General features: G+C 45.8%; 1 protein-coding gene and 1 long non-coding RNA gene across 2 annotated transcripts; one reads left to right on the top strand and one right to left on the bottom strand.

Moving 5' to 3' along the window:
• Positions 1-40,842: 40,842 nt before the first annotated feature.
• LOC148431202 (ciliary microtubule-associated protein 2-like) lies at positions 40,843-42,624 on the bottom strand. Its single transcript, XM_088466226.1, has 5 exons — positions 42,543-42,624; positions 41,889-42,047; positions 41,689-41,811; positions 40,986-41,121; positions 40,843-40,919 (listed from the first exon to the last, which is right to left on the bottom strand). Exons 2-4 carry the CDS (start codon positions 41,934-41,936, stop codon positions 41,008-41,010), a joined length of 285 nt encoding a protein of 94 aa, XP_088322352.1. The 5' UTR covers positions 41,937-42,047; positions 42,543-42,624; the 3' UTR covers positions 40,843-40,919; positions 40,986-41,007.
• Positions 42,625-50,581: 7,957 nt separating this feature from the next.
• LOC148431201 (uncharacterized) lies at positions 50,582-67,980 on the top strand. The gene is made up of 3 exons (XR_015877240.1): positions 50,582-50,657; positions 59,201-59,248; positions 67,864-67,980. It is a non-coding gene; the product is annotated as an uncharacterized LOC148431201 (long non-coding RNA).
• Positions 67,981-72,089: the final 4,109 nt, after the last annotated feature.

The following is a 72,089-nucleotide window of genomic DNA, read 5'->3' as shown; positions in this document are numbered from 1 at the left end:
TCAAATTGAATACGGGCCTTAGTTGTAATTTGTTGGCTCTTTAGTCTCCTCTAGGTGGTGCTGTCTGCCTTGCCTTCTCTAGAATGCATTTCTGATACAGGCTGAGTATCCCATATCCAAATATTCCGAAATACGGAATATTTTAAGCATGACTGAGATAGTGAAAACTTTGATTTTTGATGGTTCAATGCACACAAACTTTGTTTAAGGCACAAAATTATTAAAAATAAAGTATAAATTGACCAATAGGCTGTGTGTATAAGGTGTATATGACACATAAATAAATTTCATGTATGTACACAAACTTTGTTTGAGCCACAAAATTATTGAAAACATGGTATAAAATGACCTTCAGGCTGTGTGTATAAGGTGTATATAAATCATAAATGCATTCTGTGTTTAGATTTGGGCCCTATAGCTAAGATATTTTAATATGGCATGCTATTATTCCAAAATACAGAATGTTCCGATATCCAAAATACCCCTGGTCCCAAGCATTTTGGATATGGGAGACTCAACCTGTATTGCTCCTGGCTCTATCTAGATATCTAATAAACGGTTATACATTCAGGCAAATACAGTAGGTGTCACACTTAATAATATATTGGGCATGATCGCATTAAATGTTAAAGCTGTGAGACTGCGTCTTTGATTCAATTTTGTTTAACATAGATAGATGTAGAGTTTTGTTGTAATTTTGCTTCCTGTTAGTATTTTGGAAGTTTTTTTTTCTGTAGTAGCAGCGTTAATTCCTTGTCATGGTTAATAATGTTGCCTGTACTGTGCATTTTTTAATGTCGCTTACACACTTGCAGGGCGCCTGGAACATTTTGCATGAAGAGCCCATATTTGATTTAGCTATTTCCTAATGATCAGTGACATCACTGAGGCACAAGGCACTTTTTTGCCTATTGCCTCGGTGATGAATATTGCCCCAAAATTGTCGGTCTTCACTGTGTGTAGACGAAGGGGGGGCACTTTAACGGTCCCATATCGCAGGTACCAATAGTGATTAGCCAAAGGCTGCACAGTTACTCTTCCCAGGTTTTCATTGGAAGTCTAATAACTTATTTTACGAGCCAGCAGTTAATATGAAGTTATTTTCTCCATTATATTCACTGTACGAACTTTGTAAGAAGCACCAAATGTGTTCTCCTCTGTGTCTCTTTAAAGCAGGATAATAACTTGTCTGGACATTACGTTAATGATGGTACAGTGCCTTGAATGTTGTATTACCGTATATACGCCGAGTATAAGCCGACCCGAATATAAGCCGAGGTACCTACTTTTACCCCAAAAAACTGGGAAAACTTATTGACTCGAGTATAAGCCTAGTGTGGGAAATGGCAACAGCTGGTAGTGCCCCCTATAGTAATTCCCCCTGGTTGTGCCCCCAGTAGTAATCCCTCCTGGTAGTGCACCCAGTAGTAATCCCCCCTTTCAGTGCCTCCAGTGGTAATCCCCCCCTTTTAGTGCCCCCAGTAGTAATCCCCCCCTGGCAGTACCCCCAGTGGTAATCACCCCTTATAGTGCCCCCTGTAGTAATCCCCCCCTTGTAGTGCCCCCAGTGGTAATCCCCCCTTTTAGTGCCCCCTGTAGTAATCGCCCCCTGGTAGTGCCCCCTGTAGTAATCGCCCCCTGGTAGTGCCCCCTGTAGTAAACGCCCCCTGGTAGTGCCCCCTGTAGTCCCCCCCCCAATAGAGAGAGACGTGATAAGAATTTAAAAAAAAAATCACTTACCTGAAACTCCCACTCCTGGTCCCGCCGCTATCCACTCCTCCGGCCGCTTTGCATGGTAGAGACGTCGTCATGACGACGTGTCTCCCATTACCCACTGCGGGAGCCGGAAGATGGCTCCCGCAGTGGGAGCAGCAGCAGCCACTGAGAGTCTGACAGACTCTCAGCCGCTGCTGATTACACCAAACACGCAGCTGCCGGCTCCGGCGGCTGTGTGTTTGGCAGTGTGTAGCACTTACCGAACTCCGTCCGGTCAGCGCTACACTTCACTCGAGTATAAGCCGAGGGGGTACTTTTTCAGCACAAAAAATGTGCTGAAAAAGTCGGCTTATACTCGAGTATATACGGTTGTATCCTTCTTTTCCAGTAGTATACGATAGCTCATGTAGCCTATAGCCGTGCTATGCAGAACAGCACAAAACGATGGAAGTCAGTTAGTGGCCACTTCAAAAAATTCCTGTGATGCCCAGTGCTCTCTATCTTCCCAGCTTCGCCCCAGGTGCAGGGCATGGATGTACTGGTACATGGTACTTGCATGGCAGTAATGGCATTTGCAGTAAGATGCACTGCTGTCTTGTACTCTGTATTACATTTGTCACTTTTATTCTATCTATAGGAAACTACCTGAACGGGAAGAAGGGGAAGGAGAGGAGACCCCAACATTCAGCCACTGGAGCGCCCCACGTGTGTATGTCATAGCTGTCAGTGTGCGTCCCTGTCTTTAACCACTTCCAATAACTGCATTACTGTTGTCCAACCATCTCCTGTTTTCTGATCTCCTTTCAGGGTAGAAATTTGGAGAGAGCCTGAAGTTTCCCTTGGAATCAGCATTGTTGGTGGGCAAACCGTTATAAAACGCCTCAAAAATGGGGAGGAGCTGAAAGGGATTTTTATTAAGCAGGTCCTGGAAGACAGTCCCGCGGGGAGAACCAATGCCTTGAAGACTGGAGATAAAATTCTAGAAGTAAGTGTAATAGCAAATACAAACAATACAGTCTTACCGACCAATTGAATTGGAGACGCTGTGCCGCTGTACACATCCCGCAATGTTTGGCTGCGCTCCTATTTGCCTATTAGGGTAGGCTGAGCATCGCTAGTTTTCTATGGGGTGCAAGGAGAAACTAGCGATGTTGCTGGTCGCGATGTAACTTTCCTGGACAGCACTTCACGGCCAGGCCGCTAATTGAATTGCCCCATTATCCAGCTTTTTCCTTTTCAATTCTGCACTGTATTTGTAAATTTGCAGTATGGTTTGCAGAACTGTCACGATCATTTCATTCTACCGGGTGATGTGGTTGGATTGGGAATAGGAGAATTTAAGAGTAAATTCCAAAATTGAAATGTTCAAAACTTACAGCTACAGTTCATCCGGAAAGTATTCACAACGCTTCACTTTTTCCACATTTTGTTATGTTCACCCTTATCCCAAAATGGAATAAATTAATTTTTGTCCTCAAAATTCTACACACAATACCCCATAATGACAACGTGCAATAAGTTTTTTTGAGATTTTTTTGCAAATTTCATTAAAAAAAAAACACTGATGGAGCATACACACGGTCAGACTTTTCTTCAGATCTGAACGATAATGATTTAAAAAATCTTTCAATCGGTCATATCTGAAGGAAAATCTGACATATCTGTCAGATGAACGATTTGAATGATGCGCGTTCCCGATGGTCAGATAACTATATCTGACATCTGATGTGTTTGCAGTCAGACTTGGACGATTCCATTCATTTTAATGCGGTCAAAAATCGTTCAATCGTTCATCTGACAGATCTGACAAATCTGACCATGTGTATGCTCCATAAGAAATCACATGTACATAAGTATTCACAGCCTTTGCCATGAAGCTCAAAATTGAGCTCAAGTGCACCCTGTTTCCACTGATCATCCTTGAGATGTTCCTACAGCTTAATTGGAGTCCACCTGTGGTAAATTCAGTTGATTGGACATGATTTTGAAAGGCATACACCTGTCTATATAAGGTCCCACACTTGACAGTGCATGTCAGAGCACAAACCAAGCATGAAGTCCAAGGAATTGTCTGTAGACCTCCGAGACAGGATTGTCTCGAGGCAAAAATCTGGGGAAGGGTACAGAAAAATATTTGCTGCTTTGAAGGTCCCAATGAGCAGTGGCCTCCATCATCCATAAAAAGAAGAAGTTCGGAGCCACAAGAACTCTTCCTATAGTTGGCCGGTCGTCTAAACTGAGCGATCGGGGGATCGGGGGATCTTGGTCACCTCCCTAGTCAGGGAGGTGACCAAGAACCCGATGGTCACTCTGTCAGAGCTACAGCATTCCTCTATGGAGAGAGGAGAACCTTCCAGAAGGACAACCATCTCTGCAGCAATCCACCAATCAGGCTTACATGGTAGAGTGGCCAGACGGAAGCCACTCCTTAGTAAAAAGCACATGGCAGCCCGCCTGGAGTTTGCCAAAATGCACCTGAAGGACTCTCAGACCATGAGACACAAAGATTGTACTCTTTGGCATGAATGCCAGGCGTTATGTTTGGAGGAAACCAGGCACTGCTCATCTCCAGGCCAATACCATCACTACAGTGAAGGATGGTGGTGGCAGCATCATGCTGTGGGGATGTTTTTCAGCAGCAGGAACTCGGAGACTAGTCAGGATAGAGGGAAAGATGAATGCAGCAATGTACAGAGACATCCTGGATGAAAACCTGCTTCAGAGCGCTCTTGACCTCAGACTGGGACGACGATTCATCTTTCAGCAGGACAACGACCCTAAGCACACAGCCAAGATATCAAAGGAGTGGCTTCAGGACAACTCTGTGAATGTCCTTGAGTGGCCCATCCAGAGCCCAGACTTGAATCCGATTGAACATCTCTGGAGAGATCTGAAAATGGCTGTGCACTGACGCTTCCCATCCAACCTGATGGAGCTTGAGAGGTGCTGCAAAGAGGAATGGGCGAAACTGCCCAAAGTTAGGTTGCCAAGCTTGCGGCATCATATTCAAAAAAGACTTGAGGCTGTAATTGCTACCAAAGGTGCATCAACAAAGTATTGAGCAATGGTTGTGAATACTTATGTACATGTGATTTCTTAGTTTTTTTTATTTTAAATAAATTTGCAAAAATCTCGAAAAACTTTTTACATGTTGTCATTATGGGGTATTGTGTGTAGAATTTTGAGGACAAAAATGAATTTATTCCATTTTGGAATAAGGCTGTAATGTAACAAAATGTGGAAAAAGTGAAGCGTGGTGAATACTTTCCGGATGCACTGTAAATGCACCATGGGACTAATAGTTTGTGGAACAGTTCTGTAAATTTTGTTCCTCCTGGTGACGTCGCCTTCCCGTCTTATTCCACTGAGCTGGACGCCTACCGGTTCCTCACCCCTGGGACTTCCATGGCATAGTTACCAACTTACCCTAAGTTTCAAGGCTTTAAAGATTTGTTCCTGTACAGTTTCTGTATTTTTCAATCTAACCATTTGTACAGTACAATTTGTGGAGCCTATGATCTAATCCCCCGACCATAGGCACACAAGTGCGCACAAACAATAGGGAAAAATTAGTCAGAAGCGAAGCCCAATAACCCAACAATATATTTTTGACTTGTGGGAGGACCTTTTAGAATATGATGAATATACAAACTTCATTTAGGTAGCATCTTGCATTGCAAGGAAGCTTAATCGTGTAGTGCAGGACTCTATAGGGTGTGGTTACATGCATCTGCTTAGCAGCGAAGTTTGAAAATATCTGTAAATATTAAAGTATTACATATGTCAATTGAGACGTTTACCAGGTTCAATGTTCTTCATGTGTCTCTTGCCAGGAGTATAAGGACCTGTCGGATGACTTATGTTCTGATACAGGGCTCTTTTAGTCTGCTGCGGCCCTTCAAAGCTTTTTTTTGCAACCCCCAATATTTGTGACGATCTCCATAATCTTCTGTATGACATAATTGTATTGTTAGCATTTAGCATAGTCATAGCAGAGACCGTAGGAGAGGTAACCAAGTTGTTGGATAATAGTTGCAATTACATAAATTATCTGCCTCTATCGCCACTGGTGTTACTTACAGGTGCTAACCATTCTGTTACCATTCTAACCATTCTGTTACCATTCTAACCATTCTGTTACCATTCTAACCATTCTGTTACCATTCTAACCATTCTGTTACCAGTCTCACCATTCTGTTACCAATCTAACCATTCTGTTACCATTCTCACCATTCTGTTACCATTCTAACTATTCTGTTACCATTTTACCCATTCTGTTACCATTACAACCATCCTGTTACCATCATGTTACCATTCTCACCATTCTTTTACCCCAGACAAGTGTGGGAATTGCATCCCACGAACACAGAGTACCGTAAAACCTCTGCCTTCGTTATCAACTAGTGAATTTAAATATTAGTTTAAGCTATGGTATCTAGAATTATTGCATTTTATTATTGTACTCCCTGTCTGGCCATTATGTAGATCATTCCCCCCTTCCAGTTGCATTGTTTTAAATGTTGGTACTAATTTGTACATTACTAAATTTGCAATAAAACTGATTATGTGTTTCAGTTGTTAAAAATGTTTCCTATGATAGAATAGTGACACAGAACCTGTATTTGAGGTGTATAATTTGCCTCTGAATATAATTTCCAGGTGTCGGGTGTAGATCTGAGAGAAACCAGACACGATGAAGCTGTGGAGGCCATTAAAAATGCTGGAATTCCCGTCGTCTTCGTCATCCAGAGTTTATCGGCTGCCCTACGGGTGAGAAAGCGCCAAATGCTGAGAGATCATTGTATCAAATGGCGTATTAGTTATTCGTCCCTGAGCAAGGGAGCTCTATATTTTGTTGGGTTGCTGTGCATACGTAACAGACCTGGCCGTGAGAGGAACACTGGTGGGAAGTACATAAAATAATGTGTAACAGACCTGGCCGTGAGAGGAACACTGGTGGGAAGTACATAAAATAATGTGTAACAGACCTGGCCGTGAGAGGAACACTGGTGGGAAGTACATAGAATAATGTGTAACAGACCTGGCCGTGAGAGGAACACTGGTGGGAAGTACATAAAATAATGCGTAACAGACCTGGCCGTGAGAGGGACACTGGTGGGAAGTACATAAAATAATGCGTAACAGACCTGGCCGTGAGAGGAACACTGGTGGGAAGTACATAAAATAATGCGTAACATACCTGGCCGTGAGAGGAACACTGGTGGGTAGTACATAAAATAATGCGTAACAGACCTGGCCGTGAGAGGAACACTGGTGGGAAGTACATAAAATAATGTGTAAAAGACCTGGCCGTGAGAGGAACACTGGTGGGAAGTACATAAAATAATGCGTAACAGACCTGGCCGTGAGAGGAACACTGGTGGGAAGTACATAAAATAAATAGTTGTAACCTAGCTGCCTCCACACGTTAATGAGTGATAGTTTGCACAGAAATAGTCTTTTAAATTATATACATGGTAAATGGTCCTACCATTATAGGTGGGAGTGTGTCCCACCCTGTACTCTTTCTGTGGCTCACAACCAGTGAGAGAAGGGTCAAGGATGAAATGAATGTGACTGAGGCTACTCCCAAAATCTGGTCCTGCACGTGTATTGTATACCATACATGCTAAACTGCTATCTGGTCCTGCACGTGTATTGAATGCCATACATGCTAAACTGCTATCTGGTCCTGCACGTGTATTGTACACCATACATGCTAAACGGCTATCTGATCCTGCAAGTGTATTGTATGCCATACATGCTAAACTGCTATCTGGTCCTGCACGTGTATTGTATACCATACATGCTAAACTGCTATCTGGTCCTGCAAGTGTATTGTATACCATACATGCTAAATGGCTATATGGTCCTGCACGTGTATTGTACACCATGCATACTAAATGGCTATCTGGTCCTGCACGTGTATTGTACACCATACATGCTAAATGGCTATCTGGTCCTGCACGTGTATTGTATACCATACATGCTAAACTATCTGGTCTTGCACGTGTATTGTATACCATACCTGCTAAAATGCTATCTGGTCCTTCACGTGTATTGTATACCATACATGCTAAACTGCTATCTGATCCTGCACGTGTATCGTATACCATACATGTTAAACAGCTATCTGGTCCTGCACGTGTATTGTATACCATACATGCTAAACTGCTATCTGGTCCTGCACGTGTATTGTATACCATACATGCTAAACTGCTATCTGGTCCTGCACGTGTATTGTATACCATACATGCTAAACGGCTTTCTGGTCCTGTACGTGTATTGTGTACCATACATGCTAAACGGCTACTATTGTCTGAACATATGAATTGAGATGTGTAGGTAACAGAATTAAAAAATTTTAACCGGGGAAACCAGGATTAGGGGTTTCAGATACGGAATGCGCTTGGATTGGTCATCTCCATGATACAAACCCAACATTGGGCCTGATTCATTACCGTACGCAACGGCGATTACGCACGCAGTCGCCTGATTGTTGCGTCCGCGCATGCATATGCTTTGCAGTGCGCAAACTAGCTTTTGTGATCGGGACTGCGATCGCAGAGGCTACGCAGACTGACAGGAAGCACCGTTTCTGGGTGGTGACTGGGGGTGGTGGTCAGGGAAACGCAGGTGTGCCAGTTCGCACGCCGTTGCAGGGGCGTGCATAAATTGTCCATTACCATACATGGTCTCAAAGTGTGCGTGGTTGTTAGCAATTTCTGAGTAAGGTCAGGGCTTGTTCAAATGTGCATGAGTCTGCGATGGTACTCGATTGTACCGATGGTTTCGCTATTCTGCTAAGTATTACGCATGTGTGCAATGTAAAGTTGGCGTCCTTATATAGTGCTGAGTTTGCATTGCGATTGCAATGGATTTGCATGTTATCGCAGTTGAACTGCATGCATGAGTGCGCAATATTGCGATCCGTAATGAATCAGGCCTGTTATCTCTTGTCTGGACTTGGCATTTTCTAACACTGACCACTAGATGGCATCAAAACAACCATTAGTGCAGATTTTGATACTTTTTTTTTTTTTAACTTAAAATAAATAAAATTAACTTCTACACCCTAGAATGCAATTATCGGAGCGACCCACCCGATATCCACTAAACGCCCCGATAATTGTAGTGTGTGATTTCTTGAAAATGCGCAGGGCCTCTGATTTGAAAATACCTGGAAGCGACCTATATCTCGTGATAACGATTACTTGACTTTGGTTTCTTTCAGCTGCTATCCATCGTGGCTCCTAAACCCTCAAAGTTTGACAAAGCGAGCACAGACCCTGCAGAAAAGGTGAGATCCGCAGCGAGATAGGATTATAGCATAGAGTAACTTGTGCACAAAAGCACAGTCTCATTCCTTACATGTAGTGCTATCTGTGGGTCATTGCGTGGTGCTTTGTAGACACTACCAAAAGAGTGTTACAGGTACAATACGGGATAGCTGTGAAGTTCCTCAGTGGTGTCGCTGGTTCCGTAACGGCGTTCTTGTGTATCGGTTGACAAAATAGCTGCTACAGTTGCTTGTAGGTGACTGCTGCAAAAACAATTTATTTTAAGTATTGGTTATTTATAATTTGTTTTAGAAGTTTTCAGAAAAATTAGTAGAATCGTGAGCAACAAAACTGAAGTTGTTGGTATGGAGAAAGAATTGCGAGGGATGAAGTTGATGGGTTGGAGAAGGTAGAATTGTGAGGGACAATGTTGAAGTTGATGGGTTGGAGTAGGTAGAATCGCGAGGGACAAAATTAAGGTTGATGGAGTCTATGGGTTGAAGAAGGTAGAATCGTAAGAGGCAAAGGTGATGATGATGGGTTGGAGAAGGTAAAATCCTAAGTGACAAAACTAAGGTTGATGGGTTGGAGAAAGTAGAAATGTGAAGGATGAAGTCGATGGATGGAGAAAGTAGAATAATAGTGAAGGACAAAGCTGAAGTCGATTGATGGAGAAGGTAGAATAGTGAGGGACAAAGCTGAAGTCGATTGATGGAGAAGGTAGAATAGTGAGGGACAAAGTTGATGGATGGAGAAGGTAGAATAGCGAGGAGGAAAGCTGAAGTCGATGGATGGAGAAGATAGAATAGCGAGGGACAAAGCTAAAGTCAGTGGATGGAGAAAGTAGAATAGTGAGGGACAAAGTTGATTGATGGAGAAGGTAGAATAATGAGGAAGAAAGCTGAAGTCTATGGATGGAGAAGGTAGAATAATGAGGCAGAGAGCTGAAGTCTATGGATGGAGAAGGTAGAATAATGAGGGACAAAGCTGAAGTCGATGGACGGAGAAGGTAGAATAGTGAGGGACAAAGCTGAAGTCGATGGATGGAAAAGGTAGAATGGTGAGGGTCAAAGATGAAGTCGATGAATGGAGAAGGTAGAATAGCGAGGAAGAAAGCTGAAGTTGATGGATGGAGAAGATAGAATAGTGAGGCACATTGTCGATGGAGAAGGTAGAATAGTGAGGGACAAAGTCGATGGATGGAGAAGGTAGAATAGTGAGGGACAAAGTCGATTGATGGAGAAGGTAGAATAATGATTTATAATGAAGGAAAGGGAAGAATAATGAGGCAGAAAGCTGAAGTCTATGGATGGAGAAGGTAGAATAGTGAGGGACAAAGCTGAAGTCGATGGATGGAGAAGGTAGAATAGTGCGGGACAAAGTCAATGGATGGAGAAGGTAGAATAATGAGGCAGAAAGCTGAAGTCGATGGATGGAGAAGGTAGAATAATGAGGCAGAAAGCTGAAGTCTATGGATGGAGAAGATAGAATAGTGAGGGACAAAGCTGAAGTCGATGGATGGAGAAGGTAGAATAGTGAGGGACAAAATCGATGAGACCCCCATTCACACTACACCAAAACCCGGGAAATTCCAGGGTCGGATACATTAACACTAAACCCGGGTCTGCCCTGAAATTTGGTATGGATTTAAAAGGAACATTTTTATTTTTATTTTTTTTATTCACAGTAATGACATAGTATAAAAATTACCATTTTTAGAGTAAAGGCCACAAACTTTGTTTCCAATGTGTTTTTTTTTTTATTGAAAACCAATAAATGTTTACATTACAATATAAGATAATTATGAATATAAGTCTTGGTCTATACAAAGACAAAATTTTCACATAAAAAAGTTAAACGTAAAATAATACACACTTAAATTAATTTGCTCCCCTGTCGTGGTCCGGGTGACTGCAGTTGATGTCATCTGCAGGTGCACGGAACAGCCAATGAGAAAGATTTCTTAAAACCCGGGTCTAGAAACCTGAGTTGGATGTATTCACACTACAGCCTACCAGGGGTTCACCCGGGAAAACCCTGGTACAGAGCAGGGTCATGGACCCAGGACTTCGACCCGGGTCATTTCTGTTCACATATAGCGAAAACCCGGGTTTTTGGTGTATGCCTGAAAGGGGTATGAGAATGCTGTGCAGTTGTTACATAACCTCATGACAAATGCAGCTATTTTGCATGCTGATCTACTTGTTCACTGAATATTAGGCAGGCCTCATGAATATTAGGCAGGCCTCATGAATATTAGGCAGGCCTCATGAATATTAGGCAGGCCTCATGAATATTAGGCAGGCCTCATGAATATTAGGCAGTGCCTTTATGATGTCACTGGTTCCTAGTAAATGATTAGGTACATACTGGTCCAGCCAGCATGGTTGCCCCCATAATCTGTATATGTCCATTCCACTACCAGACCCAGATGTGCAATGTTGTCCACGCCTTATGTTCACGTAGAGTGCAAGCGTGGACTTCATCCTTCTGTTTAATGCCAAATTAATCATTAGAGCAGATGGGCATGCTTTATAGCTTGGTGCATCATGTTTTGCTGTAGTTTGCAGCTATTTTACTAATAGCCTTAATCATTAGTATAATTATATTGCTTTATTTACTCAGACAAATCGCTCACATCTATTCATTTTTTTGTGACTAAGCGTTTTCGAGGCGTCTCCAGATGGCGCTTACTTTTAAGTAAACCATGACTTATTCAATTAATATTTCCCAAAGAGTAGCATTGATATTCAGAAACCAGTAATTATCTTCTCTAATCAGGCTTCCTGATTGCATGTCACTCGTTAGTTAGCGGACGTGTTTACTTGCAGGATATTCATTATTAATAATAATAATAAAAAATAATATTATGTATTTGTGCTCTGGTGTTATATTCTTGTTCAGCTAATGTCAAACGGAATATCTCAAAGTGAAAGCCGTCTGCTAGACTGCAGCCTAATTCACTAGGTACCAGTGACCTCACGCAAATGTATGCAACTAATACCTCTGACTTCTGTTATCATGTAGGATTCAAGTATTTTTGCCAATATTGCTGCAGTGTGCTGGAGGGAATATCCCTTTTTTTTCTCTGGTTCAGTGTAAACCCCGCCCTTTACAAGCACCTGGGCAATATCATTAAGCTGATTTGAGCGACCACCATACTTTCTATTTGTAGATATGTCAGATTTTCCTTCAGATATGAGCGATTGAACGATTTTTAAATAAAGAAAAATCTGACAGTGTGTATGCACCATTAGGCACTAGAAGGGACTGTTAGGCTCAGGCACCTACCCTGACGGTTAGGGTTAAGCACCAGGAGGGAGGGTTAGGGTGAAGATTATGGCTAAAATAAATATTAAAAAATCATGTGGCGACAATTTTTGTCGCCGATTTGTACATGTCGACCTTCTTACATGTCGACATTTAGTGTCGACCTATTGACTGTCTAACATCTGGTGTCTATCTAGACACTGTCGACCTTTTTACTGTCTATCTGTTAATCCACACCAATGGCCGCCAATGTGAGCGATTAAGCATCTGTGTGTGCAATCAGTTCAGTGGCACGCCCCTGACACTCCCATAACACGCCCACAAGATGGACCATCTCCGTGTCTGTGAATAGCCGCCTCACAGTCACCGCCCAGCAAATTTCCAGTACAATTCTGATACCTTGCTTCTCCGTGTCATCTGCCCCTCTCTGAGTACACACAGTGGAACGCATGCACTGTAAGAGTTCTTAGGGGGTTTTTTTGCGTATGCACAGTAGCAGAAAATCACTGTACTCCGGGAACATCGGCGTGGAGTGCGGCTCAGAATCAGACCCCATGGCTCGATGGCATACGGTACTTTTGCGTGCACTTTTACTAACTGATCGGCCATTGGCTTTTAACTGGTGCAAGTTGCAATTGCCTTTTTGGTTTCTTATAGAGCAGTGCAAACGCTGATTCCTAAATTCAGGCTTAGCAAGTTATCTGTCCAGAATATAGCCATATCATTGGCCGGAACGTCAGAGGAACATCTGTCCATTCAGTTGTAGGTTATCCTCCACAGCAGCCATTTTGTTGTTGCTGTGAGATGAGGAGATGAGATCCAACCTCCCTCTGCCTATCAGTAACAACCAGAAGGAGAATTGTGGGATAGGAGAAAATAAGAGAGCTGGCACCGCAGGCAGTCTTTATTTGAAGAGCGAAGACAGACCGTCTGCAACTGGCAGTACAGCAGTATACGCGTCAGATATCCATAAATCGTTGCTGTGATATCATTGGTGACGAACGTATATCTAAGCGGAAGGAGGTATCTGAAGTTGTTCCCTGGTGGGAAGCCCTGAAGCTGATTGTTTAATGCTGTCCATCCACTACACGATGCGGGGATGACGGCACGATTACGACGTCGTCGTCTCCCGCGGGGTGAAGTGCATACACTGAACATTCAGTGTATGCAGATCAATTGTCCCCGAACATGGCAACATGATGGCGGTCGTCAGATTGACCGTCATGTTCGGGCGATGACTGATGTTAAAAACGACCAGCGGGCGTGCGTATCGCTGGTCGTTTTAACATTTTACTGCCCGATTTGCAGGCGATTACCAAGCGACAGAGCGATAACGACCGTCGTTATCGATCCATCACTAGGTTTAATCGCCTAGTGGATGGGCAGCATTAGATTTGCTTTATATGCTTAACTGACAAGTGTATACATGGCATGCACAGTGGCGTATCTATAATGGGTGCAGTGTGTGCGGGGCACAAGGGCCCCCGGGTCCAGGGGGGCCCCGCACCGCACACACTGCACCCACATTTTTTTTTAAACTTACCTGTCCGAGGTCCCACATCGGGTGTCACTGCTGCTCTGAACACCGTAAAAATGGCCACCGCGGCCATTTTTCCGGTGTTCTGCGCATGCGCAGTAGACTCCGGGCACACTCTAGTGCCCGGAGTCTACTAATGCTCCAGTGGCTGGCCAGCCGCGTCAGTCGGCTGCCAGCCACCAGGGAGAGAGGAGGGGGCCCCGCACGAGGAGTGCACACGGGCCCCCTCCTCTCTTAAAACGCCCCTGGGCACGCATATACATCGGAATACCTAATTTGGACTAATTGTTACTTAATACTGTATATTACACTATCAGGCGCTTGTCCTTCTCCCCCTTTTTTCCGTAGGTTATCCGTTATTTGTAAGGAGACACAAAACTTCTCAGTGACGGACGGTCGGTTTAACAAATCATACATTAAAAAAAAAAAATCCTACAGCAGAACCACAACATATGAGGCAGCTAAAGAAGGAGCAGAACTGAGACAGAGGGTAGAGAGGGCCCTGCTCATGAGAGCTTACAATCTAGCGTATTAGCCAGTTCTGCCTGAGATTGGCCTGGTACCCATCTTCGTCTGCTCTGTTTGGGTCTAATTTAGGTGCTGAATAGATGGCGTGATTTACATGCAGGCAGCAGCAGAACACTTTGTCAGCCCCGTCTACTACCGCAATGTCCAAGTCCTGTCGAGATCAGTTTTAGCCCTGGGCTGGGAATATAGGCGGTGGAAGCAGTGGTGGTTTGGCACAAGGGGGTCTATTCACTAAGCCAGGGGTTCCCAACCACGGTCCTCAAGGCACACTAACAGTCCTGGTTTTAATGATAGCCATACTTGAGCACAGGTGACTTAATTAGTATCCCAGTTAATTTGATTTAACCATCTGTGCTGCAGCATGGCTCACTGGCGGATCCAGGGGGGGGGGGGGGCGATTGTGGCGATCGCCCCACCCTAGAAGTCACCTCCTAGCAGCACAGACTCCGCTGCCGCTGGACAGCGCTCCGCGTCCCCATAGAATCCAGCAGCTGGTCATGTCACGCTGAAGCAAGCACTAGGGGGAGGTCTGGGCACTAGAGTGTGAATATGTATAGTAACAGGTGTGTGTGCAAGAGTTAAGGAGTGGCAGCCATTTTCCCGAGGACCATCTCCCATCAGGATAGCATGCCCGGCTCCCGAGTCCCGCATGCTGAATACACCCCCACCCCCCCTTTCCTTCCTCTCTGTTAGGTGAGGTCCAGGAGCTGTGGGGATCGAGCTATTAGTGAGACTGTAAGAGGGAACTGATTGGGGAGAGTGCTGAGGTGGAGACAGGCAGAGTGCAGGCTGTGGAGGTAGTTGTTAAGTACATCACAGGAGAGCACCCGGCTCAGGGATAACGTGGTACCATAACAAGGTAATAATAGCACATATGTTCCTTATATTTCAGTGTTGGTATAAATGTGGCTGTGTGTATATATATATATATATATATATATATATATATATATGGTTATCTGTGTATATATGTGGCTATGTGTGTATATATATATATATATATATATATATATATATATGGTTATCTGTGTATATATGTGGCTATGTGTGTGTATATATATATATATATATATGGTTATCTCCGTTTATATGTGGCTGTGTGTATATATATATATATATATATATATATATATATATATTAGGGGTGAGCGGGTTCGGATTTCTGAAATCCGAACCCCTCCCGATCCGAGTCAGACTCGACTTTTCCCGCCTGACTCAGATCTGAAATCGAGGCAATACGTCATCGTCCCGCCTTCCGGGTCTTGCGGGTTTTGGATCCTATATAAGGTACCCGCGTCGGCGCCATTTTCTCACTCGGCTGTGGATAGTCAAGAGGGAGGGTGGGAGTTAGGGCTGGCTGGGCTGTGTAGTGTAGTGTAGTATAGTGCAGTGTAGTGTTGTGCTGTGCTGCGCTGTGCTGCTGTTGTCCATAGGGGCTGTGTCCACTCCTCCAAAGTCCATAGGGGCTGGCTGTGTTGTGCTGTGCTGCTGTTGTCCATAGGGGCTGTGTCCACTCCTCCAAAGTCCATAGGGGCTGGCTGTGTTGTGCTGTGCTGCTGTTGTCCATAGGGGCTGTGTCCACTCCTCCAAAGTCCATAGGGGCTGGCTGGACTGTGTTGTGCAGTCAGTTGTCCATAGGGGCTGTGTCCACTCCAAAGTCCTGTGCAGAGTCCCAGTCCTAAAGGGGTGCTGTAGTGTTGTCCAGGGGGTGCTCTGTCCATCAGGGGTGCTCCCCCCAAGTGCAAAAAAAATAAAAATTTTCTGTGTTTGTGAATTGTGTGCGCAGTAGCTGCACGTGCATCAACAAAGTAGTGCCAAGCGTGCGCCTGTGTCATAAGTAAAGGGCCGGCTGGCTTAACCGTTAAAGGGTGCTGTAACCCCCAAAGTACACTCCAAACAAAATAAAAAAATATTTTCTGTGTTTGTGAATTGTGTGCGCAGTAGCCGCACGTGCATCAACAAAGTAGTGCCAAGCGTGCGCCTGTGTCATAAGTAAAGGGCCGGCTGGCTTGACCGTTAAAGGGTTCTGTAACCCCCAAAGTACACTCCAAACAAAATAAAAAAATATTTTCTGTGTTTGTGAATTGTGTGCGCAGTAGCTGCACGTGCATCAACAAAGTAGTGCCAAGCGTGCGCCTGTGTCATAAGTAAAGGGCCGGCTGGCTTGACCGTTAAAGGGTGCTGTAACCCCCAAAGTACACTCCAAGCAAAATAAAAAAATATTTTCTGTGTTTGTGAATTGTGTGCACTGTGGTTGCACGTGCATCAACAAAGGAGCAGCGCCAAGCGTGCGCCTGTGTCCCATAAGTAAAGGGCTGGCTGGCTCATTTCTTAAAGGGTGGTGTAACCCTCAAAGTGCGCTCCACAAAAAATAAAAAATTCTTCTTTTTTTTCTGTCTTTGTGAATTGTGTCTGTCTGTTAAAGGATTACATCGGTGACAGCATCCAAGTAGGCATGTCAGTCCTGTACCTGTACTGGCAGGAAAAAGAGGCAATTTGGAGGTCCCTGTACAAACTGGCTCTATTTTACCTGAGTTGCCCCCCCTCCAGTGTGTACTCCGAAAGAGTGTTTAGTGCAGCCGGGAACCTTGTCAGCGAAAGGCGTAGGAGGTTGCTTCCACAAAATGTGGAGAAGAAGATGTTCATAAAATGAATTATCAACTCTTCCAGGGAGACCAGCCTCCAGAACGTACAGAGGGACCTGTGGTTGTGGATTCCAGCGGGGACGAATTAATACTCTGTGAGGATGAGGATGTACACAACACTGAAGAGGGTGAGGAATCGGTGGATGAGGAGGATGAGGACGACATCTTGCCTCCGTAGAGCCAGTTTGTGCAGGGACAGATTAATTGCCAGCTTGTTTTGTGGGGGCCCAAACGAACCAATCATTTCAGCCACAGTCTTGTGGCAGACCCTGGCGCTGAAATGATTGGTTTGTTAAAGTATGCATGTCCTGTTTATACAACATAAGGGTGGGTGGGTGCATTATGTACTGTTTGGGGCCTAGTTTTTCAAACTGCCATCCTGTCTGCCACTGCAGTGTCACTCCTAGATGAACTATGTGTTTGTGCCGCCCACTCGTGTCGCTTAGCATAGTCATCCAGCTACCTCGGTGCAACCTTTTGGACATAAAAACACTATTGTGAGATATGAGGTGTTCAGAATAGACTGGAAATGAGTGGAAATTAAGGTTATTGAGGTTAATAATAGCATAGGCGCAGAAAAACCAACAATGTACTAGTTAAATGATAGCTACACTCTTAATTGGTTGCTACAGGCAACACCTGCACTTTTTAGAAGTTTTAGTAAATCTACCCCCAAGTTTCTGCCTCTGCTTTCTTAGTAAATCCTACATGTCAATGCAGAGAGAGCATTACAATTATTAAAGGGTATTCTGACAATTTAAAGCCGCTTATAGAATTGCTTTACAATGACTATTTGTGAGATCCAATGACTATGAATGGGTTACCATTATGTACTTGTTAAATGTACTCACTGTGGACTTGTTTTAGAGTTAATGTTAGTTGGTTGCAAGTGCAGCTGCATTGTGTGCCCGGAGATAAATCCGGATCTTGTCCCATATTCAGAGTTGGGCGCATCTATACGACTGCACCTATCCATCCTACCGTGAACGTAGCCGTCATCACTATCAGCGTCAGTCCTATAAATGGTGTAAAAGATCCGTCTGCTATCAGATGGACCTCTGCAAATGCTCAACACTGCTTAGATCACAATTCTGCATATACGCCAACGACACGCCCCTCTGTAAACCTCGTCTACATGCGAATGCCCAATTGCTACCCAGTTACACCCATTCAACCTCTAGTAAAACGTGACTGAGATTTGCATGGCCCAGAATCACCTATAGATACATTTCAGCTCCTGTTGCTAAAAATTGTAAGATCTGTCTGTGAAACTGACTCACATTTAATTCTGAATCGGGTCCTGTCTACTTCAACATTGGAGAGGTGTAATACCAGCATATTGTAATGTTTTGCTTAGGGATTTCCCATATCTAATATTCTTTTATAAATTGTCTTATTTTTTGACCCAAACCTAATCCTTAACTTTTTTTTATTTCATTTTAAAGATCAATAATATTGGAAATTATTGGAAACCTTGGTTTTTCCAACATGTTAAGTCTTATTTGAAGAGTAACCGAAGTGGAACAGAGTACATCCCCCTACGGCATTACTATCACAGACACACACGGAGTATCTTCTGGGAGTTGCAGGTAGGTGTCCAGCTCCGCCAGTGCACAAGTGCTCTAGAAAGATAGGATTGTACCAGTGCTGCTAGTAGGACTAGATTTGTAATATCATGTCGATAAACATCGCCTGTTCCAAAACGTTACAGAAGTATTAAGAGCTTTATCGTTTATTAATAAATTATTTATTAACCGTGTGTCAAAAAATTTGTAATAAACTTTTCTTTTTGTTCTCCCTTTGTTTTAGGACATAGGGCCTGATTCAGACCCACTCGCGAGTGGCTGTCCGCTCGCAAGTGGGTCGATGGTGTGCACTGCGCATGCGCACGACGGAGGGAGCTCCATTGTGCGCATGCGCGAGACGCGACGAGCGAAGGACTTTCCTTCGCTCGTAGTGTCTGATCAAAGGGGGCGTGCTGTCGATGTTGATTGACAGCACGCCCCCTTTGTTGGGCGTGCCAGGGGCATGCCTGCCAGACGGAGGCGTTCCCAAGGGGACGCCTACCGTCAGAAGCCGGCCCCACTGACATCACTAGTGATGTCAGTGGGAGTGATTTTGGCTCTGATAGAGCCAAAATCACTCCTGGCCTTGCGGTTGAGAAACTCAACCACAGGCTTCTGGTCGCACTGGCGATGGTCACGATGGTCAAGACCATCGCAACCATCATCCTGCACGCTTGTATAGGCTGTGGGTGGTGACCCACAGCTATGCGAGCGTCCAGGAGGACGCTCCATAATTATGGAGGTGGGCCCTGATTCAGAGCGAGCGCTCTGGTCAGAGCGTCCGGCTCTGAATCAGGGCCATAATTCCTTTTGGTAATCACCCAGTGTTCCGGTACCTGTTTGGTTGGATGGTTCCTCCAAAAATCTCCTTATTAAAGCTCACCCAGGGCGAGACCATCCGAAGGCTGTATGAGCAGCACCACGTGGTTCAGGATATGCTTGTTCCCATGAAATGCCTACAAAAATCCATCACTGCTTTCCACAAGGAGATTAATGTGAGTTCTAAACAATTATTACTGCAATGTACAGAGAATATGGCAAGCTTCAAAAAAAATACATTTTTGTTATTGATAAATGATTTCCTCTGTGTCCTTTTTTTTTATTGTTTTGCAAAAATTTTTTTTTTAAATGTTCAGACTACTGGATCTGATTTGGATGCTTTTCTTGCCCCAAAACGTTATGTCCCACAATCCTTGAAACAGTCTTCCATGATTATTCCCTACCAGTTAGGAATTGGTAATCAGGGGTGTTCGAGGAGTTTAGGCGCCCAGTGCAAATCGAAAAATGGCGCCCCCTCCAAAAAAATTTGTGGCCTGGTCCTATTGCCCAAGGTCACTTACAGGAGCATGGGCCTGATGCCCACTAATCAGTGCCACAGACCTAAGGCCTGATTACAACCACGGGTCTAGTGCCCGACAACCTGGTGGTCTAGGGAGGGGTTAATGACGGGAAGGCCTCATAGAAGGCTTACCTGTCTGGCGGGAGAGGCTGCAGTGGAGAGCTTCGTTAGCTCTTTTACTTTCCCACTCTCCAGTCCTCTGCTGCATTCTTCTGCTAAATCAGCCACGGCGATTGCATATGCAGCTTGAGAGCCCACTGTGTGCTAAGACACTTGCAGTGTCTGCATCAGGTCAGACCAGCTGTAAATGCTGCGTGAGTGGTCGATGTGCATCAATGGTACCGATGTTTATACAGAAGACCGACAGTGGACGGATGTGAGATAGCAGCAGTGGGAGTCTTTATGTCGGCGGTGCTTTGGCAAGCATTAGCCAAATGCTTGCCAATTAGCGTTCACAGCTGTGATCGCCCGCTGAATCAGGTCCACTGTCCCAGCACCGGCCACTGATGTGTCCCACTGGGGACACCTCTCACTGGACTGCTGGTGCTGGAATCACACACTCGATCCCAGTGTGTAGCACATCTACACACTCTACATTGCCCTGGCCGGCGGCGCTCCTCTCTTCCGGGCCTGTCATGGCACCCAGGGCACGTGCCCCGCTCACCCTGGCCTCGTTACGCCACTGTTGGTAATGGCTCACCTGTAGACAGATGGTGCCCCTCCTGCTACCACAGGAAGGAATACTTAATATTTTGTGAGAAAGTGAGGCTAGTAAGGAATGGACATTGGAGGTCAGCTGAAACCTGGGTTTTGACAACCCTCATGCACTGAAAACCTGAAATATATCGGATCCCAGAGTCTGAACCCTTTCCAGAAAGAAAAAAAAATTGTGTGCGACACCCCTAATGTGGACAGTGGTGGAACTTGCACCCCACCACCCAGAGATGGAATTACCTCCACCTTTTAAACACACGTCCAATTTTCGCTGGGAGTTCTGCTTGCCCTGTCTACTAGGCCCCAATAGAGCCACACTCTGTAGCCTGTTAGCTGTTGGAGAAGACTCTCTGCTAAATCATTCCCTTATCTATAGTAGGAAGGCAGGTTGCCCTGGGTTGCTATCCAGGACTGCAGGAGGATACAGGCAGGACAAAGTCCTGATTAATCTGCAGGTAGTTTACTCTGACATTTGTCACAGCCATTATCTGCATCAAGCAAGGATTAAGGCTCAAGACAATCCTGTAGATCACTAAAATGATTTAGGCTTTCTAGTTGTCAGAGCTCCCTCCATCGTGCGCATGCGCAGTGGGGCAACATCGACTCGTTTGCGAGCGTCCTTTGCTCGCGAACGGGTCTGAATGACCCCCAAAGTTACTTATGGTCGTTTTTAATCTATTAAAAAAATCGATCAATATCGATGTTGTGTTTCAGAGACTAAATCACATATTTACTAACAGACAATTTTTTATATACATTTTTCAGTGTTAGTAGATGTGTGATTTAGCCCCTAAAATCAATCTTGATTGATTTAGAATTAAAATCGACCTTTAGTACATTTTACCCCTAAATCTCTCTGCAGATTAAGGGCCTGATTCAGAGCCGCTCGTAAGCGGCCGGTCGTTCGCTCCGAGCGATGTTTGCCCAACTGCGCATGCGTACGGATCTTTATACGCATGCGCGAACCAGTCAGTGCGGCTGAAAATCGTTTGTTCGCTAAATAGCGAATGCCTGCTAATGAGTGACAGGAGGAGGCGTTTGTGGGTGGTAACAGGGGAAGGTGCTTGAAAACAGGGAGTGGAGATCCGAACGCAGGCGTGCTTAAAGGTCAAAACGGGTGTTTTAAGGGTGTGCATAATTAATACTGGAGCGTCATTGACCACGTCACTGGGTTATTTTATAGCCAGAACTGCTCGCAAATTTGTGGTAGCAAACACCAGCCACAAGAATAGCAAACAGTTCATACGCTGGTCGATGTACTCGATTAATCTAATAAATAGCAGACATGACGTATGATGCGAGCGGCCAGGGGGCGTCTCTTTCAAAATTACAACCGCAAGTTTTGTTCGCTCGTTCAGACATAGAGGCGTGAACAGACCGCAAAGAGCGAACGGTTCATTTGAATAGCCACCCCTTTTTGTTGAACGAACGACCGCAAATAGCGACCGGCTCTGAATCAGGCCCTAAATCTGCCCTGTCTGCAGTGCAATGTGGTTTTCCAAGGCTCAAATTCCTTTTTTTGCTTTGTTCCTAACCCTGTATCAGCCCCTTTGTTGGGTTTTAAATCATGTAAATCTAGGGTAATAAACCGTGGTTCTTGGGCTTTTGTCAGGACTCCTGAGTCCCAGGTTGCAGCACATTTATCTTTCTGCTCTGTAACTGTATATTACATTTTGAGGCAAATGTTCTTTTCTTTATTACAGGTTTACCCACTTTGGCTTTGTCCATTCATATTACCAAGTCAGCCAGGCATGGTACATCCCAAGGGCAATGAGGCTGAGCCTATGTAGATATTGGAGCATATGGGGAACCCAAGACAAAGCACTTTGATGCCAAGGCTTCAATGCGCCAGTTAGAAATGTTTGTCAGAGATGCTCATGGGTAAGTTACCGATATAAATTCCAGTTGTAGCCTCATTGGGCAGTTACTTTACCTGTATTATTTGCCTGGACTTATTTGGTCAGTATCACAAAAAACTATATTATTCCAGTACAAATGTGCAATACTACACTATTTTACCCTTAATCACTGATCTGCCTATTGAGGAAATGGATAGAATTTTGGGGCCTATTCATCATCGATAAATGGCCCGGTAATCATGTGGAAACGCTAGTTTCCGCATATTTTAGTTACCGGGCCATTCATCATTAGGGGTCCCAAATGGGCCACCTGATATTCAGCAAACTCCGAAAACTTTTTGGAACTTGCTTGCAAGAACAAGCGCCATGTTCAGATGGCGCTAGTTTTCTGATCCCCCGCTCCTTCATATGGGTTCCTATGGGAAGGAGTTCCGGGGATGCGAAGAGGGATCCAAGCGGATCCCTCTGCCGCCTTCTCGCTACCTTTGCACATGCGTAGCCGCGCCAACGTGGAGGAGGTAAGTAATGCAGCTACTTCTCTAGTTGCGATACTAACCGAGGGGACAGTTGCCTTTCAGAGCAGTTGTCCCCGCACCGAAGAAATGATGAATTAAGTTTTCCCCGCTGCGAGTTGGATACTTAAGTATCCCTTGCAGCGAGATCAATACTTAATCATCAGGGGCCATGCGGCCTCCGATGATGAATAGGCCCCTAATTGCTGTAGCATCTGTTGTACAGCTGCCGGAAGCATAGAGTGTGATTTGTTTATTATAACCCTCCTGTGGTTGCTTTAACTGGTGCTTTAACTGATGTTGCAACATTAATTTACTTGGGGTCTGATTCATGAGATGTACGGAAACCCGTTTACATACATCTCTGATGTTTTTAGATCTGCGCAGAGACCGCACTACGCATGCGCAGATCTGGGGCTGTGATGTTGCTTGCAGTGCCCTACATGCTGCAGCATGATTGACTTGCTGCTGGCATTTGGGGGTGGCAACAGGTAACGTCCTCGGATGCATCAGCGAATCAGAGAAGCCTACAGGTGACGTCTATTTACAGAAGACGCCTCCTGTGGCATTAGTCTATTATCACACAGCTGCTGAGTACAAAGACGCGGCAACTGTATGATTTCCATCCGTTTCTGACACAGGCCATTGGTGCGCATATACAAGCAGACCAAATGCATATTTACATCCTGTAGTTGTTTATTTGCCTCCAAATGATAATTATTTCTTTCTCTGTTCAGCTTCCAAATGCTGTATGCAGACTGTTACATGAGCCGTGATGAATTCTGGGAGATGTTTGACTCTTCTTTGTATCAGAAGCTGCGAGAGAAACTGAACTGCAAAAACGCTTTTCCAGAGGTGTATAATAAAATCTGTAAAGCCGCACGTCATTGATGGCAAAAGACATAAGCTACAGAAATGGACTGTATACAAAAACCCATACTACAAGCCTTTTCCCAGCCGCTTGTAGGGGCTCTGAGCCTAATATTGTGCCATCACTGACGCAAAGACTCTTTAGAAGCTGCACCTTGTACAACCTTGTGCAATTACACCTTGGCAGTCCCAGAGTAACCTATTGTTGTCCAACGCCACAGATTTTTAGGACCCATGTAATTTAGACATAATAATTGTGATAAGAGGTCCAAAACGGAACACAAGTTTGGGAAATGAAGACCGAATTTCTATCCGGGGCTGAATGTGAGTTTTTTTTTTTCAGAAATGTGAAACCAAATAATGGTAATGTTTGTGTATTGGGAAGTGCCAACAAGCATAATGGTTTAATCAAGTGCTTTGTTTGTTTCTCTATATTTTATTATGTCATAATAAATATTGAGTTGTGTGTAGCCACCTATGACTATTTATGAAATGCATATGAGCAATGCTCGTACACCAATATACTTACAGCATCTGCCTGTACAAATCATTCCGTGGGCCCGATTCAGAGCAAAGCATTGGGCACAATTGCGCATGCGTCCGAGAAGCACTACACGTGTGTCCTGATGGTTACCAGTAGGGATCGCAGATCAATATTGCATAAAGATCCATGCAATTGCAGTGGGGCTCTTGGGCGATGACTGTGGGGTGGGGGCTCACGGCAGCGGTCATGCCCGTGACACTGGCAGCCATGGACCCACTGCAAGTCCAATGGTGCGGCCATGGATTCGCGTTGCAGCCGGTGAGCTTCTCTATAAAACACACATCCGCCGCAGCATTACCCTACAGCCGCTACCTTCCTGCCTCCACCTCGGAGTAAGGCCCGTTACCTCTGTTTGTTATGTTTAGTAACTTCCATAATTATAGAATCTCTCATTGTGCAGTGAGAGAAACATTTCATTGGGTGATCTTCTCGCATCTACATCTATATCTGCCTGTTATCTGCGTACAGCTCAGTCTTTCCATATGACTTTCCATGCAGTTGCTCATCATCTTAAAGTGAGATTAAACTGCTAATTATCTTTGCTTTGCTCTAGAGCTGTGGTGTTTAACTTCTGGGAAGTAATTTGGGGGGAATTCAGGGCCTGATTCAGACCCGGTCGCTCTGAAAGCGCTCGCTCTGAATCAGGGCCGGGGTTTTGTTTTTTTTTAGAACGGCCTCCTGGCCGCTCGCATAGCTGTGGGTGACCACCCACAGCTACAGCGAGCGGCCATGATGAGGGTCGCGATGGTCAAGACCATCGCGACCATCGGGCTTGCGATGAGACCCTTGTGGTAGGGTCTCGTGGCCGCAAGCCCCAGAGAGATTTCGGCTCTAACAGAGACGGAATCTCTCCACTGACATCACAAGTGATGTCAGTGGGGCTGCCCCCAAACGACAGGCGTTCTCATGGGAACGCCTCCGTTTGGGCAGCCACCCCCCCGGCCCGCCCACCAAAGGGGGCGAGCTGTCACTCAACATTGACAGCTCGCCCCCTTTGTTGCAAGACCCTTAGCGACGGAGTGCCTGTCACTAGCCGGGTCTCGCGCATGCGCACGACGGAGCTGGCTCCGTTGTGCGCATGCGCTGTGGGCCACCATCGACCCCGTTGCGAGCGCTCAGCGCTTGCGACCAGATCTGAATCAGGCCCTCAGTTCTATGCGATGTGATATCAGGCAGTTACAGGAGTGCCCACATCACAAGTATCCTCTCATCTCTATCTGGTGGAAGAAGAGATTTACGATGCAGGCGGATGCTATATGCCGTTTTGCGACGGTAAAGCGCATGGATGGTGGATAATTTTATTTATTAAATGAAATAACCTCTCTCTTATTGACAGTACCAAGCCTGGCATTCCTGCAAGTCTCGCTGTATTCCATCTCGTCTCTGATGATTACCGGTCATTACTCCATGTATTGGCTCCCCGGAGATCTATGAATGAATGCTGACTCAGAGCTGTGCGCTATTGCTGCCACAGATGAGATTTTCACAGTTGAGGATTTGTGAGAATATGCTAATGGCACAGCGGCCGGGACTTGTACTGAGATGCCCACCTGAGCCATCACACCTGCCGCAATTGCGTGCACATTCGCTGCATCGGACACAGATAATGCAAACATCGACTCCCTGAGTGAGTCTTTGGCCAATCAGAATGTCCACCAGAGCCATGTTATCTGCGTACTGGATCACAGACACAGCTGGAGAACCGCCCGGAACATACCTCCATTTTAGTTGACACTCCCAGTTACCTCCCACAAAATGTTCGCTTCCTGTCCATCACTTGCAAATCACTGCACCGTAATCGCAATTCAATCGCCACGTGTGCTCATTGTGGCTGTGACGCATGCGTAGATCATCGATAATCGCTCAATTGCGTGAACATCAGATTAGCGTACAACTTTGAACCCTACACTTGCTAATGACTGACTTTTGGTTTGTGTACTGATTCCCAGTGCTGTGCTGCCAGCTCCTGACCCCCGGCCTATCCCTAACAACATGTCTCATGATTCTATTGTCACCTCGGCCCAAACTTCTCAGTTGCTGCCTGGAGGAGCCAGGGGGCCACAGAATGTGCATAGCTCACAACAAAGCAAATTATGTCCTTAGGGTGGCCCTGTTCCATACTGGGGTATTCACTAGACCCATCCCCCATGTGAGCCAGCACAAACTACTAGTAGAAAGTGGGTATATTGCTGGTGCTGTGACAGCAGGTGTTTACTTGGTTCCATCAAAGACCACATCAAACTGTAAGTCCTTTTAACAGAATATTACAACTTTCGCACATTTAGTTATTAAAGATTCCACATATATCTCTCTTCTGTGCTCCTGTAACACTTTCATGGGTGCTCTGATGTCCTACAATATGACTTGCAGGATCACGCCACCTATATTAGAGCTTTAAATACTAGGGAAAAAAATACAAAAGAATTGAACAGAGGTACAGGAAAGTGAGAAAGATGTAATTATAAGGCAACCTTGTGGGAAGTAGCGTAAGCCTCCACAACTCTGGGTGTGAGATGTGATGTGTGTAGTGTATGCTATAGTAGATGACTTGGGGGGTGATGTATCAAACATTCTAAAGAGTGGATAAGTTGGGCTTAGCAACCACTCAGCTTCTACCTATCATTTTATAGAATATACTAGATAAATGCTACCTCGGAGCTGATTGGTTGCTATGGGCAACTTCACTTGTCCACTCTTTTTAGAGCAAAAGAGGCCCTCCAGCTGTTGTTAAACTACAAATCCCAGCATGCATTGTAACAGTTTTAGTAGGGCATGCTGGCATTTGTAGTTCTACAACAGCTGGGGGGCTGCTTATTGCCCACCCCTACTTTAGAGGGTCTGATTAATTTCCCTCTAACAGTCATAAGTCCTCCTTTTTAATTAATTGTATATCAATTTATGTGGTATGAATATTTGCATTTCCTTACAGTGCATAATTGCAGGCTATACAAAGTTGGATGGAAGCGTAAATACAGCTAATTCAGACAATTCTTTTACCCCAAGTATAGGCTGGTGCACGTGTGAGCTGATGTTGATAAGTAATAAGCTACGCATATGGATAGTGGGCAGGGCAGAGCACAGATGCGTACAGCTCTGCTTCCAGGCGAATATACGCATCCTTTTCCATGCACGTAAAGAGGGAGCATCTGCGGTAGAGTTGCGTTCAACTCTGCATTGACCCTGTAGTTTGTGTAGGAGAACTATCTCCTCTATAGACCATGGGGTACATTTAATAAGTGGTGGGTTTGGTTCTGGTTCTGGTTGCGATTGTGGTGGAAAATGAAGGGAAACAACAGATCTGGTATTCTGCCTTTTACAGATATATTTTTCACATAAAAAACACTCACATTTACAACAATAAAATATAGCCCTGCATAAAATCTTTGTTCTCTCCAACCATAGTAGTGCACATCTTCCTACCAGAGAGCAGGGTTATGTCCTGCACCACTAGGAGATTCCTCAGATTCGTTTCCTTTGTCATCCACATAAGTACAAGTAGTGAGATCTGCTTCTACTGTGCTGTCATTCATTTATACTTCAAGTTGGAGGCACTCATGTATATAAAGTGTGGTTTTAAAATTGGATCCTTCTAGTGTGTTAAAGCATAATACTGTGAGTTCTATTCGCTGAAAAACTTACTATGGCTTTCCTTTGTTTACCTCTTTTTCTTGTTTGTTGGGCTTTTAGTATATTATTATTTAATATATCATTAAAATTTGTATTGCAGTATATAATTAGTGGGTTACTTATGTACACCACCATAGTATAACTTCCTTTCTCATTTCATTGAACATGATCATGTTGTAGTTATTAGCGGTAGCACCCTATGAGTTGAATATAAATCTGTTATAGTGTCAATGGTGAAGTTATTTAATCGGAGGGGGATATCATTGCCAACAATTATTATTGAAAGATAACAGCAGTGACTACTCCCTCATAGGACTCTAATTCATTTACCCATCCATGCTGAATCCCTCAATTACACTGAAGGACAGTGTTATGAATTGAGCTGTTGGAAAACCTGGGAGTGCTTCATAAAATAACAAGAGGTAATAACTATTGAATATCTCCTGGAACATATAAGAAACAGACCACTATATATAACAATTATCCTGATGAAAATGAGTAACGTGTGCAATTAATAGCAATAGACAGATTTTTGCATTAAGATGTTAATGATTAATTCCCACAGTTCCTCTTAACACATAAAACATTAGATTATCCATCATTTCAAGTTCTCAGCCAAAATGATGTCCGGTAAGCCTCATCCTCTCTCTCATGTAGTAGTAGATTGTAGTAGAGGACCATTAGCCGGTGCTACTAATGGCTGAACAGGCAAAGTACTGTGTGATCTCTGGATCCGTTCCCTAGAACAACAAACAGTGGAATTAGAAAATATAATGGCCGTCAGAATGAGAATTCAAGTCCATCTTCTTGTAGGGCACAACTTACATGTTAAGAGGATGTATAAACAATACACTACTGAGGGGGACATTTCTGAGACTGATGCACAGATAACAGAACACAAAAGTTGCTGTAACTCAGCAACCAATCAGTTTTTCTAGTACAGTTTGAATAAATTAAAGGCAGCATCTAGAGCTCTTTAGCCTCAGTGAGCCCACTGGTTGCTAATCACATGTTAGTATATATTATACTAAGGATGTGGTTCCCAAACTGGGTTCTGTGGTACCTGGGGTGCAAATAAATTACTTGGGCCACCATATTTGTAGGCTGGGCCATGTGCTACCTGTTAGCCTTAGAACGTCAGAGTGCAGCCAATTACACAGGCTGCACTACTTGTGTGTGGCTGTGCTGTACAGCCCCATCTGTCTTCTCATTTCTCCTCCCTCCTTCTCTGTGCAGCAAAGTGAGAAGAGGTTAATGAGCACCAAATATTTGCTGCCAATACAACAAGGGTGAATGAGCGCTCTGCACAGATTCCTGTCCTGATGGGAGAATTCATTGTTGTCTCTTCTTCACCAGTCCAGCCCTGACTTTGGTCCACCCACCCAAGTTTGTCACATCCTCTGTGTGCATCTCTGCTCCCTCTCTGTGTCCCTATCTGTCCCTCTCTATCTCCAAAATGTAATATGTACCTGTTTCTCTGTCAATCCTTTGTGGGTATATCTCCCATTGTCCCTCATCCCAGCTATTCCCCCTATGTTTTTTGGGGGGGAGATTCATTTAAGTATGAAGTTCCAACTGGGCACACAGCAGGTTATTACTGATGAAAAGTCTAGCTTACTCTTGCTTGCACCTCTATGGGGTGCAAGAAAAAACGTGTTAGGAATTCCCGTCATAGGACCCACATTGTATTAGTGCACAAGGTTCCAACAGAACCTCGAAGCTAATGGAGGAGTCTATTTACTAAGCTTTAGATGGAGATAAAGTGGACAAAGCTAAAGTACCAATCAACCAGCTCCTAGCTGTCATTTTTCAAACACAGCAGTTAGGAGCTGATTGGAATGCACTTGATCTTAGTAAATAGCTCCCCCCTGGCCTAGGGATGCTGTGAAAAAAATGCTGAGGACCTAAGGGGACCATGTACCAAACAAAGTTTGGGAACCACTGTACTAGGGTATGTTAACCATTGAATGCAAAAGAACCAAATTGTAACTCACTTGAAAGCTTTTTCTTTTTCCCGATCAGAGAAAGAGCGTGCGGTTTTTGAGAGAAATGCGGATCGGTAAGTTTTGCCACTTGTGGGTTTGTTGATATCGTATCGACCAACGCCGACTGGGTTCTGCAATGTGACAAGTACAGTAGATTAACTGAATGTGAGAAACAAGGGGACTGGATAATCCGGAGGTTCTAATACTCTGTCTAAGACATAAGCTTTCAATTTGAAGACAGTACTAATTCAGGGTCCATATTCATAAACGTGGCGAACAGAAGGAAAATGCTAAAAGTATTTGAAACTATTTTTATACTATAAAGCAAAAAAATAAAAAGCTTGCTGTAAATGTGAGTGCGAAATACCCATAGATCTCAGGGAGTTACTGTGTAAGTTTGTGCAGAGCAACCCAAAATCTTAGGAAGAGCTAACTTAGGCCGAGTCAGCACCAGTAATGCAGAAATAAAAAGAACATCTATATTCTATGCACAATAAACTTACATTACTTCCAAAGAGGACTCTGCATGACTTTCTGTCAAATCGCTTAGCAGAGGTCAGGAAGGGAACCGAGGACTGCCTCACAGAAGCGAACACTGATTTTACATCATAGGAACCAGGACCTGGGGAATGCTATCATGAAAAACAATAGATCAAGATGCAGTGACACACAGTATATTAGTATAACACAGGCATAACAGGCCGCACAGACACTTCCTGTAAGAACTCTTGCTGCGCGTACATAAACATTGCAGATGTTATTGCCTAGGTGTCATTAGTATTGATACTGGAAGCTAGTCACTAGGAGGACTGTCACAGATCACCCCACTAACCATGTGCACTTTATTGCTCCCTCTAGGGACTGATTCTGAGCCAGACAAAGTGGCGTACGTGTTTGCGCTCTTCTGTCACAGTCTCACCTGTGACTTTATGCTAATTCTACAATAAGCACTTGGTGTACAGCCGTGCGCAGGAATGTGCAAGGACTGAGACAGCCACTTTGTGCATCTGTAGGTGCTACATTACTGCTTGGTGCGTCACTGCTAGGTGCAGATTCTCCGTCAGAGTGTGGCCTCCAATGCACGCAATTAAGCATCTGATTCCAAAACCCCTCCTGCGACACACCCGCAAAACTCCCATAACACACCCATAAGATGCATCTTCCTGTGTCAGAAGAGCCACCTCCCAGTTACCGTTCAGGAATGCCCAATACATTTCTGATTCCATGCAAAGGTATCATTGGGTCCTGCGACTTTGTACCCACATACTGTGGGACGCTCAAGCTGAAATTTAAACGCATGCAAAGTTGAAAAAACATTGACCAATGCGAGAATATCGGCATTGGAACATACTCATAATAGGGCTCAATGGGTACATTTACTCAAGTGAGTTTTTAGAAGTGGAGATGTTGCCCATAGCAACCAATCGGATTCTAACTATTAGATTCTAGTTAAATGTTAAGTAGAATCTGATTGGTTGCTATGGGCAACATATCCACCTCTAAAAATTCTCACTTTATTAAATATATCCCCTAGTGTCTTCATTTACCTTTATGTAGCATATGTGGTGTAGCACTTGCATGAAAGTACGTGATCACCAGCCAGCATCAGTGGGCTACTATAATTATATATGAGACGCAAGAGTGGGATGGCCAAGTATAAGCTTCCCCAATATATCATTTCTGCACGATTCATGCTGCCCAATAGACACCAGCACAGCAGTTCCAATGCCTTATTTAGCCCCTCAGTTCCTTCCATCTTTAACATACTGTATGTGCAGTCCTTTTAAATAACCAGCTCTGGAAAGCTGTGTTCTATATGTACAGTACATACATTTTGTATTAAGGAATGTATCAAATTCAGGATTCTGTTGGAGACTTGGATGGACCTTAACAGCAACTCAAACATTTGGGATTCATTTAGATCCATGGGATTCAGCCAACTAAACCCAAATTCTGAGCTTACAGGAATGTTAGTGCACAAAACACTTGTTACAGCCAGGAGTCAAAATACTATTTTATCATGCTAAGTCTTAATATGCAATTAAGTAATGGAAACATATTATATGGCCCATCCATAGTTGTGTACATTTGCATAAAGGGTGCATTTGTATACATTCACACCCATCCAAGTTTCCATGGTAATACAGGCTAGATTTTGAAGCAGACATCCTGCAAATGGTTTGTACTGGATAATCAAATCCTGAATACTGACAAGTGGCCGGGGACAGTGGGCAAGCGAGCTGTAGAATATCCTGTCCGTTGGAGTTTTTGGAAAGCGATGAATTGTTCCAAACTTGCCATGTTTCTTTTTTTGATCATTTTCAAGATCTTCAATGAATGACTTTGCATCAAAGTATCCTAGCTCTGTCTGATAACATTCCTAGGGATATAATGAAACAGACATAAATACACACACAGAATAACCACCATATTCTGGCCACTTGTTTTTGCCTTTTTGGGAGAATGTAGGTGGGTTGAGTCTAGCACGTGATGTTCTGAAGCTATATCATGTGCACTGTGAATATATTTCATACACTTCTATTAGCACATTCAGTCATATTTTTAACCTCCATCTGTATTGAATCAGGAATACTAGAAGCAGAATTTAGGGTTGGCCATCGACCATTGATGATTGGCAACCATCGATGGTCTGATGTCGATCATAACTAGTTTTACCGTCAATCGGAGGCCACCAATGGTGAACATCAATGGCAAAATCCAAATGGCTAATGCCGGCTGTGTTCAGCGCATGCGCAGAGTTAAACCATTGATGGCTCAATCATTGATGGTTTCTTACTGATGGTTTGAAACCATTAGCCATGGATAACAGAGCCGTTGTTGGTCGACCCTAGTAGAATTTTGTGCACATGATTGGCGTAGCAGCACTGATAGCAGAAAGGCCGAGTTTTGCATAAAAAAAAAATCCTGTGGATATTCATGTCCCTGATGTCCACTCAAAGCACTAATCTTATAGGTAGGCATGGTATGTAAAACAGTATCTATGCTTATAAAGTAAATGCAAAAAAGATGAGGCAGTTTGTGTCCAGTTCTCCAAAGAACAGGAAACCCAATGTAAGGGCCGATGCAGATTTGAACGTAACTTTGTTTTGGAATTGGCTTCTGAGTGTTTTTGTGCTGTGTATGCTCCATAGCTGAGTCCTATGCAACTCAGTCGCATGACCGCTTCGCAGGCCTATCAACAGAATTGCGTGCTATGCAGAGTAGTGTGTACACAGCGATATGGCTGTTATCAGACTGGTGCATTCATAACAATGGTGTCTATGAAAGCGAGCAAATGCATAGGGACAGTGGGCTGAACAGATGGGACAGCACAGTTGGTATAGTGGTTAGCATTGCAGACTCACAGTTCCAAGATCAGGAGTTCAGTTCCTGACCAAGGCCTTCGGCTCTCCCAGTTTCCTCCCAGACTCCAAAAAACATAGCGTAGATTTACTGACTTCTGATAAAAAAGGACCCTAGTGTGTATGTATGTTCATGGGATACGGACCATAGATTGTAAGAACCATTGGGGCAGTGAAGGACTGAATTGTTCTTTGTAAAGCGTAGCATTATATATTCTAAATGTAAATAAATAAATGCGTACAGCTCTGCAAACAGGTGATCAACCACATTAGTTTCCTGTGCGCACAGTAGCGTATAACTGCATCCAACTTACATTCAACCCCTCATCGGCCCCATAGTGTGAAACTTGTGAGATTATTATATATATAAATAATATAAAATAAGAGATATGGTAAGAACTTACCTTTGATATCTCTATTTCTGCAAGGTCCATAGGGTTCCACAGGGATACCTTGGGTTATAGTCATGGCTTGGCCATCGGGCACCACACAGTTAACTTTGTGCTCCCAGTATGCACTGGGTCCCCCTCCCCCAGGCCAAGGCACCTCAATTCAGTAATAAGCCAAGGCCATAGGAGGAGAGAAAAAGAGAGAAGGAAGTCTGGAATACACAAGAATCACATTCTCACAACAGGGAGACGGAAAATCGGTGACCAGAACCAGACCCATATGAAGCACAGGGCGACAGGGTGGGCTCCTTGTGGAACCCTATGGACCTTGCAGAAATAGTGATAACAAAGGTAAGTTCTTACCATCTCTCTTATTTTCTGCAGCAGGCTCCATAGGGTATCCACAGGGATACCTTGGGAGTTCCCAAAGCAGTATCCTCAACGGTGGGGGCGCTCCTGTGCAGAAAGGAGCTGCCCATGATGGACCCACAGACCTCATAGAATGAGCAGTAACAGAGGGCGGAACAGGAATGCCCTCATGACTGTAAGCCTCAGAAATCGCCATGCGAATCCACCTGGCCAACGCTTGCTTGTTGGCCGGCCAACCCTTCTTATGGAAACCATAGAGGACGAACAAAGTGTCCGACTTCCTAAGGGAACTGGTATGGTAAAACCGTAGAGCTCGTACCACAAGGTCTTGTGAGTTAAAGGCCGGCACTACAATTTCCCCATTAATGTGGAAACTATAGACCACCTTAGGCAGGAACCCAAGGCAAGTCCGAAGCACTGCCCTGCTGCTGTGAAAAACCAGAAAGAGCCCCCAAATCTGACACCCTCCTGGCGGAAGCAATAGCCAGGAGAAACACAGTCTTAGCTGTGAGCCATTTGAGATCCACTGAGCCCAGTAGTTCAAATGGAGGTCAATTCCCAAGGAGCCACAGTAGGCACAAAGGGAGGCTGTATGCGAAGAGCACCCTGCATAAAAGGTGCGAACATCCGAGAGTGGAGCAATCCTCCACTGAAACCACACAGACAGTGCGGAAACATGTACTTTCAATGAGGCTAGACGAAGACCCTTATCTAATCCTGCCTGGAGAAAAGCCAGAACCCTGGATATCCGAAATACCTGGGAATCGTACCCCCTGGGGCGACACCATTCAAAGAAGGTATGCCATACCCTGTGGTAAATCCTGGCAGAAGCAGGTTTCCGAAGCATGGATGTCTCAAGACCCACGCCGTCAAAGACAGACGACTCAAATCCGTGTAAACACAAGGACCCTGAGACAACAGGTCCGGACGTTGAGGAAACAGCAACAGAGCGTCTATGGAGAGACTCTGAAGATCTGAGTACCAGTGACGTCCGACCACACTGGAGCCACCAGCAGGATCATGCCTCCCTCTTGCTTGAACTTCTTCAATACCCGAGGAAGAAGGGAGAAAGGAAGAAACAGGTACGCAAACTGGAAGGTCCACCGAACCGACAGAGCGTCTACCAGGAGAGCCTCTGCGTCTCTTGTTCTGGACCCGTACACTCTTAGCTTGCATTTGTATCTGGAGGCCATGAGATCTATCTCTGGAAAACCCCATTTGTCCACCAGGAGTTGGAAGACCTCCTGGTGAAGTGACCACTTCCCTGGATGTACATCGTGTCGACTGAGGAAGTCCGCTTCAGAGTTGAGTACTCCTGGAATGAACACTGCCGTATGGAATCTCATGCATGAACACCGCACATTATGCACAGTTAAGCTGCTAACATGACGCTCAGTAGCGAATGCACAATATCCTGCATGCGAACGCTGTTTATTAGCTGCATGCGTGCACATCTGCCCCAAATCAGATAAACCTAACTAGCGTCTTTACATCAAACCCCACATACTCACACATTACATATTCACATACAAGGTTCCAAAAGCTTTAAGGTATAAGATTCAAGTATGCACATTTACTATAATTGCTATGAAATAAAGATTATTTTGTAACTAAGGTTTTATATGTGATAAGTAAGCCATGTTTGGTATTGTACTGATGCATACTCTCTCAACAGTATTCCGGTAACATCGATGTAGAGATCGCAACAGGCATTCTCAACTTATGGACCGCAGAGACTTCAAGCAACAAAATGAACATTATATGACCAACCATTAGGATTTGCATGAGGTGGGAAACCAGAGACCACCAGTTGTTAGAGGCTGGACTGTGTATATTTGAACCAACCTGTTAAATGCCTTGTAACATATGCCCTCTCCTTTAGGACCAATGGTATTAGCAACAAACTTCTCTATTGTGTTGTCTATTTCTGGAGGGTATAAATATGTGTGCTCTGACCCTGGGTTTCGAGTCTTCGTGCTGAATGCTGATTGACGAGGGGTTTCTTGCTGATGCCTACATCTGGTCCAGAGCGCTGCGTATGTATAACTGTACTTGGGTCTGTATAATTCCTTTGCGCTAAATTTGTACTTATAACTAGCGTGTAACTGACTGTACTTTTGCTTGAATAATATTTTGTGCTTTGGAACCACAGGTTCTAGGTCTGGAGTCTTTATTTACTGTATAACTGCGTACGCAAAATAGCGTCGTCCTTAGAGGTTTATAGGCAGGATATCAGAAGGTATAGGCAGGGGTGTATAGAGGTTCAAAGGCAGAATCCTTAATCCGACCATGTGATCCATCCCATCTGAAGAGGATCAGCCTCTGTAGAGGTCTTGAACGAAACTGGGCATATTCCACCATGTCGAATGTCGACACCATGGAAATCAGTAATCTCAATGCCAAGTGAATGAACACCTGGCGACCCTGGAGACAGGAACGTAACCTGGTATGTAGGGCTGAGATCTTCTCCTCTGTAAAGAAGATTCTCTGCTGCTGAGAGTCCAACAGTGCTCCCAGATGCATCATCCTCTGAGATGGCATCAGTGAGGACTTTTTCCAATCGATCAGCCGTGAGTATGCAACACCGATATTGTCAGTTGCAGATGATTGCGAAGTACCTCCGGAGACCCTGCTAGGAAAAGCAGGTTGTCCATGAAAGGTAACAGGCGAACCCCCTGTAACCGCAGGCGAGCCGCCATGACCGCCATTACCTTGGTGAACACCTGCGGAGCCGCGGAAAGAACAAACGGCAGCGGTTGAAACTGGTAATGGTGATCCAATACAGCAAATCTGAGAAACCTCTGAGGAGCCGTAGCAATGGGGATATGCAGGTAGGCATCCTGAATATTCAGGGACACCATGAAATCCCCAGGTTCCATAGCTAATATAATGGAACGTCGAGTCTCCATACTGAACCGAGGGACCCTCAGAGACTTGTTGAGAGCCTTGAAGTTGAGAATAGGACGGACAGAACCGTTCGGTTTTGGTACCAAAAAGAGATTGGAATAAGAACCCATCCCCCTGAGGGACGGGGGGACTGGAACTATGACCCCGTCTTGGAGCATAGAACTTACCACTTTCTGGATTTCCAGAGCCTTTGTGGAATGAAGGCCTACCTCCGGAGTGTAGGAAACAAAACTGATGGGGAGGCCTTCTGTTGAAGGAGAGGGTGTACCCGTGAGAAACCACTTCTCTGACCCAGGTGTCTGTGATAATCATCCACCAGTGCTGGGCAAACCAAAGAAGTTGGCCTCCCACCCTGGGGTTCCCCAAGGGGAGGCCCAACTCATGCTGAGAGTTTGCCCTAGGCTTGGTGACAAGGCGTCTAGCACTCCAAGGTCGCTTCTTGGACTAGGGTGTCTTCCTGGTGGCTCCTGATGGCCTGGGAAAAGACTGCACCTTCTGCTTACCTTGAGGACGATCGTCTTTTCAGCCTAAGTAGCAGTCCTAGACGGAGCCTGAGGCGATGGCAGACATGCAGACTTTGCAGCTGCCAATGTACTTACAATTTTATCCAGGTCTGGGCCGAAGAGGACCAGACCATTAAACGGCAAGCCTTCCAGGCCCTTCTTTGAATGCAGACGTGGAATCTAAGAACGTAACCACCACGATCGGCAAGCCGAAACTGCTGCTGCTGAAATCCTGGAAGTAAGCAGGCTAACATCCAACGCTGCTTCGCTAATATAAGTAGCAGAATCACGGATACTACCAGCACCGTCTGCTCCTCAGAAGCATCAGAGGAGAATGACGATTAAAAAGCATCAGCCCATTTTTCCATGGCCCAAGCCACCCAACAGACCGCCATGAGCAGTCTGGCGGATCCCCCGGCCAAAGAGTAAATGGATGTTAAGTAAATCTCTACCTTGCGGTCCGAAACGTCCTTAAATGAGGACATAGACGGCATGGGTAAGATTGCACTCTTAATCAGGCGTGTCACATGGGAATCCACCTGAGGAGGGGTGTCCCACTTAGTGAAGTAATCCTCTGCAAAGGGATAAGAATATGAGTCTCTTTTGGGGCTGAAACATTCTGCCTGGGAATTTCCACGCTTCCTCCATATGGTCCACCAGCTGACCAGAGAGGAAAAACTGACGCCTTACCTTTTAAAGTATGCGTAAGACGATGCAGTCTCAGGGAGACAGTCATCCTCCATAACCCTGCGGAAAGCTTTAATTAGCCCGGATACATAAATCCTGCACTTATACTCAACCGCTTAAGTGGGTCGTTCCGAGTCAGATTCCGGGAGCTCCCCTTCATCTGACATCATCATCGTCATAATGTGGTAACAGTGGCGCTACTAATGGTCTCTCAGCAGGCCGTAGAGCGGGCACCTGCAAAACGTCCGTTAAGTTCTGTACTGTGGCGGACCGAGGGCCTGATTCAGAGACGGATGCTCTGAAAGAGCGCTCGCTCTGATTCAGGGCGGTTTTTTTTTTGCCTCCAGGCAACTCGCATAGCTGTGGGTGACCACCCACAGCTATTGCGACCGGCCAGGCCATCGCGACCATCGGGGCTTGTGGTAGGGTCTTGTGGACGCAAGCCTCAGAGAGCTTCCGGCTCTAATAGAGCCGGAAGCTCTCCCACTGACATCACTGGTGATGTCAGTGGGGCCACCCACAAACGGCAGGCGTTCGCTTGGGAACGCCTCAGTTTGTGAAGCCACCCCCCCGCCACGCCTCCAAAATGGTGCGAGCTGTCGATCAAAATTGATAGCCGCCCCGTTTTGGTGCAAGACCCGGAGCAACGGAGCGCCCGTCGCTAGCCGGGTCTCACGCGTGCGCACGTCAGAGCCGGCGCTTGCCTGCACTAACAGCGCTATCATCAACCACTCAGATGCTAAGTCTGAAGTGGGAATAGCGCTACCTGACCAAACATTAAGCTGTAGGAGAGGTAGGATGGTGGGGGACCCAGGCTCCACATTCCTACTCAGCGTTGCTGTGCATCCAAGATGGCCACCGTGCGTTCTGTAGGCGGAGCCGTGGGGAAGGATCCCAAGCACCAGCGCGCCAAGCCTCAGTAGAAAGGCAGCTGGTGCAGTGAGAGAGGGGTCTTTCCCATAGTCTAAAACCGGAAAAGCACCCTCTCTGGCAGGCCATTAACCCTCAGGATGCTGGAGCGCTTCATTAATGCTCCAGCCCCATATCCCTGGTGGTCTAGTGGTAGCGCAGGATGAGTACCTGGCTCCACTAACTGCACCCCTCAGGTAGCCCCCAGCCCTGAGGACACTGGACTGTGCCACAGTGGGCTCCGTCCGCAGACGCCCCCTGTGCTTACCTTGTTGCTCCCTGTGCACCTGACCACAGTCCTGCTAGCTGGGACCCCCAGAAAAGCCTGCAGAGTTCCCTGGTTCAGTACCGGTGGCTCAGCGCCAGCAGGGGTGTAGGTGGGGTAGTGGGGGCTTCCGCTGGACTGTCCCCACTAGCCGCACTTGCAGTCTTCTTAACTTCGGGGCTGTTTTTGCCAGCAGCCCCCATGCAGTGACCCGACTATGGCCGGGTACCAACTGAAACTGAGGTGCCTTGGCCTGGGGGCGGGGTTATAGGAGGGGGGCCCAGTGCATGCTGGGAGCACAAAGTTAACTGTGTGGTGCCCGATGGCCAAGCCAGGACTATAACCCAAGGTAACCCTGTGGATACCCTAATGGAGCCTGCTGCATAAATATATTTTAAATAAACAAATTCAAATGTTGTTTTCTGTATTAGTTCCCTAATCGTAAACAATTATAGACATTCCACCCATAACTGCACCAAGTGGGACAATAATAACACCAATTTGACCTACAATGTTACAAGTTTCTCCAGATAAAGTTGGCCAAATCTGGCAATTTCCACATACAATTTATTCATTTACCACCCCTGCAGTGTCTTTGATCAAGAGGTCATAAAATCTTGTGGGTGGCTGTATTTTATTGTACTGTATTGTATAGGGTGCAGTTATTCAACCTCACCTCCTGATGGTCAGATCTGCCTTATTCAGAGATGTACGCAAACCCAATGGTGTGAATCTGTGCATGTGCAGATCTCGTTCTGAGAGATCGCTAGCAGTGCCCCCTAAGCCACAACATGAATGACAAGCTGCGGCAGTTTGGGGACTGGGTGGTCTTGAAAACAGATGTGTCGGCCCCGTTTTTGAGGCACGCCGTGGCCAGTGTCTGCGTCTTGCAACACAGGGTTACTCAGATGGCAGATGTTCCCACAGAGTGAGCCGATGCTGCACCCCTCGGATCTGCAATGCATACAGTAGGCGTCATTTTAAACTAGACGCCACCTGTGGCATAAGCATATTATTGCACAGCCGCTGCATGCAGAGTCGCAGTCTGTGCATTATCACCCATCTCTGATCAGGCCCAGAGTCTTCTGGATTTCCAAGTTGGCCACAGAACAGAGAAGATTGCTTTTTCTTATTTTTTTAAACAAGGGAATATTGTGATCATTACATGGTAGCCATAAATCACAAACAATACTTAAAGAGAAGTATACCATTTATATAATAATTGAAAATAAAAAAGTACAGGCATATACTATTGTATACCTCCTGTACCGTTCGTCATATACTGGTTCCCTAATTTCTTATATTCAGTTTTATACATGTACATACTATATGTGGTCAGCATCTTCCATTCAATGACCTCTAATGGAAGCGTTCCACTTTGTAGCATACTTACAGGTGTAGCAAAGTGTCCGTACAGGATGTGCTGTGATCTTGGCCCGGTGAATAGGTCATAAGGTCCTCTTTTACCCACAACGTGCTTCAAGGTTTCATCTATGGAGCATTTTAGGTTGTAGGTTCCTGGTCCCGGCACACATTCCTGAAATATGAGCAGTGCATTAGGAAAGCAATGACACACGGCCCCTCTCATCCCATAATCACTTACATTGCTGCTTGCTGAGCCACATTTAGTCGTTTCGCTGTCCATTATACCCTTGGAGCTGGCAGACTCTGAAGCCCTCTCTTCTATGAGTGTGTGGATTCCCTGCTTTGCCGTAAGTTCCAGGTCCTGGGGTACAATTCTGTGTGGAGGACAGAAACAGGAATCATGAACAAAATAGATCACATAGCAAACATTCATCTGCATGTGACATCATTCACACACTGCCAGGAAGGGGGTACAGAACTGATTCAGGTGTCTATTTATTAAGATGAGAAAAGTCCTTTCTCTGGTGTTTTCACCAAAGGGCTTTTCTGTGCTTTTATTACATTATTAACAGATTAGCACCAGTGAAATCAGTTTGTGAGGCTTACCCCCGCCCCTATAAATCTCTATGGAGATGGCAGCTTACTGTAATTTATTCAGATTGCGTTACACTGTACCCGACAACGGGGACATGCAAAAATGGAAATACTTTGCTTCGCCAGCGTCGGGTCAAGCTACCGTGTAAAACAGAGGGGGCGCTGCCAGGGCATGCTTATATTACTGTGACCGTTCGCCGGCAGCACTAGGCTGGGAATTGGTTAATCGGTCCCATAAATGCACAGTGTGTACCTAGAACTAGCCTACAGTTTGGCTGACCCACAATGTGTAGAGGATCATTGTGCATATTCCTAGAACTCCTCTATCACTGTTTAACATGCTCTACCTTTAATTCGTCCTTGAATCGCACATCTTTAGTGTTACACAGTCCTCGCACGCTGGCAGGTTTCTTTTCCATTAGCTCCAGAAATGACTTTATGTTGTATCGACCAGGCCCCATGTTTTGCTTCTAAAGTAATCAAGCATACAAACGTTTCAGAAAATTGATTCATGTTTCCCAGAGTGTAAATTACAGCTTCACCTCACCAGCAAACGGTTCCTCTCCCATGTTTCCTTGTACAGGACATGTGGCATCACAGTCAGCCGTTCTGTTTCTTCTGCTCTTTTCCATCCAGGCGTAGATGCAACTCGCTCCAGAACGAAAGGATTATAGGGATTATAGGTTCCAGGCCCTAAACGTCTTGCCTGGATTAAATCACAGTCTTTTTACAGATACAATTTATGTCCAACATTCACATTCTTACTTAAAAATAAGAAAAAACGTGAAAAATGTTTTCTTTCTCAAGAAAAACATATAGAGAAAACCAGTCTTACCCTATAAAATACAGCCCTGCAATCAACAGAGGCTTAGGTAGATGAGGGACAGAGGGGGTAAGTGGTGTCCTGTGACCTCTAAAAGGACATTATTGTTATTCGGATGTAGCCTTGAACTGTACATCTTTCATAAACTTTCTTGAATCTAAAATCAACTTCATCAACTAGATCTTATTTAATAACATGGTGCAATGAGCATGAACTGTTTCAATCCACAGCAACCAACCAGATATCACTTTACAGGACTCTAGAGACACAAATTAATTTATGTAGTTGCCATTGGCTACTGCATGTTCCCCTCCTAATATTTTATGAAATATGTTCTTTAGAGTTTCTTAGCCAGTGGTGTATCATATATGTACTCACTGTCTCTGAAGTTGCCCTCTTGCAGTAAGGTACTTGTGTGTAGGAACCAGGTTTCTTAAATTCAGGATAAACCGCAGATACATCAAATCTATGGGATAAGATAGAAAATCTAAATGTAACTATTTATGTAAAAAAATGTATTTGTTGTTCACTCATTGGTTCGTGGCTAAAAAGTGTGTAAACATTAAAGAACAGTGGGGCCTGATTCACTACGGATAACTATTGCAATCGCGGCTGCGATTACGCACACAGGTGTGCTGAAACAATATGCTAATGAATGCTATCGCAATGCCGTCGCACAGCCAACATAAAGACGCCCACTACCGCTATGTCACATCCGTAATACCTTGCAGTGCTGTGTATACATCGGGAACATCGAGTAACATCGGCCCCTCACGCACAATTACAGCAGGTATGACCTTACTCATAAATTGCTCGTTGCACGCAGTGAGTACTCAAGCTGTGTATGCCGTCGCAGTGGACAATTTATGCACGTCCATGCAACGGCGTTCAAACGGACAGGCACGCCAACGTTTCTCCAGCCACTCCTCCATCACCACCCCCAAACACCCTCCTGTCCTTCAGTCTGTGATGGCTTTGTATCGATCGCAATGCTAACTCACGTACGCGCACTGCAATGCATACGAAGTACGTACCATCGGCCGATTTGCGATCCGTAATGAATCAGGCCCAGTGACCGCAAGCCATGACTGATTCTACATAAGTAACTAATTGCTTCCTGACCATATGATAGAGGTTCCCAAACTCCGCCATACAGTCCATGTTTTAAGGATATCCATGCTTGAGCACAGGTGATCTACCGTATATACTCGAGTATAAGCCGAGTTTTTCAGCACAAAAAATGTGCTGAAAAAGTACCCCCTCGGCTTATACCCGAGTCAAGTGTAGCGCTGACCGGACGGAGTTCGGTCAGCGCTACACACTGCCAAACACACAGCCGCCGGAGCCGGCTGCTGCGTGTTTGGTGTAATCAGCAGCGGCTGAGAGTCTGTCAGACTCTCAGCGGCTGCTGCTGCTCCCACTGCGGGAGCCATCTTCCGGCTCCCGCAGTGGGTGATGGGAGACAAGTCGTCATGACGACGTCTCTCCCATGAAAGCGGCCGGAGGAGCGGACAGCGGCGGGACCAGGAGCGGGATTTTCAGGTAAGTGTTTTTTTTTTTTATTCTTGTTAAGTCTCTCTCTACTGCGGGGGGGGGGGGGGGGGGGACGACTGTATAAATCACCGGGACTCTTGGAAATGGTTGCACCAGTTGTTTAGCAGATTAGAACTTAGATGCTGATTAAGTACCGCCGTGTGTAAAGTGGAATCCAGTTCCGACTTATATATTAAAGTAGGGTCATATGTTAATTTTTCATATACTGCAGTGTCCAAAAGTTGATTATCTAATTCCTGTTTGTACTGGAGAATATTTTGAATATTCAGGATTGAGGATGTTCATGGACACCATTGTTAATACACCGCTATTTAAGGTAAGCTTCCTTATTTGTCACACTTTTGCACCCTGATGACAAGACCGCCCAGGTCTTGAAACGTTGGCGAATAAAGTCACTTTTCTTCATTTATAAAGACCGTGGAGTGCCGCCTGTAGCTGTTTTCTGACAGACATCGCATTTTTACATACATACACATATATATATATATATATATATATACACTGTACAAAAAAAATAGGCAGCACTCGGAGACTGGATAAGACTCGTGAAACCCTCAGCCGAGGGACTTTTAATCAATCATAGGTCGACGTTTCGGGGTCTTGCACCCCTTCCTCAGGACAGCAGAATAACACAATTCAAACAAACAGACATATTTATATCATAACTACTCACCACTAAACAGGCGCCATGCACACCTGAGCTCCGTCCAGCAGCCGCACTTCCGGTCGCGGCAAGTCCGCAAAAACCGGAAGTGACAATTAGATATCAGGTCTAAAAAATTTGAGAGGAGAGGGTATCCGGTGGAAGAATTGATTAAGGCTAGACAAAAAGCATTGTCTGAGTAGGGAAGAGTTATTGAGAATTGATCCTAAGGACAAAAAGCTAAATCAGCTACCATGGGTCCATGAATACGATGTTAAGAGCAAATATACCAACAAAAGAGCTAAGAAGTTATGGCCCATTATTACATCTGATCCAGAGCTAAAGTGTTTGCACAATACTAAACTATTACCTAGCTATACCAGAGGGAGAAATATCAAAGATCTGGTGGTTAAAACTGATGTGACAAATTTTTTAAAACCTATGCCTAAGCCCAATTTCTTGACACGTAAAGATGGATGTTTTAAGTGCCTAGGGTGCACGACGTGTTCATATCTTGAGACCGGGGATACCATACTCCATCCATACTCGGGGAAAAGATATAAAATTAAGTGGCCTTTGACATGTACCTCTAGATTCATCATCTATGTTATTATATGCCCATGTGGCCTATATTACATAGGCAAAACTGAATGCCAATTTAAAATCAGAATGGCTCAACATAGATCGGCAATTAGAACAGCTATCTCCACTAATGGTAGTGAACAACCGGTAGCACGCCACTTTGCGCATAACAAACACAGTATAGCGACCCTCAGATATAAGATTATTGACCATGTACCCTTGTCACTAAGGGGTGGTGATAGAGGAAGGAAACTCCTGCAATTGGAGACACAGTGGATCTGTAGATTGGATACTCTTTTTCCTCGAGGGTTAAATGACTCTTTGGGTCTTATTAATTTCTTATAAATTTGTGTAATTTTGGATGGCTTTATATGCCAATGTTGTGGATCTTCTATGACATGAATATGTTCATTAAGGATTGTATATGCATTTAAATTTGGTAGTAGTGGTGTTTTTTTGCCCACTAGATGGCTCCATTTCTCCATTATGTAGTATTGATTTTTTACTTGTCATATTGATGACAATAAGAGGCAATGTCATTAGTGGCAAAATGTTTTTTATAGTGTTACTAATGCATTTTTTATCTTTAGTTATATGTCCACGTTAGAATATGTGTATTTTATTTGAGTATTTATATGTATGTGTATTCACTTTACACTTTTTGTAAGTATCACTTTTTATACACAACAAAGTTTGTATAATCCTTTCTGTGCATGATATTTGTACGCAGATCTTATGTTTTTTACACAGTGTACATGTGCTGAGATATATACACTTTATGGATCTATTGCATTATGATAATGACTAAGTTTGTTCACGATCGCACTGTGTATGTTATTGCAGGTTGCCATGGCGCTGGGTCCCGCCCGGGTGACGTCACTTCCGGTTTTTGCGGACTTGCCGCGACCGGAAGTGCGGCTGCTGGACGGAGCTCAGGTGTGCATGGCGCCTGTTTAGTGGTGAGTAGTTATGATATAAATATGTCTGTTTGTTTGTATTGTGTTATTCTGCTGTCCTGAGGAAGGGGTGCAAGACTCCGAAAGGTCGACCTATGATTGATTAAAAGTCCCTCGGCTGAGGGTTTCACGAGTCTTATCCAGTCTCCGAGTGCTGCCTATTTTTTTGTACAGTGTGTATTGGGGGTGCTGTCCTCCTAATAAGGAAGGCACCGGAGCAAGGTGTGGGCTGTTTGTCCAAGTTACACTGCGTGAAGGAGTGCCGGAGTTGTTGCTTATATATATCTATACACACACACACACACACGTATAATACGAGGGCAAATAGCACCCTGCCCTCCAGGAGGGCAAAAAGCGCCCTGCCCTCACAGCCTGCGGGTGCCGTCTTCACCCGCGGGACGCAGTGTCCCGCAGGGGGAGAAATGTGCGGTGACCCAGTCACCGCCGGAGAATAGACGCCGGGTAGCATCTATTCTCCCTCTCTGCAGCGCTTGGGGGCTGCCCGGCGTGTCCGTAAGTGCCGGGCACGCCCCCAAGTATGACGAAAAGGGGACGCGTCTTATACACACACCCCCTTTTTGGGCGCGCGCACAACGTTGCCCTCTCTAGCTCCGGCACCCTGCCTGCCGCCGGAGCTAGAGTGAACACTAGGACACTAATATATATATATATATATATACACCCACACAGGACACTATAGAATTATATATATTTCTGCTGGTGCCTACCTGGTGCTGCAGTACTGTACAATAATATTGGGCAGTTTGCTGCTGGGCGCTGGCAGCCTGGCTCAGTGCTGCATTACATCTGCTGCCTGGTCTGAAGTCTGAGGCTGACGGCGCAGGGGCTAGAGACAGAGCAAAGGCTCCGTCAGCCATTTTTTTTTTTTTAACTCCATCAAGCATCCAGCTGCCTGATCGCATGGAGGGGGATCAGATATTGAAGGGCGGGCTGAGTGTGAACTGACATGGCGTCCCGGCAGCCCAATCCACCCCCATCCACCCCCGGAATCAGTCCAGGAGGGGCGCATACATAGCACCAGGACTCAGGGAACATTGAAGACTGGAGGCGGAACAGCAGACTGGGCCGGCCAATGACATCGCCGGCACAGGACCCAGGCAGCTGCCGCAGCCTCTAGCATTGTGAGCCATATTCAAGTAGAGGTGTAGTTTTCACCTGTCCGACTGTTCGCTTCATTCGCCTGTTTCAGAGGCGAATTTATTCCATGCTCGTCCCCGCTTTTCGCCTAATTCAATTGCAAGACAGGCGAAAACGGAAATAGGCGACTGCGGAACAGGCGAAAAATACTGAAAGAATTGGGGAAATGAGTCTGTACCCCAGAAAAAGATACATTAACCTAGGGAATCAATATAAATGTGTACTAATAGCCCTAATAAGACTATTTTGGGTACTTAAGTTGTGTAAATTGCTTGCTATTAGCGTCTTTGTAACAGTGGTGAAGAATGGCATAAAGCTGTATTTTTTGGTGAAATTAAGTAAACCAGTCAAATTTGGGGTGCTTGAAAAGGGTGCTAGCATGTTTTTATGTCTCTAAAGTGAACTTTTAAAAAACGTGAAAAATCCACCTGCTGCATGCACCTGCAATCCCAAAAACCCCTGACCCATACTTGGGGACCCCCAAGAAGTCTATTTCGATACTTTTAATGTTTATCCCCCCACTTTTTAAATTCTCACCCCAAAAATGACATGTCTTTTTTGGGGTGTTCTTAGGTTTTTGTTTCTGTTTTTTTTGCAGATTTGTCCTTTGGTGGGCTGTCCCAAGGGGTCAGAGTTTTTTCACCACGTTTACACCCCAAAATAAAGATTTTGCATTTCTTTTCACCAGCTATTGATTGGAGAATCATTTTTGGAGAATTGTTTCCACTTAGGCGAAATTGTCCTGGAATTGAATTTGGCGAATTTTTTTTTAGGCAAATTTTTCACAAAAAAACAGGTGAATATGGCTTTTCGCCTCTAATTGAATTCCCCTCTATGTGTGTCTGTTTAGTTTGTCTTCTCCGCGGTTGGGTGGGAGGGAGCGGGTGTAATGGGCGCCGCCACTGGGATTCACCGGGTCTCAGCCTGCAATAGTGGCTTCTAAGAGAGGGAAGGCAATGCCCTCTCTCCAAGACAGCCTTAGCGGGCCGCCCATCAGGTCCCGACGCTCTTAGGCAGCTGCCTAAAGCTGCCTAATGGAAGCGTCGGCCCTGGAAGTGTCAGCTTATAAAACCTGCCACTACGTAAATAAAGCCCCTATAGTGCGAAGTTAGAGATCAGCTGGAGACTATGGTGTATCCCTTCATGAGTGTTGGTGCAGTATTATATACATCAATTACCAGACCATATTTCAGTTTTTCGGTTATTCCAAAAAAATATATTTTTTAAAATGCTTTTTGTGCCCTGTTGTATGACACCTGACAGGAAGATCTCAACAGAAGGACAGCACTAGAGCATTTCATGGTAAAAAAATATTTTTCTAAGTTGGTTTAATTTCACTTTATTTTTCTATAAACATTTAGTTCTAATTTTAAGTTGCATAACATATCTGCAACTGCACGTTTAAATGTATTAACATGGGTGGGAGCTTTCATACTGCTAATCCTGCCACTAGCTAAAATACACTATAGGATTTGACGGCAGATAGGAACCACTTGGCCCATCTAGTCTGCCCATTTTATTTTGGTAAAAGAACCGTATATGATGCTTTAGAAACATAGACTCTAGGGAAATAGTGCACATTTATCAACAACATAAAAAATTATATTTCCATTTAAAATTCGATTCGCTGTTTACCAAACATGAAACTGGCATTTCACCTAAAAATTTTCAAAGTGTCTTTTCAAGGTCATCAAGGCAAATTTACATCATTATTGGTAGAGTTCAGTATAAATGGACTTTGTCATTGTGTAATGTCAAAATGCCAAACTATTGGAACAGTGTGGAGGGTCAAAGAGCCTGATTCATTACGGATTGCACAGCGAAAATATGCTAATGTTTGCAATCTCAGTGCCATCGCAGCCTAAAATAAGGATGACCACTTCTCCTTACTCACATCCATAATACTTTGCAAATCTGCATAATCATCGGTAGCAACGAGTACCATCAGACCCTCACGCACACTTGCACAAGGTCAGAATTTGCTAACCTCATCGCACGCAGTGAGATCCCAAGCTGCATATGCCATCGAAGTGGCATTTATGCACGCCACTGTAATGGCGTTCAAATGCACTGGCATGTCTGAGTTTTGCCGACCACCCCCCCAATCACCACTCCCAAACACTCACTCTGTTATAGGCCTGTGTAGTCACTGCGATCGCAGTCCGATCGCAGTGACATTTGCGCACTGCAATGCAAACGCAACAATCGGCCGTCTTCGTGCATAATCACAGTTGCGATCAGTAACGAATCAGGCCCAAAGTGCAAATAGGGGTGTGTTTACTTAATACAGAGTATTATCCTTTATTTCTTGCGCTGCTTATACATGAATGACTTACACCAATATTGTACCGTGTAAACCTTTTTTTTATCAGGAGACATCTGGGCATTATAGAACAGTTCTCTACTTGAAAGCAACTTCTATTACTATAATTGATGCTGCTATTATTCTGGTGCCATTTCAATTATAATCTATGTGATTCCCACTGTTGTCACATTCTCATTATTGCATATATTTTGCCACATTTTGGACTCAATTACTAAACATTATTTGTCCATATTATCTATTGTAGGCATTATTATTCTTTATAAATGATTGTCTATCTCCCCTTTAAAATACCTTGGGCTCATTTCAGCCATCTACTTAACGCAGGGGTGTATCTAGGGGTCCGAGCACCCCTGGCAAAGTAAAGGACCTGCGCCCCCCCTCCCGCTCCCCTCCTTTTTATAGGAATAATTATACTTTCTAATTATAACTTAAATATTTGCAAATAAAAACAAAATTAATCAGTTTTAAAAGAACTAAAAAACTCTTTATGAAGCTATCTGGGGCTGCTATGAATAACAGGCACACAGGAAATTAACTACTGCACAAACTTCTTACCCCGTTACCCTCCTGCTCATCCCCCTTACTACACTATGGGTGGTATTCAATTGTTATAGTGCTCCCAATCTCCCGTCTAAAGTGACAGGAGATCGCAGGGCGCTTTTCAATTGTTGCAGTTTTTCGCGCTGATCGCGCCCAAAGTGTTCAGGTTTAGCCGTGTAAAGCAGCTTCCCCCGACCAAAGTGCTGGGTGCGACCGCGAAAAGTGATGTTTGGGTGCCCAAACAGGTCACTTTTCGCACATTTCAGCTCGCAACCCGCTGGGGCTGCGAGGGGCGTAACAATTGAATACCGCCCTATAAGGACAAAGCTATCAGGGGCTACCCACTCCACTTACTTGGGTTGCAGATTGCTGGCAGGTCTCTGGTGGGCTGGAAGACTGCTGGGCCCTGTCACTGGTAAGCGGGCTGCTGGGCTCCCTGGCTGGTGCTGGCTGCTGGGCTCCCTGGCTGGCAGGTTGCTTGTCTAACCAGATGCAGCATGCAGACTCAGCATAGGGAAGTAGAATCCATGTGCAGGTGGAACGCATAATTCCTTTCTACTTCCCTTCCTGTGTACACACAGCACAAGTCCACTCACCACTATACAGGCAATCATTTGTCCAGTAGCCTGTCATTTAAAGTTTGTCCCACCCCCACCATTGGACCTTATCCAATCAGCGTGGGGTGTAGTGGACGGGTGACAGAGAGGACAGAGACAGAGACAACTTCAAGTACTGTATGTAATTTATGTGTTTAACACTTTGCTGCCAGCCAATTTTATGCGTTGGGGAGGAGGATTTGTGCTATAGAAGCTGCTGCCTGTGACTAAGAGCAGACGCTGCCTCTTGCCTGTCTGCTCTAAATCAGTGATCCCCGCAGCAGCAGTACACACACGATACACAGAGCAGTCAGGGAGGAGGGAGGACGGGCTTAGGCTGCTCAGCTCCAGGACAGCGTGTCCTGTCATGCTGCAGCTACATTGTTTCACATACATGATAGAAGAACTAACCAGCCAGCTGCTGTGTGTGTGTGATAGCGCTGGATGTAGATACGCCCCTGACTTAACGATACATTAAAGAAAGTTAGGCTGTAACATTATAGACCTTCTCATACACCAAGGTGTGCTGTTATGTCTCTGCTTTAGTTTCCCACTGTCCCAAAAGCATTATATTCCCGCAGCCTGTGCGTCCTGGGCTGGACATTTGTACCTGGCCTCCTGGCTGCCGAAGGGAGCTCCACTAAACTTCTTCTTCTCCGCCATACCTGCGCCTGGTCACCATAACAACGGAGACGCCTGTCTCCTTCCCTGCTACTACCGCATCACGTGATGACACTCACTAGCCAATCAGAGCACTGGCACAGTGGTGTGACGTCAGATGCCATGCAGCGTCCTGTGTGTGTTAGCGCCTGTCTCCTCATAACCTGCAGATGATGTCTCCTCCTGCCCTGGCTAGTGGCTACCTGTCAGTGCATTTTACTGTGATTGCTCTACAGAGAATATGAACTGCTTTATGTACCTTCCCACAAATACTGAGCCGGCCCTAGGCATACTAAGCAAATGCCTAGGGCGACTGAAACGCCTTGGGGCGGGGAGGCATTCCAGGGCTCTGATGCTGCCCCCACACCCTTCGCGACGCTGCCTCACCCCCTCCCCTCCCGTTGCAGCTCCGATCGGGCACTACAGTACGGTAGTCAGCCAGTCAGGTGACTGACTGTGAGCCAGGTCAGAAGAATGAGCGTCTGCATAGAAGCTCATTCTGGCTATTGGCTGCAGTAGGAGAGAAGATGGCCGCGGAGGGTATGCTGCGCATGCCCAGTCACGGCCACTCTTCCCATGTGCCTTTGCGGAGCAGAGCCATGTGTGACCTCACGGCTCTGCTCCCAGACTAACCGCCGGCGCTCCACCCGCATTGCCCAGCGCCCAGCCCTTGCCCAGCAGCATTACCTGCATCAAAAAGTAAGTGTAACCTGCGTAGGCAGGCAATGTTGGCAGAGAGGGGGGCTGAGCTGTCATATATATATATATATATATATATATATATATATATATCCCCCAAAAAAACAACAATGTCATAGATATGTGTGTGTGTATTTATATCTATCTATATATAGATAGATATACATACACACACACAAACATATCTATGATATCTTTGTTTTTTTGGGGATATATATAGATATATATCTATAGATATTTATAATATATATATATGTTGACAATGGATCAGCGGCACTCAGGAGTCTTTAAAAGTTAGTGAAGAAAAGGTGTCTTTATTTCGACGTTTCGGGGGTTAAGTGACCCCGTCTTTAGGAACCTGTGTGTGTTCCTGAAGACGGGGTCACTTGACCCCGAAACGTCGAAATAAAGACACCTTTTCTTCACTAACTTTTAAAGACTCCTGAGTGCCGCTGATCCATTGTCGACTTCATTGAGGGGAGTGATCTCTACCCTCTGAGGGCACCTGGAGCAAGGTATATACCCTGACTAGGGTTTGCAGAGTGCCGGGCCATTTGCATATTATATATATATATCTATATATATATATATAATGTATCTCAAATAGATATATCTCAAATAGATATATATATATATAGATAGAGATCTCTCTCTCATCTATCTCAAATGAAGTAATTGCAGCACTCTGTGGACTTCAAGGAAATAACCACGGCACAAGGCATAGGGCCGTATTCAATCACCCGATTTTTCGGCGATATTATCGCCATCATGTAAAAATGGAGAAAACTTTCCTTCATTTTTAAAAAGGTGGAAAATGGGCAAAATCCCTATTTTTGTGTAAAAATGTGGGGATTTCTTACAGAGCCCTTTGGACAGCCCCCCCAATGATACTTTGGCAAAACATTTTTACATAAATTGCGTGCTTTGGCGAAAAATGACAGCTGAAATTTATTTATTTTTTGTGAAAAATGCATTTAATGTATTGGGACTGGTATTTTGAAGGGACATAAAGATGCGCCAAGTGTTTTAAACATCGTACGTTGCCGGCACAGGTGGTTTTTTAGTGGTTTTAAAGAACCACCTGCGCCAGCCACGTGCGATGTTTAAAACACTTGGCGCAGCCTTATGGCCCTCCGAAATACCAGACCCGATACGTTAAACACATTTTTTACGGGGAAAAAAAATTTAGACTGAAATTTCAGCGCTTGATTTTTGACAAAGTACGCAATTTACGAAATATGTTTTCGCTAAATTATCATTAGGGGGGCTGTCCAAAGGGTTCTGTAAGAAATCCCCACATTTTTACCCAAAAATAGGGATTTTGTAAATTTTTTCGCCTGCCCTAGGCTGGAGAAAAGGTTTCTCCAGTTTTTAGGTGAAAAATGTCAGTTTTTCGCAGTTTTTCACAAATCGGCCGATTCGCAAACGAAGGCGAAAACGGCCGATTTCGCCTCTGATTGAATACGGCGCTTAATGTTCGTAAAATTATGCATTGTGCTGTGGTCATTTCCTTGAAGTTCATGGAGTGCTGCGCTTCTCTGCGTTTGGGGTCAGCTTTGGTCTCTGGATGTGCACCCTTGCCGTTTATATTTTGTGGCGCCGACCTCTGTCCGTATAGTATATACATACATACATACATACAATACTGCGCACCGGCACTCCCACTATCCGTGTCATAGGGCAAGAAGCCCAATACTTGCTCTGGTGCCCTCCAAGGAGGACAGCACCCCCAAAATGTAATAGTAACAAAAGTCAGGCGGCACTCAGAGTCTCAGTAAATCCAATACCCTCACCAGAGGGATTTAATGGTCAATGGTCGACGTTTCGAGGTGATCCACCCCTTCCTCAGGACAACATAACAAAGTGAAACACATACAACAAGGCATATAAACACATAAAACAATATGCACTTACCCCACTGTACAACCATGCAACCATGGATTTACTGAGACTCTGAGTGCCACCTGACTTTTGTTACTAATATATATATATATATATATATATATATATATATATATATATATATTGTATATGTATATATGTAAATGTGTGTATATATAAAAGATAGCGAGAGCTATAATGACAAACAGCGGTAATCTTTGATTATAACTGTTTTCTCTAGAAAAGATGGCATAACCCCTTTAGCAAGCGCTAAAGGGGTTATACTTCATTGATAAATAGGGGCCTTAGATTGGTGGTGGGATTATTTGATAGGGAGACCAGTCAAAATTTTGCCTAGGGCACCAAATTGGCTAGGGCCAGCTCTATTGTGCAGCCTTAGAAAGTTTACCTTATGTACATATGCTTAGTCTGGGAGCCTCTGTCTGGTCTTTCCTACTGTTAGAATTGCTAGATTACATGTGACAGAGCTAACAGCATCTGACATCTCCTGAGACAGATCTCCCTTGCAGCAGCAATGTCTGTAATAAATCCCTGCTGACAAAAAGTGCTAAAACTCATGGGATAGATGCCTAGTATCGTGTAGAAAGCCCTCTAGACTGGTGAAGTGCAGCAACTCGACATGACATCGATTTCACAAGTGGACGGAAGACTTCTGGAGAGATGTGACCCATGCTGTCTGGATAGCTTCCCACAACTCCCTGATATTTGTAGATGCAGGAATGAACCTCTCCACCACGTCCCATAAATGCTAGATTTGATTTCATGTTGGGAGAACATGGTGGCCACACCATTTGTCAAATCTCTCCAGAATGCTCCTCGAACCAATACTAGACGACTTGGGACCGATGACACGGTGCATTATCCTGCTGGAATATTCCATCATTGTGGGGGTGCATGAAATCCATGAAGGGCTGCAGATGGTCATAAAGCTATGCAACGTAGAGGTTAACGGTCAGTGACATTTTCAGGTGGCCCCAACCCATGCTAGATGAACACACCCCACATCATTATGAAACCACCACCAACCTAGACGGTACCTTGTTGACAACTGGGGTCCATGGCCTCATGTTGTTTGCGCCATATCTGAACCCTACTATCAGCCCGAAACAACTGGAACCGTGACTCACCGGACCACGCCACATGTTGCCAGTACTCCAGTGTCAAATTAGCTACAGTCAGGTGGATAAATATTGGGACATTGACAGAATTTTCATATTTTGGCCTCTATTCACCACCACAATGGCTTTGAAATGAAACAAACAAGATGTGCTTTAACTGCAGACTTTCAGATTTAATTTGAGGGTAATTACATCCAAATCATGTGAACGGTGTAGGCATTACAACGGTTTCTATATGTGCCTCCCACTTTTTAAGGGGCCAAAAGTAATGGGACTATCAACTCAAAAGCTATTTCATAGACAGGTGTGGGCTATTCCCTCATTATTTCATTATCAATTAAGGTCTGGAGTTGATTCTAGATGTGACACTTGCATTTGGAATCAGTTGCTGTGGACTCTCAATATGAGATCCAAAGAGCTGTCACTATCAGTGAAGCAAGCCATCATTAGGCTGAAAAATCAAAACAAACCCATCAGAGAGATAGCAAAAACATTAGGTGTGGCCAAATCAACTGTTTAGAACATTCTTAAAAAGAAAGAACGCACCGGAGAGCTCAGCAACACCAAAAGACCCGGAAGACCACGGAAAACAACTGTGGTGGATGACAAAATAATTATTTCCCTGGTGAAGAAAAACCCCTTCACAACAGTTAGCCAAATCAAGAACACTCTCCAGGAGGTAGGTGTATATGTGTCAAAGTCAACAATCAAGAAAAGACTTCACAAGTGTGAATATAGAGGGTTCACCACAAGATGTAAACCATTGGTGAGCCACAAAAACAGGAAGACCAGATTAGAGTTTGCCAAACAACATCTAAAAAAGCCATTACAGTTCTGGAACAACATCCTATGGACAGATGAGACAAAGATCAACTTGTACCAGAGTGATGGGAAGAGAAGAGTATGGAGAAGGAAAGGAACTGCTCATGATCCAAAACATACCACCTCATCAGTGAAGCATGGTGGTGGTAGTGTCATGGCGTGGGCATGTATGGCTGCCAATGGAACTGGTTCCCTTGTATTTATTGATGATGTGACTGCTGCCAAAAGCAGCAGAATGAATTCTGAAGTGTTTCGGGCATTATTATATGCTCATATTCAGTCAAATGCTTCAGAACTCATTGGACGTCTCTTCACAGTGCAGATGGACAATGACCCGAAGCATACTGCAAAAGCAACCAAAGAGTTTTTTAAGGCTAAAAAGTGGAATGTTATGCAATGGCCAAGTCAATCCCCTGACCTGAATCCGATTGAGCATGCATTTCACTTGATGAAGACAAAACTGAAGGTAAAATGCCCCAAGAACAAGCAGGAACTGAAGACATTTGCAGTAGAGGCCTGACAGACCATCACCAGGGATGAAACCCATCGTCTGGTGATGTCTATGCGTTCCAGACTTCAGGCAGTAATTGCCTGCAAAGGATTTGCAACAAAGTATTAAAAGTGAAAGTTAGATTTAGGATTGTTTAGTTTGTCCCATTACTTTTGTCCCCTTAAAAAGTGGGAGGCACATATAGAACCGTTGTAATTCCTACACCATTCACCTGATTTGGATGTAATTACCCTCAAATTAAATCTGAAAGTCTGCAGTTAAAGCACATCTTGTTTGTTTCATTTCAAAGCCATTGTGGTGGTGAATAGAGGCCAAAATATGAAAATTCTGTCAATGTCCCAATATTTATTCACCTGACTGTACGTCAAGAGCCCAGGTGAGGCGCTGTGTCTGGTGTCGTAGTGTTAATGGGCACTCTGGTGGGTCTTTTGCTGCCATATCTCACAGATGCTAAAGATCGCTGCATTGACCTTCTGCATTTGCGTGTCTTCTGCCAGGGGTGGATTGGCTGTTGGAGTCAGCAGGAAGATTCCCGGTGAGCCGAGGCAGCCTGCAGTGGGGCCGGACCACATTAAATTACACACGGCAGGCTAAAGTGTGAGGCCAGGCATATATTACAGTCTGCAGTCATCCTGCGGGGCTGAGGGGCGGGCTGATAAATGAGGTGGGCGGAGCTAAGTGGGCCGGAAAGTGCTCTACAAAGCTCCGTACACACGGACCGATCAGCCAGCGATAACGATATCGCTGGCTGATCGTCCTGGTGTACTGGATGATCGATATCGATCATCCAGCACACCAATGACTATAGCGAGGTCCCTATAGTAACCTGCTTGATATCGAGCAGGTTGGCCAGCATGCATGGCCGATGGACGGTATCGCTATCGTCCATACGTGCCCGCACATCGCTGATCGTTGGTAGGCAAAAAATGATCGATAACGATATGAACGATATCGTTATTGTTCAAATCGTTCATTTAAATTGCTGCGCGTATACGCAGCATACGTCAGTCAGCCGGTTGTGCTGGGAGGCCACGCTGACAGATGAGCTGGGCGGCAGATGGAGCTGAGGGGTATAAAGGAAGGGTAGTGGATAGATCCCTTTCATTATTTGTACCCTGACATTAGTTACTGTCCAATGTCATTCCTTACTGCACTCAATCCACGTCACTTCCATAGTGTTCACTCTAGCTCCGGCGTGACGCAGGGCCGGAGCGAGAAGGGGGCGTGGTCATCAAAAAGGGGGCGTGTCTATAAGACGCGTCCCCTTTTCGTCACTCTTGGGGGCGTGCCCGGCACTTACGGACACGCCGGGCAGCCCCCAAGCCCTGCAGACAGAGAGAATAGATGCTGGGCGCATACGCCCGGCGTCTATTCTCCGGCGGTGACCGGGTCACCGCAAATTTCTTCACCCGCGGGACACTGCGACCCGCGGGTGAAGACGGCTCCGGCAGGCTGTTAGGGCAGAGCGCTTTTTGCCCTCCTTCTGGAGGGCAGGGCGCTTTTTGCCTTCCAGAAGGAGGGCAGGGCGCCGCGCCCCGCTAAAACAGCCTAGCGGGAACGCTACTTCCAAGTACATATATTGAAGGGGATCTAAACACTCCCATAAAGGAAAGTAAAGGAAGCGCCAGGGCACAGATCTGACAGATGGGCTGCTGGTGCTGATGATCGCAGCTGCAGCCTGCCTCTCGCTCACAGCCACATGTCTCTGTCTGTGAGTCAGAAGCCGCTTGGGCTGGGATCGTTAGCACCAGTGGCCCCTCAGTTTTGATCATTAGACCCAGCCAGATTTTAGATGGGGGCATTGGTGGTGTGTGCTCTCCTCCCCCACTCTTGCAGGGGACTTTAGTCTCACTGTCCGGCTGAGTTTCACTTTCCTCTCCCGACTACTCTGCATGATGCCCCACCCCAAGGTCCCCCACAGCTCCTCCTTTCTCCTCCGCCCCCTACTTCCCCTCGCTGGGCTAAATAGAGGCACTCAGACGTTCCTCACCTGTGCCTCTCCACCTACCCACCCCACGTGTTCCCCTAAACCGCCACCAATGTGTGCCTCTGCCACCGTTATATGCTGTGCCTCTGCCCCTCCCCTTACAGGTATGCCTCATTCCTGTTTCCCATCCTTTGCCACATTTTCCTTCTGTCCTCCTCTATCTGTGCCTCTGATACTTCCCCCTGCTATGTCTCTGCCCCCTTTGTCATCTGTACCTCTGCAACCATCTCCATTTGTCCCTATGCTTCTTTCCCCATCTAGTACCTCTGCTACCTCATCATGTGTGCATATTCCACCTCCCCATGGCTGGTGTCTGCCATCAGAAGTGGTGCAGACCATAGAAATACAGGTGTGTACAGCACCACTTCATTCATCTAAAGGATGGCAGCTAAGCACAATGTTATGTTAATAATAATTTTATATTTCTATTTTATGTATTTTATTATTATTATTATTATTATTATTTTATGACCGGACAGGAAAATTAAAGGAAAGGATGGCGGTCCACAGATCAGCCATCCGGGCAGCACTGGTGTTAGTGAACAACCGGTGGCAAGCCACTTTCTAGAATATAATCATCCCCTTACATCGCTAAAATACAGAATGATAGACCACATCCCTCCACTTAAACATAGGGGTGATCTGGGCAAGATGCTGCTTAGACGGGAGGCACAGTGAATTTTAAACTCGATGTTGTCGCTCCTTGGGGCCTAAATGTAAGTATTTCGTACTCATGTTTTCTGTGACAGTTAGACTGGCTTGGACGGCTGGGTTGCAGACCAGAGAGAGGTGCCTATGGATGCAGTCTCCTGGTTCGGTCCCCATACATACTTCTGGCCAATATGTTTCTTCTGGGACTATTCCCTCATTGACATCAATGATAGTGACATGAATATGTGTTGCTTTCCTCATATGGTGTATACTACATACTATACTTTTTGATATTATATTTTTCTTTATGGCTGCTCTATCCTATTGACAGGACCCCCGGCAGGAGGCTGAGCATGGTGAAGGGGAGCACATATAAATGGTGAATACACACTTATTCTTTATTTCTGATGAAAATGTTGGTTTAAACATTGAAACGTTGACATACCAAAGGCTGCTGTTTTATTCTTTTGAGAAACCCTGAGTGCCGCAGTCAATACCTGCATACATCCTCATGTTGGAGACATGACATAATGAGAGCAGCGGGGTGAAGTATAGAATTAGAGAGAGTGCCGGTATGCACTGAAAAAAAACAGCACTTCAAATAACTATGCCAAAATGTAATTTATATATAATGCATGCTCATAAAACAGCCTCCAGTATTATTCTTCAGTCACAAATCAAAGTGCTACATGCAGAAAATACCAGTTAATACTTAACGGACTTCATCTGCCTGGAGCCGATACAACAGCAATTGATCATGATATATAGATAGCCCGACGGCCGCTTCGGTGGCCACTGGCATATTCATCACGGGGCAAATCACAGTTAAACAATAACACACACTACTTGTTTTTAGTGCATACTGGACTTTTTCATTTATCACCTATGACTGAGCACCCATCATTCATTTGATTATTGAGTATGCAGGATTTGACTGTATCTTTATATATATCGTGGTCTGGCGCTTCAAATACCAAACCTTTAACTGCAGACGGTGCCTTCACATAAAATCCAATAAGTATGTCATAGGTGCAGCACTCATCCATAAAGAACCACTCCACTCACAGTTCGTTTCAGTGCTTTAATGCACTATCTTCAGGATGCAAAAGAAGACTAATATAGGGTTAAGGTGCATACACATAGTCAGATCTTCCTTCAGATCTGTACAATAACGATTTTAAAAATCGTTCATATCTGAAGGAAAATCTGACATATCTGACATGTTGGTCAGATGAACGATGCGCGTTCCCGCTTGTCAGATAACGATATCTGACATCTGATGTCTTTGCAGTCAGATTTGGACGATTCCATTCATTTTAATGCAGTCAGAAATCGTTCAAATCATTGGTAAAATCGTTTAATTGTTCATTTGACACATCTGACCGTGTGTATGCACCATTAGAATACCTAGCGTTCCCGCTAGGCTGTTTTAGCGGGGCGCGGCGCCCTGCCCTCCTTCTGGAGGGCAAAAAGCACCCTGCCCTCCAGGAGGAGGGCAAAAAGCACCCTGCCCTAACAGCCTGCGGGAGCCGTTCTCACCCGCGGGACGCAGTGTCCCGCGGGTGGACAAACATGCGGTGACCCGGTCACCGCCGGAGAATAGACGCCGGGCGCCCTGCCTGCCGCCGGAGCTAGAGGGAACACTAAATACCATAGATTATTATGGTACCATGATGGGATGGAATTTATCCTTATCTTTTCTCTGACTATTACCCTAACATACAGGTGTATTCAGGGGGTTTCCAATGCCTCACTTCTATAGAACTAAGTATTTGTGAGGTTTGTCACATACAGGAGTTCGTTGCACTGTGCCATATTTGGGCTGTGGGCTCATGCTGCTTAGCCAAGCATAAGACAAGACCAGTATTTTGCATTGCTACTAGTATCCTACAATAACACAGAGGTTGCATTATACCCAGTGCCATATTGTGTGCAATTTACTCTGCAGCTATGTTTAGCAAAGGCAAGAGTAACAACAGGCATCTGCTCACATACTGCTATCTTGCAAGTTATGTGCTGCAGGCTTAAGTGAGGAGGATTTCATACAAGATGGGCTATGTAGTAAGTATTATACTCCACCTGGCCCATCAGACAGAGCCGGTGCTAGGGCCCTCCTGAGCTTAATTTTCTCCAAGGTACTAGCCACTATTGCGGACCGCATAGCGGATCTGGCTGTAATTCCCCCTATGGGGTTATCACAGCAGGCAGTAATGTCCCCTTTGGGGTTGCCTCAACAGGTTCAGGCGATACAAGCCCCCTGTACTGCCACCATGGGTAGATGTACTTTCTAACTCGGTGCAGAGTCTGGTGGCTACATCTAATGGCTTTCACTCCATGTTGCAGGGTAAGAAGCCCCTTCCCAGTAACCCCTTTAAGCGTCCTGTGGTATCGTCACAGTCCACGCAACTTTCAGATTCTGAGGTATCATCCGATGAGGTAAAAGATGCTGATCTCTTTAAACCTGACTCCCTTCTGGAGGAGAATGAGAGTCGGTCAAAAATAATATTCCTGCTTTGGTGCGAGCTGTCAGATCCATCTTATTAATAGAAGATGACGAGCCAGCCCCTAAATCCAAGCACCCGCTGTTTAAATGGCAGAAAGGGACTTCAGCAGATTTCCCTATATCGGATCAGCTAGCTGAACACATGGCTGCAGCCTGGCAATCGGTCTGGTAAGAGGTTTCAACCACAAAAATAGCTAACTTCATGTTACCCTTTTTCTGTGGCTCATTGTGCAAAGTCAGAAACACCCCCTGTGGATTCCCATGTTACGTGTTTAATTAAAATACGTTGCCTATTCCTACAATTACTTCCTTGAACTACATAGGAAGGTGGAAGATTGCCTGAAATCGATATGCTCTCTTTAAGGGACTGTTGCCCGCCCACCCATGGCTATCACATGGGTAGCTAAACCTATAGAGAGCTGGGCTGACGCACTTGAAAACACTTTTCCCTCAGAAGCTTCTAGGAATCAGATGTCTTTTGTTGCTCACATTCGAGATGCAGCTTCCTATATTGGTGAAGCAACCTTAGATGCCAGTCTCCTAACCTCCACAGTTTCGGCCGCCTCTTTGTCTGCCTGCCGTACCCTGTGGCTGTGATCATGGAAGGCAGATGTGGATTCCAGGAAAGGCCTTGAAGGATTACCCTATAATGGGGAGATCTTGTTTGACCCATTGACAAATATCGTAACCACGTTGGTAGTATCAAAAGCGGCATTTCTGCCTTCAGCTACCTCTACTACAAGGCCTCGGACTATGGCCCTGATTCAGAGCCGGACGCTCTTTCAGAGTGCTCGCTCTGGATCAGGGCCTTTTTCTTTTATTTGTGTGTGTTGGCCTCCTGGCCGCTCGCATAGCTGTGGGTGACCACCCACAGCTTTTGCGAGCGGCCAGGTGATGGTCGCGACCATCGGGCTTGTGACGAGACCCTTGAGGTAGGGTCTCGTCCATCGCAAGTCCCAGTGGACTTCCTGCTCTAATAGAGCAGGAAGTCCACCTACTGACATCACTGGTGATGTCAGTAGGGCTGCCTACAAACGGCAGGTGTTCCCTTTGGAACGCCTCCGTTTGTCAAGCCAACCCCCCCCTGCCCACCTCCAAAACAGGGCGAGCTGTCAATTATAATCAACAGCCGACCTGTATTGGTACCAGACCCGTAGCGACGGAGCACCCGTCATGCGCAGGGGCCAAACATCGACCCGCTTGTGAGTGCTATGCGCTCGCGAGCGGGTCTGAATCAGGCTCTAAATCTTTTTAAGTCCTTTCCTCCTCAAGGAAAGCCTAAAGGAAATCCTTTTCTAGGCATTTGGCTTCCACGAGGGCTCCCCAAAACCAGAACCAAGCAGACGCCCTGCTTCAAAACCCGAGGATAAACCCCTTAGCCTGGTGGGACGGGCCTCCCTCTAGGGGTTCCCAGAGAAGGAGGCCGACTTCTTCAGTTCGCCCAGTATTGGTGTCAAACCACCACGGATGCTTGGAGACCATGAGAGAAGTGGTCTCTCATGGGTATGCCCTCTACTTTCTCAGACTGCCTCCCCACCAGTTTTTATACAAATCCAGAAGGCCATACAGTACTTGCTGCAAGCAGGGGTAATTGTGCCAGTCCTGCTATCTCAGCGAGGGACTGAATATAATTCTACTCTTTTTGGTTCAGAAGCCGAATAGGTCTCATCGGCTTATCCTCAAATCCCTGAACAAATCCCTAAGGGTGCTAAGGTTCAGGGTGGAAACCATATGCTCCATCATCCTAGCTATGGAGCTGGGAGACTTTATGGTATCGCTGGATATTCAGGACGAGTACATACATGTACCTATAGCGCCCTCTCATTACCGATATCTCCAGTTTTCTGCCCTTTGAACTGTCCACAGCTCCATAGGTGTTTCCAAAAATTATGGCTGTCATAGCAGCCCACCTGCATGGTCAGGGTGTCCGACTGCTACCATATCTGGGCGACTTCCTGCTATTAGCAGAATCCCCAGAGGGGCTTAAAAAGCCATCTATAGCTAATCATTGCTTTCCTTCACAAGCACAGTTGGTTAATCATCTGGAAATAAGGGCCTCCCTGAATCCCTCACATAGAATGATTCATCTGGAGGCCCTGCTGGATTCTCAGGATCAGAGAATCTTTCTGAAATCAGACAAGATCTCCACACTTCGAGTACGAGTGCACAGATGTCTTCACAGTCACCGAGTGTCGATCTACTCAGCAATGCAAGTTCTGGGATCCATGTTGTCCACCTTCGACATGGTGGAATATGCTCAGTTCCATTACAGGCCTTTGCAGAGGCTAGTTCTCTCCAGATGGAACAGGTTAAGACATCGGATCAAAGCTCAAACGATGGTGCTCTCTCTGGAGGTGCTTCTGTCTCTATCTTGGTGACTACAGACATCTATTCTAATCAAGGGTTCGCCCCTTTTGGATCCCGGACTGGGTAATCCTAACAACGGACTCTAGTCTCCGGGGCTGGGGCGCAGTGACCAGTCCGCATTCCTTTCAGGGCCATTGGACATCAGTCCAATCAACCCTGCCAATCAACATATTGGAACTTCGAGGTGTCTACTGGGCCCTCAAACTAGCCCAGCACATACTTCACGGAAAACCTGTACAGGTTCAGTCCGACAATGCCACAACAGTGGCTTACATCACTCACAAGGAGGCACTCAAAGTCGGGCAGCAATGACAGGAGTGTCACACATTCAAACGTGGGCTGAGGGTCACCTTCCAGCCATCTCTGCTGGGTTTCTTCCGGGAGTTCTCAATTGGAAAGCAGACTTCCTCAGCCGTCACGACGTGTATTCCGGGGAATGGTCTCTTCACCAAGTGGCATTTCAACTCCTAGTGAACAGATGGGGCCTCCCAAAGGTGGACCTCATAGCCTCCCGGCACAGTCACAAACTGCCAGTGTACGGGTCCAGAACAAGAGATGCCGAGGCAACCTTTGTAGACGCATTATCAGTGAAGTGGACCTTCCAGTTTGCGTACCTATTCCCTCCAGTCTCTCTTCTTCCTCAAGTTCTTCGCAATTTCAGACAAGACGGAGGCACTGTCCGGCTAGTGGCTCCAGCTTGACCCAGGCGTCATTGGTACTCATATCTTTGGAGTCTCTCCATCAACACAGTTCCTGCTGCCTCAACGACCGGACCTGCTGTCTCAAGGTCCTTGCCTTTACCCGGACCTGGGTCGTCTGTCTTTGACAGCATGGCTCTTGGGACATCCCTCCTAAGGTCCAAAGGATTCTCTAGCTCTGTCATCAACACGATGCTTAGAGCATGTAAGCCAGCTTCTGCTAAGATCTATCACAGAGTGTGGCATAGGTATTTCCAATGGTTTCGTCCCAGAGGTTACGACCTCCAGGTGTTTTGGATTTCCAGAGTCCTGGCCTTCCTTCAAGCTGGATTGGACCCTGGTCTCATTGAAAGTGCTTGTCTCTGCTCTGTCAGTATGGTTCCAACGTAGACTTGCTCCGCTAACGGATATCCACACCTTCCTCCAAGGTGTCTTATGGATTCAACCTCCCTTTGTCCCCCCAGTGGCTCCTTGGGATTTTGCAGTAGTTCTTTGGGCCCTCCATTTGAACCACTAGAGTCGGTGGAATTCAAGTGGTTGACGACTAAGACTCTTTCTCCTAGCAATTGCTTTGGCCAGGAGGGTATAAGAATTGGGGGCGCTTTCCTGTCGTCCTCCCTTTCTGATATTTCACCAGGACAGGGCGGTGCTTCACACTCATCTTGGTTTTCTACCTAAAGTTGTTTCTAATTTCCATATTAATCAGGAAATTGTTGTACCGGCCTTTCAGTCACCAGACCTCACAGCTGGTGAGGCCTCCTTGGATGTGGTCCGTGCTCTCAAAATTTATGGGACCGGACCGGTTCCCTTCGGAAATCTGATTCCTTATTCGTACTCTTTGGATTTCACAAGAGGGAATGGCCAGAAAACAAACACACTTTGGCTAGATGGCTTCGTTTGGCTATCTCTGAGGCTTATACACAGACGGGCCTGCCTGTTCCAGTTTCTGTTAAGGCTCATTCTACTCGGTCTGTGGGCTCCTCGTGGGCAGCTCGCCGTGGTGCCTCGCCTGTCAGCTGTGTAAGGCGGCTATGTGGTCTTCCATCCAGACCTTCCTGAGGTTCTATGCTTTTGACACCTTTGCCTCTCAGGATGCTTCCTTTGGGCACTGGATTCTACTCTCAGCGCAGGAGCGTCTCCATCCTTAATTGGACTGCTTTGGGACATCCCCAAGGTCAACCCTGTGGACCCCCTATGGACCCTGAAAAAGAAAATGAGAGATATGGTAAGCACTTACCCTTGTTATCTCTCTTTCTTCGAAGTCCATAGGGTCCACAGGGCACCCGCCTTGACGCACCTGGCTTCATATGGGCTGTGTTACTGGTCACTGGTTTTCCATCTCACTTTCTGTGAGTATGGTTCTTGTGTGTTCCAGTCTTCCTTCTTTCTGTTGTTCCTCCGCCGGCCTTGGCTACTTATCAACTGAGGTGCCTGTGGCTCGGGGGCGGGGTAAAAAGGAGGATGGACCAAGTGCATCCTGAGAGCTAAAACTTTTAACTGTGTGGTGCCCGTGGATCCAGATCCAGCTATACCTAAAGGTCAACCCTGTGGACTTCGAAGAAAGAGAGATAACAAGGGTAAGTTCTTACCATATCTCTCAAGCGGGTGTAGCCAGGCTGTATACAAGGTGACTATGCTGGGAGGGTATGGTGAAGGTGTGTAGCCAGGCTGTATACAAGGTGACTCTATGCTGGGAGGGTAGGATGAAGGGGTGTAGCCAGGCTGTATACAAGGTGACTCTAGGCTGGGAGCGTATGATGAAGGGGTGTAGCCAGGCTGTATACAAGGTAGGGTCTTGATCATCGCGACCATCAACCTGGTTGCTCGCTAGAGCTGTGGTGGTCACCCACAGCCCAGCGAGCGGCCAGGAGGCCGGCTCATAAAAAAGTAGCGGCCTCCCTCATTCAGAGCGAACGCTCGCATTTTGCGAGCGGCTCTGATTGAGGTCCAGTGTTTCGGTCAGCACTGATCGGGAGGAGGCCCGCCCTCATATCATGTTCCTTAGCTGGAGAGAGGCCTGCCTCCAATGAATTCAGCAGCCTCTGTTCAGACAGCTGCCTTAGACTGACGGCTCGGCAGTCCCACCCCACCGGGCCACAATGCCACCAGTGCTCCCGAGAGGGAGGGGAGCAGGTACTAATTACCCGACCCCTGCCTTGATGGAGGGGCCCGGTGCTGCCTCCCCCTCCCTCTTACATTAAAGCAGCAGCCACAGCAGTCTCCAGTGCCTGTGGGGAGAGCAATCATACTGATTGCACCCCCCTCCACTGGCTATGTGCCGGGTCTCACAAAGCCCACCTCCGTGGCGCTGCAAAACTGTGTTGTTTTTTTCTCTAAGGGGGTGTGGCCATGCCTCCCGCAGTTAGGCCACACCCCTTCCCCATGGCCCGGTGCGGCTCTCCTGACCGCCACACCATGCCATGCCACTCCACTCTCAACTCTGCTCCTGGACCTCAGCTCCTGCCTCCCAAATCCCAGCTGAGGTGCTCTGGAGGCTGCTGTGGCTACGGATGCTGCTCCAGTGAGTTTGCGGGGACCAGGCATGCTCAACAACCCAGGTAAGTACTCCCTTCCCTGTGTCTCCACCCCCCTTCAGCCAAGTGTCTCTCAAACCCCCACCATCTCACTGACCCCTTCACCGTCCCCAATCCCATTGTCTCCCCTTTCCCTCCACAACCATCTCCCCAATCACTGCTCCACCTCTTAAAAAAACCCAGCCAGCCCAGTAACAGTGCCCACCCCATTGAGTCCAGTGTTCCCCCTTCCCACCCCCAATCTCACTGCCCTTCATTCCCGTCTAGACAGGTGCACCCCCATCTCACTGTCCCTTCTTCTAGCCCAGTGTCCCTCCCATATATCACTCTCTCTCTCCGCCCCCACCCGATCATTAGGACCACTTGGTTGGGCACGGATCCCGGCGGACAAAATCCCAACGCCGGCATCCCGACAGGGTTAGGATACCGACATCGGTTGGTCTGTATCCTAACCCCCCCTTTCCCTACCCCTATACCTCCCCCTCCCACCCCCGCACCCTAAACCTAACCCTCCCCCTAGCGCCTAAACCAACCCCTAACCCTCCCCCAATGCCACTACTTACCTTTGGGATTCCAGCGCCGAGATTCTGTCAGGTGTTGGGATTCCTGCGCCGGCATTCTGACCAGCGGAATACCCACAGTCGGTATTATGACCGCATCCCGGACCGCTGGTAGGATTAGAAAAAAAGGCCGGCGGGTCAATAATCTTCATTAAAACATCAATTCTTAAAACCATATATACAAATGGCACCAAATTAGCAAATATATTTTATTAATATAAAATTGTTAGATCAGAGAAACTCACATTTTGCCCTGCCCCAAAACTTCTGTTATTGTGGGATTATCTGGTTGAATCGCTATTGCATGATGATGATGTTGGCTTTATTCCTAGGCAATCGGGCGGCTTCCGCACCATTTGAACACCTGCATGGATAGTGAATACCGAACACTGCCAGTCCAAGAAGGATCTATTCTTCAGAGGTTCCCCCGTTGCAGAGAAACCACAATACAATTAAGGTGTATTTTTATTTAGTACACACAAAAAACAGTTAATTTTTTTTCCTTCAGACATTTCACCCCCTGGCTCTACTTGGTGTAGGCCCGTCCATGCAAGTAGTGAATAGTGCTGGTTGCTATCACTGTTAGCCAACGTGTGCCACTTTATGAAAATTTTCCAGGGTCACTTAAGTTTTCCAATCCGCCCCTGCACTTAGTACACACTAATAGGAATAAACCTATTGTAATAGGTAGCCTATTCAGCTTGTAAGAGTCTGGTAGCATGAACTATAATAATTGTTTTTCTTTTCCTTATGTAGTGCATAACACAGTTCGTGGGCATATATTGTCCTGATGAAAGAATACACCAAATGCCTTTAAACTGAATATTTTATATACTGGCAGAGATTATGGGCTTCATTCAGAGGCGGCCGTACAGTCTACTAGTGATGTCAGTGGAGAGCTTCCGGCTCTGACAGAGCCAGAAGCTCTCCGGGGCTTATGACAAGTGAGACCCTACCCTAGGGTCTCGTCGTAAGCCCCGATGGTCATTACCCTAGCGGTCATTAGAGCTGTGGGTGTAAACCCACAGCCTAACGACCGAAACAGGCGGCCGGTCAGGATGCAAGTGGCCACCCAGTTTCTGAACGACCGCTTGCATCCTCCGACCGCCTCTGAATGAGGGCCTATATGTTTAGATTTTGAGGATATACAATGTTACATTGTGTTACATTCTAATTGCTATGCTGCGTACACACGGTACGACAGCAACGATCAGATAACGATCAGACGATCGTCTGAATGTTCTGCATGTGCTGGGTCGGGCATCCAGCACATGCAGCAGACCCTCCACTACTATAATGACCCCCGATCAACAATCACTGGTCCCTATAGTAAACAGGCTTACCTGGTCGATATCGGCCAGGTCTGCCTGCTTGCACAGACGACGGTAGTTCGTCGTCAACTAACATATGTGGACGCGCATCGTCCATCGTATGGTCGTTAGCAGGGCCCAGAAACTGTCAGATTTTAACAATAACGATAGGATCGTTATCATTGAAATCTGACATGTTATCGTACTGTGTGTACAGGAGATTACTCATAGGTCATCCTTAATGTAAAGCTGGCCATACTCTAGTGCGATTTCAAGCCGATTGCCCGATATGCGACACGTCGTACGATGAATCGTGTGGAAATCGTGTACTTTTTAAGGTAGGATACGATGCGATGCGCGCTCCCGCTACTCTTAAAATGTATCGTATGATCAGATGTGCAGCCCATATTATCCGTCGTATGCTGATCGTGCTGTGCTTTTCAGTATGCGGTGCATCATGCGTTCGAGCTGCGTCATTTGTTAAAAAAAAAATAGACACGGGGAGATCCATGATGCATGCATCTGTCTTTAATAAAATAAACACAGTTGCAGGGATGGTTCAGTGAGAAGGTACAAGTTTTTGTACCTTCTGGGAAATACTTGAGGGATTTTCTTGCCTCAATGTGCTTTTTTTTTTTTTTTTTTTAAACAAATATTTTTAATAAATTTTCTTTTATCAATAGAAAAGAAAAACAAAGTACATATAATAAAGAAATAAACGATCAGTATTGTACAGCATTACATACAAATCAGTACAGTAGCAGAGTATCTGACATTCCGGCAAACATCTAAATAATATTTCTATAGTACATACTTTAAAGCAGAGGGTGAACAATTACAATCACTCAATTTTTACATTATCACTCTTGCATGTATGACTTACAAAAATACTGTGTGAAAAGCACTTATAAATAAACGGCTGACGAGGCACTCCAAACACAAAAACTAATAAATCATAATCACTATTAATTAGAGAGGGCGTGACGGGATCTCTGCCACAAAGACCAGACTTTATTAAATTTACTCGGACAGCCACGTTTCTGATACAAATAGCGTTCATGGGATGTTGTAAAATTAACCAAGGCGACCCAGGATGCAAAGGTGGGCGGATCAGGGGCCATCCACATGAGGGGAATACAAACCCTTGCCACAATTAAAAGGTTATTGACATATAATTTATGGGAACCAGAGAGTGAATCCTCCAAGTCCAGGCCAAATAAACAGATACGTGGAGTTAATAGAGGTACATGAATACCCGTATCTCGCACACCAGTAACCACACTAGTCCAAAACAAAGCAATACAGGGGCATGACCAGAGGAGATGCCAGAAATCAGCAGACGGAGCAAGGCGCTTGGGACAGGAGTCCACGGCAGAACCTCCAAACTCAAAAAGTGTAAGTGGGGTCCAATGAACCCTTTGCAGAATATACAATTGTATCTGCTGAAATATTGTATATGCCGTAGCCACCTGAGGAGACCCGATAACAATCTTCCAGTCATCATCAGACAGTACCCAGATCATTGTCCCAACGGGCTCTAAGGCCAGCCAAACTCCCTCCTCCCCCAGAAGACAAAAGTAAGGAATAGCCTACCGAAACTATTCTACTAGAGGGCAGAGTACGCACCAATAGGCGCTTTGGGGCTTCACTAAAGTTAGGAACTGCATCCCTCCACTGCACAGAGAGCTTGTTGAATCTGGAGGTATCTATAAAAGAAGTGAGCTGGGAGACCATATTTGGAGGACAAATACGTAAATGAATAAAGAACCCCATCTTGGTACAGCTGCCCAATAGCTACCACTTCATATGACCTCGAAGCCTCTCTACCCTGTAATCCCCTGACCTCAGAAATAGAGAGATTATCCCAAAGTGGGGAACATAGATCAATTGGAGACTCCCCCAATAGCTTCTCCCGGCCAGCCACACTCTACGAGCCTGTTGCAGCAATGGTGGACACCGTGAGAGAGGTGTACAAGCCAACAAAAATTGTAAGGGGGAAAGCTTCAGGCCCGCTTTTGCAAGGAGAGCCAAGGGAAGATCTCCCCGATCCACCGGAGTAACCCACTCCCTCATCTGGGACATCTGAGCTGCTAGGTAGTAAAGATATAAATCAGGCAACGCTAGTCCACCTTCCCCTCGAGGTCGACAGTGTCTTATAAGCTATACGTTGAGCATTATTTCCCCAAATAAATGAAGTTATACAGCTGGTAATCATCTTAAATTGGGACAAAGGGATGTACACCGGAGAATTTTGTAATATACAGTCAGGTGCATAAATATTGGGACATTGACAGAATTATCATATTTTGGCCTCTATTCTCAGCAGGTCTGCTGTTTCAATGTGTGTCGGCGCTTCGGCCGCCTCTTAGGGGTTCCCAGCAGGTCCCCCTCTGCTGTTTCAATGTGGGTCGGCGCTTCGGCCGCCTCTTAGGGGTTCCCAGCAGGTCCCCCTCTGCTGTTTCAATGTGGGTCGGCGCTTCGGCCGCCTCTTAGGGGTTCCCAGCAGGTCCCCCTCTGCTGTTTCAATGTGGGTCGGCGCTTCGGCCGCCTCTTAGAGGTTCCCAGCAGGTCCCCCTCTGCTGATTCAATGTGGGTCGGCGCTTCGGCCGCCTCTTAGGGGTTCCCAGCAGGTCCCCCTCTGCTGATTCAATGTGGGTCGGCGCTTCGGCCGCCTCTTAGGGGTTCCCAGCAGGTCCCCCTCTGCTGATTCAATGTGGGTCGGCGCTTCGGCCGCCTCTTAGGGGTTCTCAGCAGGTCCCCCTCTGCTGTTTCAATGTTTGTCGGCGCTTCGGCCGCCTCTTAGGGGTTCTCAGCAGGTCCCCCTCTGCTGTTTCAATGTTTGTCGGCGCTTCGGCCGCCTCTTAGGGGTTCTCAGCAGGTCCCCCTCTGCTGTTTCAATGTTTGTCGGCGCTTCGGCCGCCTCTTAGGGGTTCTCAGCAGGTCCCCCTCTGCTGTTTCAATGTTTGTCGGCGCTTCGGCCGCCTCTTAGGGGTTCTCAGCAGGTCCCCCTCTGCTGTTTCAATGTTTGTCGGCGCTTCGGCCGCCTCTTAGGGGTTCTCAGCAGGTCCCCCTCTGCTGTTTCAATGTTTGTCGGCGCTTCGGCCGCCTCTTAGGGGTTCTCAGCAGGTCCCCCTCTGCTGTTTCAATGTTTGTCGGCGCTTCGGCCGCCTCTTAGGGGTTCTCAGCAGGTCCCCCTCTGCTGTTTCAATGTTTGTCGGCGCTTCGGCCGCCTCTTAGGGGTTCTCAGC

This window comes from Taudactylus pleione, unplaced genomic scaffold, assembly GCF_031769625.1.
Source record: "Taudactylus pleione unplaced genomic scaffold, aTauple2 ptg002677l, whole genome shotgun sequence".
Lineage (NCBI taxonomy): Eukaryota > Metazoa > Chordata > Amphibia > Anura > Myobatrachidae > Taudactylus > Taudactylus pleione.
The sequence above is the reverse complement of the archived record's forward strand: the minus strand, read 5'-3'. Positions and strand labels throughout refer to the sequence as shown.

What these genes read in the sequence shown, in the direction of transcription:
- LOC148431202 (XM_088466226.1), bottom strand. Translation starts at nt 41,936, where the DNA reads ATGCCACATGTCCTGTACAAGGAAACATGGGAGAGGAACCGTTTGCTG. An exon ending in GGGAGAGGAACCGTTTGCTG is followed by an intron (nt 41,812 to 41,888) that starts GTGAGGTGAAGC and finishes TGATTACTTTAG; the next exon opens with AAGCAAAACATGGGGCCTGG. An exon ending in GATTCAAGGACGAATTAAAG is followed by an intron (nt 41,122 to 41,688) that starts GTAGAGCATGTT and finishes TCCTCCACACAG; the next exon opens with AATTGTACCCCAGGACCTGG.